Source organism: Juglans microcarpa x Juglans regia, chromosome 1S (assembly GCF_004785595.1).
Source record: "Juglans microcarpa x Juglans regia isolate MS1-56 chromosome 1S, Jm3101_v1.0, whole genome shotgun sequence".
Classification (NCBI taxonomy): Eukaryota; Viridiplantae; Streptophyta; class Magnoliopsida; order Fagales; family Juglandaceae; genus Juglans; species Juglans microcarpa x Juglans regia.
The window spans coordinates 3,979,808-4,051,896 of NC_054595.1; the positions used below are offsets into that span (position 1 = coordinate 3,979,808).

General features: G+C 34.7%; 4 protein-coding genes across 12 annotated transcripts; 1 reads left to right on the forward strand and 3 right to left on the reverse strand.

Annotated features, from left to right (window-relative positions):
- The first annotated feature begins 3,802 nt into the window (after nt 1-3,802).
- On the forward strand, nt 3,803-8,488 carry LOC121247247 (cell division protein FtsY homolog, chloroplastic). 4 transcript variants are annotated; one of them, XM_041145623.1, is made up of 12 exons: nt 3,803-4,180; nt 4,408-4,512; nt 4,747-4,820; nt 4,925-4,983; nt 5,474-5,511; nt 6,322-6,442; nt 6,573-6,641; nt 6,731-6,813; nt 7,135-7,203; nt 7,366-7,428; nt 7,543-7,666; nt 7,760-7,980. In XM_041145623.1, exons 1-11 carry the CDS (start codon nt 3,872-3,874, stop codon nt 7,654-7,656), a joined length of 1,104 nt encoding a protein of 367 aa, XP_041001557.1. In that variant the 5' UTR covers nt 3,803-3,871; the 3' UTR covers nt 7,657-7,666; nt 7,760-7,980. The 4 variants fall into 4 exon arrangements, 2 of the variants coding, with proteins under 2 accessions (XP_041001557.1, XP_041001556.1); XR_005937245.1 differs by lacking the exon at nt 7,760-7,980 and adding an exon at nt 8,236-8,488 and having other exon boundaries at nt 3,804-4,180; nt 7,366-7,452; XR_005937246.1 differs by having other exon boundaries at nt 3,804-4,180; nt 7,366-7,452.
- A 2,746-nt stretch (nt 8,489-11,234) lies between these two features.
- On the reverse strand, nt 11,235-13,410 carry LOC121246186. The gene is made up of 4 exons (XM_041144237.1): nt 13,400-13,410; nt 13,075-13,365; nt 12,431-12,577; nt 11,235-11,495 (listed from the first exon to the last, which is right to left on the reverse strand). The coding sequence occupies exons 2-4, from the start codon at nt 13,318-13,320 to the stop codon at nt 11,352-11,354; spliced, it is 537 nt and encodes a 178-aa protein (XP_041000171.1). The 5' UTR covers nt 13,321-13,365; nt 13,400-13,410; the 3' UTR covers nt 11,235-11,351.
- A 3,486-nt stretch (nt 13,411-16,896) lies between these two features.
- On the reverse strand, nt 16,897-36,677 carry LOC121246185 (digalactosyldiacylglycerol synthase 2, chloroplastic-like). 6 transcript variants are annotated; one of them, XR_005937071.1, is made up of 5 exons: nt 24,235-24,691; nt 23,160-23,329; nt 19,506-19,605; nt 17,483-17,678; nt 17,003-17,287 (listed from the first exon to the last, which is right to left on the reverse strand). XR_005937071.1 is itself a non-coding variant. In XM_041144236.1 (4 exons), exons 1-4 carry the CDS (start codon nt 35,770-35,772, stop codon nt 26,679-26,681), a joined length of 1,407 nt encoding a protein of 468 aa, XP_041000170.1. In that variant the 5' UTR covers nt 35,773-36,677; the 3' UTR covers nt 26,527-26,678. The 6 variants fall into 6 exon arrangements, 1 of the variants encoding a protein (XP_041000170.1); XR_005937069.1 differs by lacking the exons at nt 23,160-23,329; nt 24,235-24,691 and adding an exon at nt 34,757-34,888 and having other exon boundaries at nt 16,897-17,287; nt 19,506-20,425; XR_005937072.1 differs by lacking the exon at nt 23,160-23,329 and having other exon boundaries at nt 24,235-24,686.
- Nucleotides 36,678-42,669: 5,992 nt separating this feature from the next.
- Nucleotides 42,670-44,613, reverse strand: LOC121245762 (cytochrome P450 705A12-like). The gene is made up of 2 exons (XM_041143618.1): nt 43,635-44,613; nt 42,670-43,443 (listed from the first exon to the last, which is right to left on the reverse strand). The coding sequence occupies exons 1-2, from the start codon at nt 44,553-44,555 to the stop codon at nt 42,799-42,801; spliced, it is 1,566 nt and encodes a 521-aa protein (XP_040999552.1). The 5' UTR covers nt 44,556-44,613; the 3' UTR covers nt 42,670-42,798.
- Nucleotides 44,614-72,089: the final 27,476 nt, after the last annotated feature.

A 72,089-nucleotide genomic window follows, 5' to 3' on the forward strand; every position in this document is an offset into this window, starting at 1 on the left:
AAGAACCGTGTTCTTCGTTGGCTGACCTAGCTGCAGTTTTCTTCATTTTCTTTGAGACCAAACACGGGAAACGTTTGTAGAGAGGAGATTTGAGATATTTGAGAGACACGATTGAAGAATCGTGAGGACAGAGTGAGTTTGAGGAGGATCGAGGGTGAGAGAGAGTAGGTCGGGGGGAATATACAGAGGATTGAGAGAGAGCGAGAGAGTGGGTGGGGAGAAGCTTCGAGAGAATGCACATTCCGTTTGATAGCCGTTAAAATAAGACTTTCCGCTCAGTTAAAACAAGAATTTCCGTTTAGCGACCGTTTGATAGCCACTTATATAATAGTAATAGATATAAATAAAAATTCTATTTGTAAGCATATGGATAACATACTTAATAAAATGCTTATAAAGTATAATTTAATTTAATTATTTTTTTAAAATTTAAATATCATAAATTAAATCTATCATTTAAGTTACGACCATGGTATAAAACAAAAATTAATAGAGATGCTTGGGAAATGAGATGAAATGAGAATTTTGTGAATAAAAATAGTTTGTAAATAGTAGTAAAATAGTTTGAGTTAAATATTTATTGGGTTTTTGAAAATGAGAGAAAAATATTTGAATAAAAAATATGATAAAATTATAATATTATTATAATATAATTTTTGTTTTTAGATTTGAAAATGTTGAATTGTTTTTTATTTTTTATTTGAAAGTTTGAGAAAATTGTAATGATTAATTTAAAAAGTTGTAATGATTAGTTTGAAATAATGATTAATTTTAAAATATTTATGTTTGAATGATGTTCAGGAAATAAAAAATTCGATGAAATGAGATGAGATAATATAATTTTTTTTTCCACAATTAAGGGTGAAAGACGGTTGGTCTGGACTGGAGAAACTGACTTGACCAACCGCCAGACCGAACCGAAAAAAGCAATGGTTGGTTTCGGTCCAAGGAATGGAAAATTTTCTGTCTTCGGTTCGGACCCGGGGTGGGGTTTCACGGACCTGACCGACCGAATAGGAAAAATATATATTTTTATTTTTTTATGTATATTATTTTATATAATAATTGTATAATAAATTATGTAATTTTCATCTAACCTATCCCAATTTATAATATAAAATTTTAAATATGTAATTACAAATTAATATTCTATTAATTGTATATTATCAACTAACCTATCACCAATTCACCATTAAATAATTACTAACATCTACATTTATGACCTAAGTTGCAAGTAAATATAAACCATGTATGGATAATTAAATTATTTATGCTTATTGCTTCATATACAAAATGTAAAAAGTTGTATATAGCTCATTATGCATTAACTTAGAACTATCATAAATTATAATACATTGACATACTCTAAGTTGGTAACAAAGTAACAATTAACATCATCAATATAATTATAACTAAACTAAATCACTATAATTATAATTATAACTAAATCACTATAAGTCTATAACTATATATAGTATTAATATCAATATTAGTATAGTATATAATATTAGTAATAATTTAGTATCAATGTATTATTATATAATATATAATATATAATATATATTCCATAATGTATAACATAGTGTTAGTATCACTATATCATTATAATATATATATATATACACACTATATGTAGTAGTAACACTATAATGGTTGAGGGTCATATTTGTGCATAGAATTATATAATAGTAACACTATATAATATATATATATCCTTTCTGAAGTAGTTTATCTCCAATGAAAGTTGAGGGTCTCATTTGTACACAGAATTGACTTCGTTCTTCTTCTACTCCAATCAGCTTTAGGATTTTAATGGATGAGATTAAGGATTTTGAGTAGTTAGATATGTTTCTTATTTACTTCATTTTATAACTTTATATGTTATGGAAATTTGTTTTGTTTTTTTATTATATAGAAGTTGTTCGAGAGGGTGAAAATTTCATGGAGGCGTCAAATACAATGTCTACAACCAATGTAAGTTAATGAGATGAATCTATTTTAACTTGTTAGTTGTTAGTTTTCAGTTTCTGTAAATGAGGTGAATACATAGTGGTGAATACAAGTTGGGGAGACAAGTTGTTCTGGCAAGCAATCTGTGAGATATGAAGAATGATAACTTGGTTTTATTCTAGTCTTTTAAGGATTGATGACAATTTTAACCATCTCATACCATTTAGTTTATGGCTCTGTATGGTTTTACCACTCAAATAGTATCACTGGCCTTGGAAATCAGCAGATCAAATTATTATCAGCTGGGTGTGTGTTTTAGTTTTAGTTCTGTTATCCTTCTTGGATTTTTCAACTTACAAATATTTTTTAATAAGCTTGTTGATATTTCATTCTTGATATTGTATTCATAAATCCTTCTTGTTACTTTATTAATTTCAATCCTCCAAGCTGCTTAAATACCTCCTTTCATGTCTCTTATACTCTTACTTTACTTATTGAGAAATGATATTTACAGTTGTGAATGTGTAAGCGCTATATAATCACTTTAAAAAAATGAATAAATATAGAATTCACATAAAAAACAATAATTTTTTAATAATAGACCCTACTATTTTTCAAAGCAACTACACAATACTTGCACATTCTATGACTGCATGCAGCATTAATCATATTTAACATTTTGCTTCTCATTTTCGACTCATTCTTTCATTATTAACGTGAAATAATTTCAAACTGAAGCCTTCGTAACAATCAGTACAGTCCTAGCTAGAAGATTTATGAATACAATATCGTATAAACTAGCTTTATATATTCAGCTGGCACATAAACATTGAACAAGTTTATTACTTTTTAAGTATAATTTTGAAAATAAATTTATCAATTTGAATGGGAATTTTCAGGGTTATTTTTTGAAGATAGAAAATGAAAACTAAAAAATATGTCAAGTCAAAAGATGTAGGAGACTAGAAGTTGCCAAGAAGATAAATGTGTAATTTGTATTAATGTAATTTGTATTGATTTCAGAGCTATGTTTTTTTTAGAACTTTTGATGTAAATGACTAAATATGACTTCTAGTCTTCTTTGTTATTTTTTTAAACCTTTTAATTTTCAATTTTGAGACCTGTATAATTTTTAGTTTTCATTATCTATGCTTAGAAATAGTTTTTTTTTTTTTTTCTTTCTTTTAGAAGACAAATTTGATTCTCTATTAGTATGTTACTTACATAATGTACATGGTATAATTTTCAGTTTTCAATTTAACCTTGTTTAAATTGTTTGGATGGATATAATTTTTTTTTTTTGCAATAAAATCTTTGATTCAGATTTATTGTATGCAGATAATTTTTTTTTATGATTATTTTTATTTTCCTTTCAAGCTTTTTTTTTTTATATTTTTTTTGTTTAAAATTGAATAAAATATTAGTAGGCTTTCATTGTTGAGCTGAAAAACAGTGGATATAAGGATTGGCCCGTTGGTCCATTTGGTACAAGGTTGGACTGAACGGATCGACCAAACCAGATCGTCTCAAATGGAACTAAATCGATCATTCTGCCTGTACTGTCCGGTTTAGGATAAGAAAATTCTGGATCGAAAAGGTTCGATCTGGTCCATAAAATCTCCTCCGGACCGGACCGAATTCACCCACCATAATAATATATTGAAAAGAGAAGTACTACACAGAAGGTCCATACTCTGTATATTATTTAAAAAATATGTAATTTTTTTTTTTTTTTTATCAAATATGAAATATGAGGTTTTATAAAATACGAGGATAAATAAATAAAATTATATATTTTTAAGTGATAACTTTTCTATTAAAAAACGATTAAATTCGTTAAAAGAGAACGAAGCCGTCCTTTTAAGGAGTTTTATCTCAATTCCCAGATGGTGGCCCAACTGTGACGGCTTGAGTAGGAAAAATGGCTGCTTCTACTGCTCATCTCTCCCTCCTCTCCAAATCGTCACCCTCCTCACCTTCATTGCCGCACGTCCTCTTCACTCTGCCCAAAACTAGCTCCGTTCCGGCCAATTCCCGGTTCAGATGCTCGGCTGGACAGACGGGGTTCTTCACCCGGCTCGGTCGCTTGCTTAAGGAGAAGGCCAAGAGTGACGTCGACAAGATCTTCTCGGGCTTCTCGAAAACCCGCGACAACCTCGCTGTCATTGACGAGCTCCTCCTCTACTGGAACCTTGCCGATACCGATAAAGTCCTCGACGAACTCGAAGAGGTTTATCTTATCTCCCTTTCATCATGCCGCCTTTGATTACCTATAAAAAAAATATATATATCATGCCGCCTTTTGTTTCCTTAGAAATTAGTTTGTTTATGTTTTGCCCCGAGTGAAAAAATAAAAATTCTCGGCTAAGCCAAATCAATTTATGTTATTTTGATCTCTTTTCCCTTCATATATTTTGATGTTTGAAGTTATGATTGGGTACCATCCAATAATTTCAGGCTCTACTGGTGTCTGATTTCGGACCAAGGATCACCATTAAGATTGTGGAGAGCTTGCGTGAGGATATATTGGCAGGGAAACTCAAGTCAGGGAATGAGATTAAGGTATGATACTGAGCTTTTGCATACTAGAGCATTCTTTTACTGGCTTCTCTTTGAATTTAATGTTTCTTATGTAGCCAACCCAAGTCTTAGCGGTCGTCTCTGTTGACTTGAGTTGATTTTTAGTTAATTAAATGCTTTAGTTTTTAATTTGTTTTCATTTCTCTCCTACATTTTTTCTCGACAACCAAAGGTATTGGCTTGGATTGTTGATATGTGGGTTATTATGGGTTTTAGGATGCATTGAAGAAAAGTGTGTTGGAGTTTTTAACTAAAAGCGCTAATAAAACCGAGCTTCAACTTGGTTACAGGTTTGGGCTATTAAAGCATTCGTCTCGACAGTTTTTATGTTTCGCTAGATTTTGTTTTGCCCTCTTTTTTAAACTGACATTGGTTAATTATGTCATGTTATCAGGAAGCCATCTGTGATTATGATTGTCGGCGTTAATGGAGGAGGCAAGACAACATCACTCGGTAACACGAAAATATTACTTCATTTTCACCAGTTGTCCGCTTAGGTTTGATTCAGAAGATTACATAATTAATTGATAAAAATTATTTCTTGAGAAGGGTTATAATGTAAGACATTAGCTCAATTAACAGACATGAAAAGTTTTGGCCCCAAGCTTTACATCTTTATATTCAGTGAAATTTATGCAGCCTTGCAGAATTTGTTTTTTTCCTTGAAAAATTGTTCAGGCATGCTTACTCTCTGCTGAACTGGTTGTGTTGGTATCTATTATGATCGAGTGCTCTTATACCAATTACAAGCTTGGAGAAAGTTCATCAAGTTAACAGAGTGGAGTTAAGTTGAAAAAATAAATATATAATTCTCCTAGTAATTTTGTTTAGAAACTAATGAATTCTTTTTCCCCCCTTGAAGTTACAAATTATCTCAAAACTTTTTTTCAGAAGTAAATGATCAGAAAAAGAAAATGATATTTTGATCAACTGCTTCTTGCAGGAAAACTGGCCTATAGACTGAAAAAGGAAGGGACCAAGGTGAGATTATTACTTGAGTATTGCTTTTCCTGCAATGGTAAAAAATGAGTTAAAATGCCTTACGGAGTGACTAGAGAAGAATCAGTTGAATTTGACATTCTTTTTTAGACCTGATCTGGACTTAGTAAGATATCTTAGTTCTTTTGGCATGTCAATTTGATTACTTAGAGATAATTGATTGACAAAAGGATATGAAGAATGTTTTTCCTTTTCCAAATCTTATGATGTTAATTCTTCAGAGGATATTACACACAAAAAATATAACTGCAGTTTTAAGATTTGGGTTCCTTTTCGAAAACTTGAAATCTGCTGTTGTTCCTTTCAAATCTGAAAATTGAATCCAAAGTATTATGCAGTATGCTCAAAATTAGACTGTCATCCCTCAGACTTCTTTTAGTGATCTCCTACAAGTTCAAATTTGGTTTAAATAACCTGTATCGATTGGACGATTCGTGTAGCTTCGACAAATCTGAAAATTGAATCCAAAGTATTGTCACTTGTCAGTTGCGACAGTGATAAAAAATTTTTTATGGAGGGAATGATATTGGTTGAAAGATGTTTGAGGTGTTCATGGATAGAGCACAATGTTTCTGAAATTCTAAAGGTGTCTGATATTTGAGCAATCCCTTGGGATGCGCAGTTGTGGGTACAAAATTTTTCACTGATACTGTTGTTCTTCTACCAGACAAAAGTAATGTTTTCAAAGTTTAATTTCTGAATTATTTTTCTTCTCCTTCATATTCAAAAAGCTGGTGAGTGGAGCATGACTTATTCACAAGGTTCTTTATTCTATTTTTCAAAATGTGCTAGATATTGATGGCAGCAGGGGATACTTTTAGAGCAGCTGCTAGTGATCAGCTGGAGATATGGGCTGAGAGGACTGGATGTGAGATAGTTGTGGCTGAAGGAGACAAGGCCAAAGCATCATCAGGTAGACAATTGCAGTAAAATGGTTTTGATGAATTCTTCTTTGCGTCTTGTTTCAAATGTTCTTACTGTAAAAAAATTCGATGTGATGTTATAAACATACTAATTCATGATATTAAAGTGCTTCTTAATAGTTCTTTCACAAGCTGTGAAAAGAGGGAAAGAACAAGGTTTTGATGTAGTATTATGTGACACGTCTGGACGTAAGTACACAGAGCTTCAGCTTTGAGCAAACTTCAATGTGCCAATACGTGGATTGTATTTCATCACAACTAAAATTTTATTTTCTCAGGTCTCCACACTAACTACAGCCTGATGGAAGAGTTGATTGCATGTAAAAAAGCTGTGGGCAAAGTTGTTTCAGGTGCACCAAATGTAAGTGTGGCAGCTTATCCCTTGTTTTATAATTGAAGTGTTGTTAGGTGTTAAATGAAAAATATTACATGTCAGTTGGAAGCTTTACCATTTGATGAAATTGTTGTGTTTGGATAACTTTATTTACTCCATTTACTGCTGTCATCACATCTAGGCGTCTTTAATGACTCTTTGTGTCATGGAGAATGGCTTAACATAAATTTTAGCTTTCATATCTGGACATATGAATGGAGACTCTTTGTCTAACAAAAGTTTTCTCTGTCGTTGTTGTGCAATGTAAGTTTGTTTAAGACTTGTCTATAATGATTTATTTGTGTGCAGGAGATCCTGCTAGTTTTGGATGGGACTACTGGTTTGAATATGCTACCACAAGCACGAGAGTTCAATGAAGTAATGTTCCCATCTTTGCCTTTTGCACTAACATAGTCAAGTATTAATTTTATCAGTGTTGTTGAGAATTCAGTTTTTTAATATATTTGATGGCTTCTGGACTGCTTTTTATCATACAGTATTACAATGTGTAAATTTTTTGAGTTGGAACTTTTGGGACAGGTCGTTGGAATTACTGGTTTGGTTTTGACAAAACTTGATGGTTCTGCCAGAGGTGGCTGTGTGGTACGCTTTATACTCATCTGAACGGTATTTTTGTATAATTTCCTATTCTGTATTTATATATTAGTATTTTGGGTGATCTTGGTTATCAGTGAAACTGTAATTTCTTGTTTGCAGGTCAGTGTGGTAGATGAACTTGGCATCCCTGTAAAGTTCGTTGGTGTTGGAGAAGGTGTTGAAGATCTTCAACCGTTTGATGCTGAGGCCTTTGTTGATGCCATATTTTCATAAAGCCTAAAAGGTGATCGGTAGTTTTTTGCTATTGAGTGTACAACTCCCATTTCTTTCCTTCCTTTTATTTTTTCCTTATCATATTTCAAAATTGATTGTATAGGCTTTACCCTAGTCCAGTTGTGAATCGGACCCCACTGTCCCACACACATGATACCACCCTAACTTGGGTCATATTTTCCCCATGGAATTGTGGAATTCTCTCTTCAACTTGATTCACTACTACCTGTCTTATACCTTGTACTGGTTCAGAAGCCTAATTAATGGTGTAATGCAACTTTCTCCTAAGAAATATTTTACAAATGATTTTTCCTTGGTTCTTCATTACACTAAGCCCCCTTTTGGATACAGAAACGGTTTCATTTCTCATCATTACAACTTTTTCAAATTCTCACACAAAATATAATAAACAATTCAACTTTTTCAAATCCTAAAGTAATAATAATATTAAAAAAATAATATTCTAACAATATTTTATTCAACTTTTAACTTTTATTTAAAACTATCTCATATCATCTCATCTCACTATCCAAATGATGCCTAAACTAGTGTTTTCTTTGACTGCATTCTCTTTTATAGGGTTTCTTGTCTTGCAATTCAGAAAAGTCCTCGGCATAATAGCTGTAGCCAGAAGAGATTAACCTTGAGGTCAGTTTCTGAGAGTTCAAGAATACTTTCTCATACAAACGTGAGAAGAAGTGAGTTTTGGCTGCGGAGAAGTGGCCCTTGTCAAGACCGTACACAATTCTTTCCTGCTGATTATGGTTGCAATGACGAAAATTTAATGTGCGAGATTTCATCTCTAATGATCACTAATTTTAATTCTCCTTTTCTTTTCGGTGTCAACTGTCAACCATTCATTATATTTAGAAAAATGCTACTCGCAACCGCCCTGGGAAACCCCCATGGCATTGCATCTGACGTGGCAAATGCAATGACACCATTTCTATTCCCTTGAAGACAGAAGGGGCAATGATGGCCACCTTTCCCATTTCACCCCCATCCTCAAGAAAACTCTCTTTTCATTGCCTTCGTCTTTGTCTTCTGCATCCCCATGAAGCTCCATTGTCTTCTCCACGAAGTCACCGCCCCACGAAGCCACAGCCCAGTTTTCATCTTCTACACAGTTAGTGGATTTTGATTCTAATGGGTATATTTTGCAAATCTTTTGCTTGCATTATATAGCTGACTGGAGTGAGTTTTTCTAAAAATATATGATATAACTCTGTTCTGCAACAACCATTTTGGATTTGGGAGCACTCTCAGCCGGCCATAATCAACAAACAATGATTTATCTGGAAAGATAAAAAAATAAAAAATAAAAAAAATAAAAATACGTAGAAAATGAGTTCAAGAAAAATATAGGAAATGGGTTTGGCAAAAATCTGGATATGGGTTTGGAAAAAAAATTAAGAAATGGGTTTGAAAAAAATATGTTAATGATGAAATCTAAAAGATGAATTTTTTTTTTTTGGTGGAGAAATGCTTCAACGTACGAAGTTTATTTGTTTTGATAGGCAGTTCCCTCAACCATTCTCTTGTTCCATCTTGAGCCAAATACGTCCAAAGGCCTCACTTTATGTTGTTGTTAAGATATAGGAGAAATAGGATGAATCGTCCAATGACTAGCTATCAAAGAAGAAAAGAAAGGCCCTTTTGATCCATTCTCACGTAGGCCTTCAGAAGAAGCTGCTTGAGAATTAGCTGTGGGGAATACCCTCTTGCTCTGGTTTGCTAGCACTTGAAGAAGGAAAACTCAACTTTTTGGCTTCTCATTTTTTTCTTTTTTTGCTTTTTAAGTTCAATTTTACTTTTTTAGTTCACTTCCACATAGGCTAGCCGGTTACCCCACGTTTGTACGTGCCGGTTGTACTTAGCAGTTTTGTTATATTTATTCTCAGCATTTGAGTAATCCTATTTAATTAAATTATTCCATCATTTATTATCTAATTAGCTGTTTTCTTATATATATTATTTTTTAAACAATCCATGATGGGTTTTGCAGTAGTCGAGCATTCATATCCGAATGAGCAAATTTTTTCCTAAATTTTAACTAAAAATCATCTTTCCCGAAAATTTTCACTAAATTCTACTCATCTTTTCAAAATTTCAGACATCCCACTCTTTATTCTTTCTCTAGTCTACTAAAATAATCTCTCTATTCTTTTTTTGTTATTTTTTCTACTCATTTCTTTGTACATTCTTCTAACCCTTTTTTTTTTTTGTTTTTTTTTTTGGAAAGAGCATAAGAAAATTTTTTAATTTAATTTTTTTTTTCACATTTTTGTAATTATTTGTTGTACCCATGTTTTCAATTTTTCATCCGTAATGATTTTTTTAAAAACTAATATCTTCAAAATCAGTGTTTTGGTAACAATAATATATTTTTTTAAAATCATAATTTTCACAAATGGTCATTTTTAAAAAAAACAAAAAAACAAAAATTGGATCATCTCAACTGTGATATTTATTTTCCAAATTTTAATTACAAAAAATATGAGCATGAGAGATTGGGAGAAAATTTTGTTTTATTGATTAGAAAAAAATATTTTTTGGATGAACATGGCTCATACAATGATGACAATGGATGCATTGGCATGTGTGGCTCACACGACGACGACGGAGTGGTAAGTGAGAAAAATAATGCAAAAGATCCGAAGGGTGGAGCGAACCAACGGGGGAGGATTTTTCTTTTGAGGGGATATAATTTTCTACAACTTATTAAGAATATATTTTCTAAAAATTAATTTATGACTAAACATTCAAATTGATGTACATACAAATCCACTTTAGTATTTTTTATGTATGAAATGCATATTATATAATTTAAAGGACATACAAAATAAATCTCGAAACTTAACTCAATAATATTAAGTTGTCTAGATATATATATATATATATATATATATATATATATGTTTCGATCTGAGTTTTCAAAATAAGAAACTAATTTACCCGACTCAATAATTTTCAATGATCCATATATCTCAACTTAATTTTTCAAGCTAAGAAATGATCAGTGTAAATCTAAAAGTTCAAAAAAAAAAAAAAAAAACTCCAAATTTTAATTCAAAGATAGCGAAAAAGGTAAAAATATTCAATGTACATGTGCATATATAAAATGAATCAATCTCGTCATTTTATAAATTTGATAAGACATATGAATACATAAGAAAAAGCAATTGCACATCTTTCTTTTTTCTATTAAAGAATGATTGGCCAAAGTAGCTATTTTCTATTAAAAAAAATAACGGAGTTAATTACATTAATAGAATGCGTAAAGAGTAAACAAAAATGATTTCACATAAATTTTTGTTTATCTTTTCATTCAGTTGATCATAAAAGTTTTTAATATAGGGAAATATTTAAAAAAAAAAAATTTAATCACTATTTTTCAAAAAGAAATGTTATGATAAGGCTTTGTACCAATAAAACCCAAGGCTTCAATGTTACACACAAAGTGTCTGGCTTGAGTGATGCAAGTCGCATTGCCGCAATGTAGGAAACAAGTACAGATATAGATGGAAGGAAGAGAGAAGCGTGTGAGGGACTCGACCTCTTAAAAAAAATAAAATTTTGAAATGATTTGGAAAGATGTCTTGAATTGTTGAAAAGCAGAGAGAGAATAGAGAGCATGTATGATACGCTGAACAATGTAAATTTTAAGGGGTTTTACAAACTTAGTGTTGATTTTCTCATAGCTTTGAAAGAGGCATGTTGTAGAAAGTGGCACGAGCAGTATAAACCAACTGCTCAGTTTCCTTAAGCTTGAACTCCACTGCAACTACAGTCAAATTTGTTCCACTCCTGACTACAGAGCCATCAACTATCACCTCTGCCTGTATGTAGAAATAAGGTCCACCTCAAAGGAAATTTTAAATGAAAAATAAATATTAATAATATTGTGAAAACAGTAAACTAAATCATAATAATCAAGCATGTGTATGTGTTTGCTAACAGAATCCATTTAAGAGCAAGACATCATGGTAACAAGTTGGTATTAATTGGCTTCAGCCTGGAGTTTTCTCCTTCTGTGAGCCAGTCAATGGCTTAATGCTAGTGAGTTGAGAGCACGTATTTATCACTCTCACATTAACCAAAGAGGGGCTATAATTGGAGATACTATTGTTTCTGGTATAAAAGTTCCTATTCAATACTTGTGACAAACAGAATACTTGCTGTGTGATACAGGCTGCAAACTATAATCATCCTTTTGGCCACTTGTAAGAGATGCTGGGATCTTTGGGTCATCAAATTGATGGATGCGATACATTAAACAAGCAATTTCAGTATCAAAGTCACTCTTACTCAAGAATCTCGCAAGAAGAATGAGGTTGTTGTTATATTATTCCAAAAAACTCATGCCTTCATCTGCATGATCAGCTTTAATTTCCGTTGCCACTGTGATTCTCACTCTCTTCCAAGGCAACTTCAAATATGGCATCTCAAGGGAAGAGTCCAGCACTCAAAGAAAGGATAAAAATTTTGAAGCCGCCTTTCCATCCAAAAAATGTTGCCCACGGAAGACAAAGCCAGCATAGTTTGACACTCGAATTACAATCCAAATATGAAGAGCATCTTAGATGCTTGCCTTCACAGTAAATACAAAAATCCTAGGGGTTATCATCTTTATTTGAATGACTCGCCATTCCATGGATTTATATAGAGATTTATTTTGTAATACAATTGTATCTGGTGAAGAATTTAGCGTTTGACAGATGTGAATCACCTAAATGAATCAAAACAAAAAGTGAAATGGAAAAAAAACACTTACATTAGTTCGAGCAGCGGAGAGATATGACATACTCAGTTCCCCAAGAAAGAGTTCCTTGTCCTCATCCACCATGGTTCTAGCACAAGCAATTGCCACCATCTCAGCAACAGCCGCAACAGCCGCTCCATGCATTGAACCGTAGAAATTCTGCAAAACCACGAATAATAATCTTAAAGAACGTTCCATTTTTCTGCATCTCTAACAGTATGTGCAAAAACACAACCTTCTTTTACTACCAATTTGATTCTCATATTTTGAGTAACCCACAAAACAATATATGTTTGCTCAGATTCCCAGATATGATATTAGTCAACATCTTACGCACCTATATGAGTATAATTTTCCTTAAAAGATCTTACATCAGAGATCAAACGTTTGATAGGGCGTTACCTCCCAATTCATGGACCAATACTATAAACCCAAATCTGTTTTATGTTGGTTCATTTCTCAGAAGCCAAACGAAGCATAAAGGCACCATTTTACTCAAACCCAGACATCGGAAAAGCAAAATCTCAAAAAACTAGTTCAATTAAAACTTTCACTGGTAAAGTAATTTCCATCATTCCCTCAGTGACCAAACAAATATCCGATATGTAAAGTACAACGAATACACAAAAGGGGAGGTAAGAGATGGAATTTATTACACTAATTGCGAGTGTGACCGAGAGGAGACAGGTGACTCGGCCACGTACGACTCGTTGGGGCTTGAGGTTGCCGCGAACCAGGTCAAAGTACAAGTCCTTTGAGTTTGTGTTGCAAACTTCTCGGAGGAGATCAGAGATTTCTGGTCCTTCAAGCATACCCTTGATCCTAGAGACGGATTGAGGAGATACTTCCTTGGAGATTATCATCGTGCTGGAGTTTGAATCTCGGACATCATAATTCGTCATGGAGGATTTTGCCTTTGATTCTCTCTGGTTTTTTTTTTTTTTTTTTTTTTTTTTTTTTTTTTTTTTTTTTTTTTTTTTTCAGAAGCTCTCGTCGGTCTCTTGCCCACCGGATTAAGGAGATACGTTTGGGTGCCACGTCCTTTTTTTTTTTTTTTCCCATTTAAGGCTATACGTCCCTCACCGATGGATTTTGTCATTTTTCTATTTCTATTTAAATAGATATATTTACACATTAATATATATTTATTTAAATAAAATAATAAATTACATATTAATATGTAATATAAATGATGATAAGCAAAATAAATTTTCCTTTTAAATCTTATTCAATTTGTACAATTATTTTTTACTCTTTATTTTTGTTTTTGTTTTTCGAACATTTTAATTAAATAAAATAAATATTGTTAAAATAAAAAATAAAAAAAGTATTCAACTTATACAAATTAAACTAAATTACATATAAAATTATTAGAATTATTTATTTTAATGCTAGTGATGCGAAGAAAGAAAATTTTCTCGTAAATCACAATTGGAGTCTTTGATTCTCTACCAACCATATTGAGATTAATTAATATGATTTACAATCATGCAAAGACTTAAAAAAATAATCTTATATTCATTACTAATAAACTGCAGATCTAATTAGCATTTAGAAGTAATGTATACAATATTAATTACATTAATATGTGATCTAATACTTGAGCTCATAGATGTCTGAAACATAAAGAAAATAATTGTTTTATTTTTAAATTAGTAGATCGGCCTCGTTTGGATACAAAAAATATTTTATCTCATCTCGTTATTACAAATTTATTATATTTTCACACAAAATATAATAAAAAATTCAATTTTTTCAAATCTCAAAATAATAATAATATTAAAAAATAATATTTTAATAATATTTTATTCAATTTTCATATCGACTCATCTCATCTTAACTCACTGTCAAAACCGCATCCTAATAAAATATTAAAATAAAGCAATTCTAGGAGCAATGCTACACACCTTTCCCAACCTCCACATACCACATTTATTTAAATTTTTAAATTTTTTTAATATTTTTTTAAATTTTTTTTGAATTTATTCTTTTTAAATTAATTCAATTTTTCTATTCATTATTCATATATTAAATATTTGATAAAAGAAAAAAATAATAAAAATTAAAAAAAGTGTAGTTTGTGTAAATAGTAAGAGGTTGTATAGATTTATTCTTTATGGTTATAATTTTATTCAATCATTTGTTTAATTCTAACTTAGCCTACTTCAATTTAGATCGGTAGAAAGAGAACACTACAACTTTGCATAGTGGCTTCTAATTGTAATTTAAATAATAATTAAATTAATCAATTTCTATTGCTTAAGTTTTTATTTTTAAAAGTAATGATTTTACATTTTATAGAATTAAGATATTGAATTCATACTTTGGCTTTATTTATTAAGAGAGAGCCTAGTCCATACATGAGATAAAATGTTATAATAAAATTTAAATAATAACAAATTTACTTGGAATGACTTGGCCCAATAATTCTAAGATCAAGATATTAATAATTTTTATTGAGTCTAAATTATATTAATGGGCCATATTAGATAAGTCCACGAGCAATAAATTATTGAGCTTGATTAGAAGTTTTAATTAGGCTCAATAACTAAGGTAGACTCCTTTAGCATTTAAAGATTGACTATTAGAAATTTATTTCAATTTAAAATCATCACTGATTGAAGTCTCATACACAGTCTCAGTCACTGTCAAGCCTACATTGAGATTATGTTTTTAAATTTAAACGCTTTTCTTAAATGATCATGAGCGAGTTGAAGTCGAAGTCGAAGTTGTCAGCATCCTATTCCAACAGAGATACAACTCTACAAGTCATCTTCACGTTAAAATTCTTTAACTGAGTCCAACTCAAACTGGTCGTCACCCTCTTCCAAGTCTTTCTATAAATATATCTCTTTCGTGTGTTATTTGAGAAAAAAAAAAAGAAAAAAAAAAAGAAGATAAACCTCCCAATCCAACATCGTGATCAATTTTGCATTGAAAATTTTAGGAAGCAACACTACAAGGTAAATAACTTAATCATAAATTAGGATTAACATAGGTTAGCTAGTTATATATATATATATATATATATATATATATATATTATTACTATTAAAACCAATTCTTTAGAATCCAGTATTTACATATCACGCATGTCATAATAATTGCAAGCACATAATTCATCATATTTCATTCTACATATTATATTTATATATGTATTATGTATCTCACATTGCATAAGACACGTAAGCTTTCATAAGATCAAGTGTAAGATAAGTTCAGAACAATTAATCAAGTAGTCATTCAGATGGATGGTACCAATGCAAATTTATAGGTAGACGTGCAAGCTACAGATCTAAGCGTGGTCCATCATAGTATGATAGAATACTATTAATGGCTCCCCTTGCGGCCGCTGGATGTGGGGTTGGTGTACAATATTGTATACATGGTTATATGTGTGGACCAGTAAGATAAATATAATCAGTTAGATAATTCATGACAAGACATGCATGACATAAGCATACATATGAGTGATCATGATTTTAAGTTTTTAACATAAAATATTTTTTAAAAAATCTTATATTAAGTATGTTTACGTTATAATGGATTTCTTACTAAATCATCAACTCATTTTAGTTTATTTTTATGTTTTTAAACCACCTTAGGTTAGGATAATTATGACGATAGAGGTGTAAGATGAAACTTAGTTTAGGGAGACATGATAGTGGCCTAGATCATATACAGAAATTTTAAGTTATGATTTTCATTACAAGGACTTTAAGAAATTTTAATAAATATTTCTGCACACTCTCTTTTATGATCTCGATATTTTAATAAAAAATTATTTTATTTATAAAATCTTTACGCTTTCTTTAGAATAAAAGAAAATATTTTTAAGTCAATATTCAGCAGTAGTACTCCGACTCCGAATTTTAAAAGTGACTTTATTCTTAAACTTGGAGTGCTGGGTGTCACATTACTTCTTTGTAGACTTTTGAAATAAACGACGATCTAACAGGCACATGATTTTGTGCAGAGAAGTGAATCATATAGATGGTTTACCTGTTACTGCACTAAACAACATTGATTTAATTGAAAATTCCCTTCTGTTGTGTCATAATCTTGTCGTGATTCAAATTGTGCGTGGAACCAACTACAAAAGCGTGTATTTTATTCGAAGCATTCAGCCAAGCAAGACTTTGGTATTATATATATATTATGTATGTATATATATATATGCATATATATACATATGCATATTATAATTATCATCACATACTGAGATTAGGAGCAGACTAATTTTTTCTGACGAGGAATCTTTGAGACCGTGCAAATGCAACATATCTTTTAACCGGACTCAATTAATCCCTAGACCATGTAACAAAGTCTCCACACCGATCTGGTAGATCATCGGCTTTTCATCGATAAAAAATTGTTTGCATCCGGGGGTTTAAACCTTAGACATGGAGGGCGTATACTACCAAGATCAAGGCCTTACAACTTGTGCCAACCCTTAGGGATTAGGTGCAAACTAGAAATAAACAAAAAAGCTAATTAAGTTGATTAAAAAAAACCCAAAGCAAATGATATTATTATGGTTCAATCATCTACTAACAAAGGTGAATCCCAAAAAGATGGAATTTAAAACAAATAAGTTCCAACTTAAACGCAAAGAGAGTTGAAAGATCTAAAGTTATAACAAACGCATAAGATGCCGTTTTGACATTCTAGAACAGCTTAAAACTGTAGTCAGGGGAACTGCTTATTTAAAGAGCAGTAACTAGTTACTAGCTGAGTCACTGCTCTGAAGATTGGGTACCTGCTCCGCGTCTAGGCCAGCCTGATGAGGGCAGTCGGCTTTAGTGCTCTCTCCCAAACCAGTGCTGTCCTTAGGACCAGTGCTCTCTGCCAAGTCATTGATTTCGTCACCTGGAGGAGACATAGAAGTTCGCATGAGAAGGAAACAAGAAGTCAAAATCATCACCCAAATGAACTTATGCCAAAGCAGTAGAGATGGGAGCACTACAATGAATGCCAGATTTGCAAACTGCGGTTTTAAATGGGCAGTTGAATGAAGAGAATTAAAAGACAACAGTTTTTGAAGACAAAGTTCCAGAAATTTACCCTGATCAACAGCTGCCAACTTTGAGCTCTGACCCAATAAACTTTTCCTCATAGCTAACAGAACTTTAATCCTTTTGACAGCCAACAACCTTGAGCTTTAGCCGGTCAAATGTTTGCTCCTTGCTTTTTTTATGAATAAATGTTTCCTCCTAGATAAAAAGCCAGCTTTCTTCTTCAGTTTCTTGACATTGAATTCCTACAGCGATTTGTGAAAAGAGAAAATAAATGGAATATATCATGTCTGATTATATGGCACAAAACTCCTGGCCACAATGCATAAATGAGGAGCTTCTAGGTATAAACAGAAAAAAGGAAGGACTGAGTTTCGCAATAAGTAGCTCGCCATCTAATTAACAAATAATAGGAAGGATATACCATTAGAAACAAACTGCTTCTCTGAAATATTATGGATGGGAATATGTGGTAAAGTTTTAGAGATTGAAAACATAAATTGAATCTTTAATCATTCGAAAATACTACAACAAAGCGAGAAAGATTAATACATAGGAATCCCAAAATATCTCTTACAAAATTGACCACGTTACAAAAAGAAAACACATTGGAATAAGATTTCAACAACTAATGATGGGAATAGGCAAGTTGATAGGGTTAAAGTGGAAGTTGACATAGAGAATGTGTAACGACCTAGAGAAACTGCTACTCACACCTGTGATATAACCCCAAAAAGACTAGTCAATTTGAAGCTTCCCTAAAATCACTTATAAACCTAATATCATCTAATAAGTAGCCAATATGGCCATTGGCACCCATGACTACTTTTATAACTTAACCACTATAAATTATTTCTTTTTCCCAATGTGCGATCAGGATTGTACAGAATGTTCAAGGAATGACTTTCAATATAAGTGGGAAAACTTTTGAAGTGTTTCAATTCCTATGGCTTACACAGGTAATGGCAGTACCAAATTGCATACTGTCAATAGAAACGTCACTCAGAGGGCCTCCTACCAGCTAAAAATAAGGGGGTGTTACTATGTGTTATAAACCCTTTATTCCCCCTCTCCCCAATGTTATTGGGGAGGAACCAAATTTTGCTTCCATTGTCCAAAACAGGTTGGCTTTCCTTGAGCAAGCCTCCAACATGAAATGAATTAGGAGCATGAAAAAATATAATTTTTCCCACACTGATCTAATTATGCTGGCAAAGTTGAAGCCACACATACAGAAGAAAATGTGTAAGAGAGGGAGGCAATCTTAGCCTTGGACACTGAGTGATACATGCCCAGAATTGTTTTTTTCTTAATCAGGCACTGTCTTGCAAGCAGCTATAAATGGGAAAAAAAAAAAAAAGCACAATCTTGCTCAAGACACAAAAGAATGGAAGGACAAGAGTGGTTAACAAGTCAGTCCTGCTAAGCACAAATATCAGAAGACTATGTACACAAAGCACTTTATTCATATCATGTTGTATAAAAATTCTTAGGAACCTAAGATGTTACAAGCATCAATCTGAGCAAAAGGAAAGCTACTTGTCAGGATTCTTTCATCATATGCTGCCCCAATCTCTTTGATTGAGTATTCCACCGAGATAATTTACTTGACCAAAATTTAATTCATCCACGATCCATTCGAGCTCTAGATACGAAGTCCAATGTGGCAAAATCTATTCCAATACTTGAACCATAATGATAGAGTAAAGTAGGGCTAGTAGTTGCTACTGGAGAAAGGAAATAAATGCAGATGGACAATTCAAATAATATTCTAATTCACCAAACTCAACTAAGCGTTTGACCTTGTTCCAATTGTTATCCATTGAACCATGTAAAATTTCAAAGAACCATACTCAAATCTATCATGGAATACGCCTAAAGATCCATGCAAATAATGTAACACAAACATCACAAACGGGAGTGGAAAGGCCATCCTAAACGAATACAAAATATTAACATACACTCATAATATTTGTACCGATCTTACAACCGTAATATTTAGGCTGCATACATATAACAGTACACAAATTATTAAAAAATAAAACACAACAGCTTTATAAAATCAAATTCACCAGAGTAAATGGAAACCCTTGCTTCCCTAGCATATTTTACATAGCGCATAAGATCTTCATATGTGAGAAAAAGTTGCCCAGTTGCCTGACAGAAGTAGTACTAAAACAACCAAACATAAAACATAGAGTCATTAAATTCTTAAACCAGTTTCGCATTGATAATTACCATGCTAAATCTTCTAATCTCAATATTTATTGCTCCATGTGTAACTTATTTATATCGTTATGCTTTGTGCCATTAAGGCAAGAAAAGGGTAGATATCTAATAGCATATAGTTCCATGACAAACAAGGGTGCAATATGGAAAGGAAAAATTAGGTTACACGCTAACTTCTAGCAAAGAGAAAACATTTGTCGTTCACAACAATATACAAGTACCCTTCACCTACAAAAAGAAGTGAATTAATCATGAACCTACCTTAGTACCCACAAGCCTAAGTCTAGAACGGTATTACAGCTTACTTTAATTTGGTTGAACCAGAACCAGCTAACCAAACAAATTGAGCAGCAGATTTTACATGTTAGGCTGTTTATTGATCAACCTCAGCTTACTTCTTCATATCTATGCTTCTAGAAGTTAAAGCAAAGCATTTAAAAAAGGAATATTGCTACAACATAAAGAAACAAATGATATGGGAAAGACGAATATTTATAACTTCGGCAGATGGTCAAGGTAGCTTGCGTCCAAGCCACTGCACTAGATATGCATGTAGTCATGGTAGTCGGCTCAGAATGCCTCTGTCACCTACGTTTATTTCCAGCCCAGAGTTTGATGTTTCCCTTGGGCTTCTTTTCATCAGTTTTCTTCAGTAAATCATTTCTGCAGACACTTCTGCTCAGTCTAGAAAGCCCGAGCACAAGTGTCCAATTTTTTTATGTCCACAAAACCCCATGCACGTATGTAATTTCAGTCATGGTACCTGAAGGAAATGTTATTCTACCTCATATGCTAATCTACAAAATACAAAAGTACTTGAGATATACTTCATTTCATTAAATTTATGATTTACAAACTGTAAATGTGTCAACTTGCAACAATCCAAATTAAGTAAATAAATGTTCAGAAATATTTTAAGGCAAAGTACAGCAATTACAAGCAAGTAGTGTTTCAGGAACCTGACATACTCAAATGCAGCATGCTTACCTCTCAAATAAAAAGTAATATTTAATTCATCCTTTATCAACACACTTAATGCCAAGGGATTAGTTCTGTGGTGGCTGGTTCACATCTAGCACTATCTTATTTTAGACATTGTACTTGCGACCAAAGGGGTAGTCTCAATTCTACATGTGCTCATCAACCAATTGCATTCCTTTTTTTTCTTTATTAGAAATAAAAACTTAATTAAAAGCGCAGAGAGGTGTAACCCAAGTACATAGGAAGTATACAAAAGGAAACACCCAACTAGCAAGAAGAAGAAAAACAGCAAAATTCTTTATAGCCTCATAGTATAGACAATTGAGAGTTGTCATGAGCAGTCATCCAAGCATAGAGATTGTTGAAGTTTTGGATTTTAATTGTGACACCTTCCTCTCACAGTCTTCCAAAGTCCAGGCATTGCATTCTTACCAGATGCACCACATTAAGCACAAAGAATTTCTGTGACCATCACAAGGATTCTGCCAACAAGCCCAACAACTCCATTGTCTCCACCTCCCTCTGGGGCATAACCCATTAAAAGTGCTAAATATCGCCACCCATAAAACATCTACGTACATGAGATTCAAACCATGACAGCCCTCCATCCCTTATCACATTCATAACATATGCAAGGATTTTTTTTTCTTGATTGGCACCGGGTGTCCGGGAACAGCGTCCCAATTAATCTCGAGGGTGCATAGGCCCTCAACAAGGAGTTTCCTGCAAGTGTACCTTGGGTAATTCAAGGGAAGATCCCCCAGTCCGATGGCCCCTAGAAATTGTTTGCATCTAGTGGGATTCGAGCCTTGGACCATGGAGGGAGCATACCACCAAGACTAACGTCTTTACCACTTGAGCCAACCTCTCTAGGGGTTAACATATGCAAGGAGTTTTAGATGGCTAGGAATCAATTTAATTACGTTTTTTCTAATTTGGTTTGATAGGTTGCAGGGATTCTTTTTCGTTTCCTATTTTTTTGTTATTGTGTTTTGGTCTTGGTGGCAATGATTCTATACAATTATATTCTGCCATCATGATGAGTTCAAGAGACTATCAAAGTGAACAACTTCGCACCATGGAGGGATGCTTCCACTGATTTTAGATATAATTTTTACATGAACTCTCTTGGTATACCTTGCCTCTATGCTTCTTAGTGTTGTACCTACAGCTCAAAGGCTCTGTAGGAGGAACAGTGCTAGTCCTGGTGGATGATGGAGGCACCATATAAATTTTAAAAGACTACACACAAGGGTTGTATTGCCCTTTGATACACTTTACCATAGTTTCCATGCAGACAAAGAATAGCTTTTCTACCTTCTAGTCTCTACAAATGGGCAAGCATTATAATCATAAAGGCCTACAATGCATTACATCCTCAGCCCATGACTCAAGCGGAGCCCTAGTAATCCGTTTACCATAAGCAGCATCCTTAGACAAAGCAAAATAGGCCCCAGAATGATCCCATGAGCCACTTAGCTTGAGGGTCTGGAAACTCAAATTACAGTACCATCAAAGACTTGTGATAAAATGATCTTCGATACAATTAAGGGGCCAGTCCTGACTCTTATCAGTATCAGACTAGAGACCATCTGGACTGTAAAATTGTCAATTCTCTTGCTAATATCTACAAGGGTGGTCAGTTCAACAAGGATATATTGAGTATACATTTCAATTATTGCTCAACCAAGAAACTACCTGAGTAAAAACTATCCCGTCAAAATATCAACCCCTCTTATTTCCAGCAACCCAAAAAGGTAAGGGGTGACATTCAGGGAAAGAAAGAACAAATTTAGTACCCCCAAAATTCAACAAACTGAGGCAAGCATAACATATTAGGTAACAAGATCCATATAAACTTATATTAATAGTATCAGTCTACCGCCTAAAAGAAAAATCTGTATCAGAAGTTGTTGTATAAATGCAGGTAAACAAGCTAGTGATTATACTAAACTCATAGATATGAAATATCCAGCAGTAGAACTTGGAAAGCACATAAAATGCCACATAAATGATGATGGGCAGTCAACTACCGAGAATTTAGATCCGTCTTTCTGGACTTCATTCTTCAAAATCCAGCCATTAGGAATTGTGCCCAATGACTTCTGATCAGCCATATAGGAAAAAGATGCTTTCCTCCGAAGGACCGGAAAATATATTTCTTTTACTTCCTCTGTTTGAGAAATAGTTCAAACAACCTAAGTTTTCGATGAGAACAAGGTATTAAAAGGGTAATTCCTAAGACAGAAAAGATGGCATTAACACCACGTGTTCACATTCTCTCCACGTGTTTATGACTTAAATATGCATGAAATGAAGAGAATCATTCCTATTATTCTGTAATATTTGTTTTCTTTCCTTCTTAAGGGACATTATAGAGCAAATAATGGTTCAGTTCTTCCTAATAGTATCAATGACAAAAGTCAGATCCTAGATGTAGACATATAAGAAAGGAGAGGTCCATTTCCCTTGATAAAAAAGATAAAATAGAGAATATAACACATAACAATCCTTACACTTTCATTCTCAAGACCCAAGGCTATTCATTTCACACCCCCGGCAATTCAACCATTTACTCAGCTCAAATCCCGTTCAATCCATAAACACATGTAATTCAATCTCCGACCACTTGACCAATCTCATCCACTTGACCTTAGAAGTTCCTGGGTTGGCTTGATTAGCTTCTCTGCCAGAAATGCAAGAAAAGGAGGCAATCCTTTTTATCTTCATAACTAAGATGGGAACTATTCATCATCCAGGCAGATGTCCAACTATGAAGAATAGGAACTTTTAGAATAGGTTTATTCTTAATCCAATCCAGAGCACAGGGACATCAGGGTGGTCCAATGATTAACAAGACCACTAAGGTACTAGTTTCACTTGACAAAAGGGCAAACACAGACAAAAAAATTCAAGTCATTAATAAAAGGAGTCCCTCTTTTATACAGAGACAACTTGAAGATACTGGTTTCACTTGAAGAATAAACAGCCCTCGAGTCAGGGACATCAGCAGCATATGCCATAATCATTTTCTCGGGTTTTTTCTTTTATTTGAACGCACAGTGTCCTATTTCCATGCTTCTAAGACATAGCTATGAACCTCCTTCTAGTAAAGCAATTTGAGCAGTTGGTATCAGTTGAACACTCAAATGCATAACAATTATCGGGATTCTCGCATTAAATTAGCATAATCATATCTCCGATTTTACTAATGGCTTCAAAACCAGGGAAGGAAATAGAAATTATAGTCATAGCACTGTTAATATCATTCTTCGAATTATAATACCAAAAAACCAATTCTATTTTATTGCACCGACGTAACCTACAATAACTAGCAAAACACGCATTTTTTTTATTAAGTAAACTAACAAACCGCAGTACATCTTGTTAAGTCGAAAACAAACATCCAAACAAAATACCATCAAATTCCCTAAGAATAAACGGGGCTATAACAACAAGAGAACATAATTAACTTCCTTTTCCTTTTTAATGTTGCAATTAAGCAGAATCTCTGTGTGTGTGTGTGTGTGGGGGGGGGGGGGGGGGGGGGGGGGGGGGGGGGGGTGGTCGAGCCCTATTTAGGCATATTACCAATTCTGCCTTTGCAGCCTTAAAAACTCTGGCTTCAGAATCCTTTTCGGAAGTTCCAAGCAGCTTATTTTTCTCCTCCTTTGCAGCGGATAGTTTTTCCTTTTTTTTGTTGCAGACATGAAAAATCCCAAGTAGGGGTGAGCTCCATCAGAGCGAGTCGTTTTCCAGGAAAACACACCGCCATTGATGTTTGGTTCCATGAGAAAGTTAGAAACCTTAGGTGCGACGTCGATTTCAATTCCCTGAAGGAGTTCCGGTGATGGCCATCCTTTGAAAATGCCGTATTTTGAAGGATCATGCAAAGCGGCAGCGAATTTGCTCGTCAGTTCCGGATATCGCTCTAGGTTCTAGTCCACGACAGCCGTCGGCTAAGTCTTTGAAACGACGGTGGTTCTATAGCTCCGCAAACGAGAGCAGCCCTTTGACAGCATCGAAACGACTCCCGTTTCTTTGTATTTTGTCGTATGCTGACAAACTATTTATTTTTTAAAAGTTTAGGATATATAAAGTCACGTGAGTGCAAATTATTTTTAAAAAATAATCTGTAATAAATTTTTTTTTATATAATTTCTATAGTCTTTAAGATTATCGAATTAATTAAAGTCCGTTTGGATAGTGAGAGTATTTCATCTCATCTCATTTTTATAATTTTTTTAAATTTTGATATAAAATATAATAAACAATTCAAAAAGTTATATTTTTCTATCCTTATGCTCAAGCAGAAGGCATATCACTCAATCTACAATTGGATTAGGAATCGGTAAGGGGTGGATTCAATGAATAGGGTAATTCAATTTGTTGAATAAAGTATTTTGGAGTTATTAAAAATATTATAATTAGGTATAATATAATTCAAGTATTTAAAGTTAAGTATAAAAGAGTTTAAAATAACTCCATGTTTAATTTTTCAATTATTCTATCCTTCGTACTTAAAGGGTGGGGAAGTTATAATAATGTCAGTTATATCATATTCTTTTATTAAAAGAATCACATTTATCAAACACAATCCAAAAAAGAGAGCTTTAAATCCCTTAGAATTCGATTCAAATCAATTTAAAATCAGTCAGAATATTCTTGAATAAGCCGAATAAACTAGTTTTATGAACAATTCAAAACTTACACTAAAATCGGTTTGATGATTCAAAATATACATTAAATTAAGTTTGATTTTCGGTTGATTCAAATCGAATGGCTGAATTCAATCATTCTTTTCTAACTCATGCTCTCAACTAACTGGATATATACTTTAGGAGTTTTACTACTCATTATCCCCACGTATCACGAAAATGAAAGTGGTTGGTAAGATATAAGTAGAAATGAAAACCACGACAAATAATATTTAAATTTAAGATTTTTTTTTTTCGAAAACTTATAAAGATTGATGATATGTTTAGGATTTTGTGAAAGTGGTGTGATTCAATAAAATATGTTTGGATTGAGATAGGTTTTTTAGAGATGTTTTTATTGGACTTTAAAAAAGTTATGGAACTCATTGAAAATATGTTGGAATGAAATTTGTGGTGAGAGGTTTCCTTTTAGGAGTTTGAAAGTTGTTTTGGTTTTCGTTAGTTACAAAAATCAACAAAAGATGTATTTGACGTTTAAAATTGTTTTGGTGTGAAGATATTTAAATTGAGTCCCAAGAAAATCTCAAGAGAATTTTAAATTGAGAGTACAAATTGACCTCTTGGGCATTCATGGGTCGGTTTTATAGCCATAATCTCTCGGCTCAAATGACCTGTTATTACGGTATTCTTCCGTCATAAGTAAAGGATGATCAATAAAATTACAGAATTATGTCCTCTAAAAAAAAAGTTGCAAGCAACTGCTTGTACCTATCTCCTCTTTTGTGCTCTAGAGAATGTCACATAGTCTCCTTAACTTTTTAATTTTTCCTTTTTCCTAATGAAATTAACTGACTTAACAAAAACAAAATAAACAAGTGGTTGTAAAAGCACAAATTAAGACTGGATAGTTAATTTTCAGGTCTTATTATTATGAACCACTCATCCACAAGAAAAGCACTACACAAGTGTGTGTATATATATATATATATATATATAATTTCTCATGTACTTTCTATATCTATACAGTCTCAACTCGATGCCCATCAAAGGATGGGATCCTCCTACCTCTATCCAAGTGAAGACATCACGAGATACCATCTAACAATGCTCAGGGCATTATTAATTTACATAATTAGCATGTTTCCACTATGTTATGATCAGAATATACGCAAGAAAAAGGTACAAAGTTATCACATGGGACAAAGTAGGTCTGGTCTGGACAAGAGTAGTGGAAACATGCTTCATATGGGATTTTCGATTTCAGGAAAACAAATAATGTATAAGAAACAAGAGAAATGCTTTACACCTGTACCAGTTTATGCACAGACTGAGCGTAAATAAAGAATCCCCGGCATTTTTCACAAAAGCATAATGCTTTCATTTTCTTGAGCTTTGCATTCCTGCAGGAATGGCTAGCCCTAGCTCTTTGCATTGTTGTTCATCTGGTTGCAAGCTCCCCGGAATTGCACCAAACATTTTTCGTGATGCTTCAGACCCAGAAGCCAAAAAATGGACATATGCAGATGCATCCTCCATGTTCCCCTGAAAATTGAAGGACGTCGACATAAAGTTCTTGGTGGCAATATTTGACAGTTTTCTTGTAGATACCTGGTCCAGCTCAGAAACCTTAAGGAACCGTTCTGTGGCTGCCTCCCATGACAATTCATGCCTCTGTGAATCAGTCAGCTGCACAGGCTCTGCGGCTAATGCTTTGCGTGTGGCTTCAACAAAGCCATTTCTGTCATCATAGGTCCAGCAATTCGGAAATTGCTTGAAGAATTCGTTTGAGGGATGATTGGCGCATACAATAATTTTGCCCATTGCTAGTGCTTCAGCTGTAGTAGTACAAACCACATCTGTGGTGCTTGGATTAAGAAACACTTTATAACTGAAAGAGCAACCAAAAAAATGAAGGTTTTAATATGCAGCAACACCAATTGGGTAACAACCTTGATGGAATAATATCATATGACTAGTTGCGGTGGTGCAAACCATATCCGTGGATTCAGAAACACTTTATTACAGAAGGTAAAAAAAAAAAAAAAAGAGGGAAAATAGAATTTGATCCAACCATATTGGGCATCTCAATGGAAGCAATCTCTTCAGACTTGTCTTCCATTTAGAAGGTCCTATGCAACTAGAGCTATATTTGCTATTTGTTTATAACCACAATACCAGTTTCATGCACCATTCGCCAAGCCAACAATTGAAACCTTGGGAAAGCAGGTAGTACGTAACTGCTTCTAGGCAGAAGATAAAGGCAACATTAAAATTTATGCCAAAGTTTGGATACTGGATTTGAAGCCAGTTTCAAAACCAAAAGCCCAATAATGTGCTTGGCTTCTTGATGTTTCCAAAACCAGTTCTGAAACCCATCATGAAACCAACCCATATACAAACCCAAAACCATGAAATCTGATTCAATATAAAAGCAGGGCATGTGGCTTATGAAAATAACTAAAAAAAGGGATGGGGGATCTGCCCCCACGAGCCTCCAACCCTCCTCCTTCCCAGCCCTAGCACAAGGGCAGATCCCCCTCCGCCCCTCTGCATCTCCCATGCTAGGAGGAAAAGTGGATCGCCCGTCTAGGCAGAGTTGGCTCACCTTGGTGCCAGGAGAGGTGGGGGGTTGGATCCCACCCCCTCATCTGAGAAGCCTTTTAAGGGTATATGGGCAATTCTATAGTGGGCTTAAAAGGATAATTGGCTATACTTAATATATATATATATATCAGTTATACATCCAAAAACATATTTAGTTTTGTTTTGTGTATTTTCAAAACATTTTTTAAACCAACTACTGGATGAACTTCCCGGGATGCATTTGGTAGCAATTTTCAAGAACCAAAAAAACCACTTTAATGGAGGAAGCTCCCCCATTGAGCACAAGGGATCTACACCCTCCACCATGCACACAATAAGGGGGAAGTTCCCCATCGCAAGCAGAGGGGAAGAATCCACCCTCCAACCACATACAGAGAGGAAGTTCCCTCCTCCACAGCTTGCAGAGAGTCGCCCATCATTTTTTCAATAATGCCTCCTAGTTTTCCTCACTTAAAAAAACTTCCCAAAACACATAACAAAAACTTTCCGGTGACACGATAACCAAAAAAATATCATATGCTTTCAAGATGTTACAATAACAAAAAACATATTGTGAGAAAAATTACCAAATGGGGCCTTACTCATGAAATAGAGGATCGGCATGATCACACCCAGGGTGAACTCTAACAGATACTTCCAACCTTTTAGCAGCTTCCTGAACTTGATCAGAGTCCTCACCACTTCCATATAAATCAACCTCAAGCCCAACTAGTTTCTTTTGGTGATCATGAAGAAGTTTTAGCAGCTCCTTGTAGCCTTTGCTCCATACCATCTTCCCAATGTAGTAGGCACCTTTAGTGAAGGTTTGTTTCCCATTTTGTAGTTGCTCTATCTTTTGCTTGTCTATCCCAAGGAACTTGGGATTGACTCCGTGAACATTGCAGATGATTGACTTGGGATAATCTTGTGTCGCCGCAGATAATCTGATAACCTGCATTCCCAGCACAAATATCCAGTAAGCAGGAAAATGATGACACATTTTGGCATGTAGAAAACAGCAAAGTAATTAGTAATCATAACGGTTTATTCTCTATGGTTAGCAATTAATAATCACTACTGTCATCTTACATTTCATTGCCACTTGCAGCCACACACACACTGTACACCTAGCATTACTCTATTCAGCCAAAAAGAAAAACCTAAATACCTCACAATCCCCAAAAACATACAAAGATTTAGGCCCCGTTTGGTTTCACAAATGGTCTTAACCCATCCCATCCTATCTCATCTCATCTCAACATCCAAACACCATTCAAACACAAACACTCTTCAATTTCGAATTTTCAACTTTTCAACTTTTTCAAATCCCAAAACAAAAATAATATTAAAAAATAATATTCTAACAATGTTTTAACTCTATAATATTTTTATTCAACTTTTTCTCTCTCCTTTTCCGAAACCCTATAAAATATCTTAACTTAAACCATTTCATTACTATTCACAAACTATCTCACTACTATTCACAGATTTCTCATCTGATCTCATCTGTATAACTAAACGAGGCCTTAACATTGAGATAGCAACTACATTCAATTCCTAATATGATACACCAATGGCCTTCAGCTACACAGCAAAGATAGACTTTATTTGCCCAAAGTGTCCCTAACATTCCAGCAAAACAAAAAATGCAGAAGAATGGATATCACTACCCTATGTTATGTTGTAGCAAAACCAAAAACAGTCCCTACTTCAGGTACTCTATGCTCTGTGCAGCACCAGCATATAACTATCCTGAAAATAAATTACCCTAGCTCGCTATGCTATGCGACTAATCATTTTGATTGATGCCAACAAAAATGGGTAACACCCCCCCCCCCCCCCCTCTCCCACCTGTCTCTCAAGTGGGTGTTTGGGATCTTTGCGATAAAGTTAAGTTAGGGCTTTAAACCTAGGTTTGAAGATTAATCTTGCCATATCTGAATTAGTTCCCAAAGAATGCTGCAGATATCAGTGGTCTGGCTAGCATCCTAGGGTGTAGAGTGGGCCTTACTAATGAAATACTTTGAACTACCTTTAGAGGGCAATCTGGGATGGCATTGCAGTGAAGATGAAGTGTAGATTGGATGGGTAGAAGCAACTCTACCTGTTGAAAGGTGGCCAGCTAACCTTGATCAAAAGTATTCAATCCAATTAGCCCACTTATTATTTGTCGTTATTCACTATCCCAGAGAATGTGTGAAATCACATTGAGAAGTTCCAGAGGAGTTTTTAGTGGGGAGGTATTGGAGATGTAGCAAAGATCATCTTGTCAACTGGACCAGATTTTGCACACAATTCCCTGAGGAGGTTTGGGAGTTTGCAGTCTTTTTATAGGTAAGGAATAATTACTAAGGATTGCACCTTTCCACCTACCAGGAACTGAAACCGGGTCTGTACCATGGCAGGGTACTATTCTACAATTTTCTTGAGAGGGTTTGGAGTTAGAAGTTTGTTGGTGTTTAGCCGTGCCGTTGGGAAAATTTCTATTGCACTTTGCCAAGTAAAGGGAGACGTTATAAAGCTCAGTGGTGGAAATCAAGTGTGGTAGTATATGGGGTTGATTGTGGTCTCATGAAGCAGGAAGTTCTTATGAGGTTAAAGTGCGGAAATTCACAAAGAATGGGTGGGGGGAGTTTTCTTACTACACTAGATTTGTGGCAGGAAGTGGTGACATGATTAGATTCTGGCATGATTTGTGATGCAGAAATAGGACCTTCAAAAGAACCTTTCCCTAATTTGTGCATTGCACACACTAAAAATACTTCTATGACTAACCATAAGGCGATAGCTAGTGATTTACTGAGTGTAATGTGAGCTTTAATAAAGTGTGCCATGATTGGGATATAGATGCCTTTACCGTATTCTTTAATTTATTGTATTCCGCTAGGTTATGACAAGAAGGTGACAAGAAGTTTCACAGGGCCCCTCCAAGAAAAGAATGTTCAATACTCGTTCTTTCTATAATGTCTCTATTCCTGATAATGGCAACCCCTTTCCTTGGAAGAGAGCCCCTTTGAGAGCTGCGTTTTTTTCATAGTGAGGTTTCATACATAGCCAACCTCCCTGAGAAAAATTCTAACCATAGATAACCTAAGGAAAAGACACATTATAGTGGCTGATTGGTGCAACATGTGTAAGAGTGGGGAGTCCGTGGATCATCTTTTACTCCATTGTGAGATTACTAGTATGCTATGGAGTGACTTTTTCAAACGGGATGATTTGGCATGGGTCATGGCCAAAAGAATAGTCAACCCTTCTGATGCTTGGAAAGGGTTGCCACCTTGCCCACTATCACAAAGGTATTTTCTCTCTTGCTAATATTTTCAGCAGCTCTTCCTCTCTTTCTTGCAGACATTCTCAGCTATTCTTTCCTTTCCCCTTGCTGAATTCTACAGGTCTTTATTCCCTTCTTTCTTGCTCAACTACTCGGCAATCTTACCTCATAATATCTCCAAAGCTTATAATCCTCTTCTCCAAATCTTACAACTTCATTGTCACCAACTTCCTAGCTTGACAGCCCCTAAACCCCAAAGTTCAGAAGGCTATGCTGCATCATAGTGTCATGTAGAAAGGCCATAATGATCTTTTAAAATCCATTATTTCAATAGCCAGCCCACCATCATGTAGGAGTGACAGGAACTCATAACAGAAGAGAAAGTGTACATGCAGATCCACTCTTAAAAGACAAATGATTACGGGGAGATACAAAACCAGCACCAGGGTAGGGGCCTTGTCTGTAACACCCCGAGTCCAAAAGTGTGATTTATTATTATTATTATTATTATTATTATTATTATTATTATTATTGTTATTGTTATTGTTATTATTTTATTAGATATGTTTTGAGGTAGTAATTTGTTTTGAAGAGGATTTCTCTACTATACGCCTCTTTTATCTTTTTGGACTGGGAGTTTTCTGAATTGAAATTATCTCTAATTCAAACACTTCAAAACTCTAATATCCTCTCAAGTGTTCCGTTCCTTGTGGGAGTAGTTTTCCGAAGGTTAGTCAAACTTAAACCCCTCCAGGTCACTCACGATAGCTTCCTTCCCCTCATCTATAAAACCCACGAGACCCTTAGCAAAAACGAGGAAACTCCCACACACTAGCCACCATAGTAGCTTCGGCAGACAGAGAAAACCACTTCCCAACAGCCACCCTAGCACTACTTTTCATACCAAATCAACCACCTCGCCAAAAACTACCACAGAACACGCCGACGCCCTCCGTTGGCCACTAGAAGAGTCGGATCACCTCATGACAGCCACAAAACCCGCCGACCAGACACCTCCCTCCGCCTCGCACTCCCTTCCGAGGTCCCAGTCGCGTCGCCGGTCGATTCCAGCCACTCGAGAGCCGTCGTCACCTCAACCTTCTTCCCTCGGTGAGTTTCATGTTATCGCACGACACCTTCCCTCTCACAACTCCTCTCAGACTTATGTTTACTGCTTTTGATGTTAAGTGGGCCTTGGGCTCTGAGGCCCACTAGGCCTGGTAATTTATTCTTGTAAGGGCTGAACTATCATATGGGCTTTGTCCTGTACTAGACCCAATCCTTATTCCTCTCAGCACCTTGTGTTAGTAGGCCAAATTCCCTTATATTATGTAGACAATATTTAGGAGTTAATTAGATTATTATTTTAAGTTATATATATATTTTTACATGATAAAACCCTAAATTTCAGATTTAGTTTTACGCCATTTATCTAGCAGCTTTATATTAAACCCGATTATACTACTAAGCTATCTATTCTTGATTAATTATATATATTACAAGTATTCATTAATTTTGCATGGAAACAAGATAACTAATATGTTAAATTCCATTATACGTATGTAATTACATAGAGCATTACGACACGTTTCGCTAGGAAATTAATAACATTTAGAACCTCGTATCGGTAACGCGCTACAAGTTGGAAATCAGGAAGCAGCGCTAAAAAGTAAATAGTATGATCATATAAATGTATGCGTATTGTGAATATTATTGTCATATATGAAAATATGATGTGCTTATGATGGTTATCTACGCTACGCTAAGAGACAAGCCAAGGTTAGATTCCTTTCATGATCTTGAGGGAATATGAGATTATGCTTGAATGAATGAATTTGTTTGATTAATTGAATGTTACTAAAAATCGTATGAAAGCAATGAGATATTCATGTAGTAATTCAAGTCAAGTATGCCATGTAATAGAATAGCCATATTATGCGAGCCATGTTCATGTAGTACTTAGATTATGTATGCCATGAAATGTCATAAAATATTCAGATCATATTATGTTATGCCATGTATAAGAAAGTACCATGTTATGTTATGCCATGTATAAGAAAGTGTCATGTTATGCTATGCTATACCATGTACAAGAATATGACATACTATGCTATGATATGTACAAGAATATGACATATTATGCCATGTACAAGAATATGCCATGTTAGAAATATTCATGAAAACCTAATAAATTTTCATGCATTAAGGAAGTTAAGAAATATTACGGTGCCACGGATTCAAGCGTGGTTAACCATAAGTTAAGTGAAACACGGACTCAAGCGTGTTTTACTCTATGTTATGCAAGTTAAGTGAAACACAGACCCAAGCGTGTTTCACTCCATGTTATGCAAGTTAAGTGAAACACGGACTCAACGTGTTTCACATCATGTTATGCAAGTTCAGTGAAACACGGACCCAAGCGTGTTTCACTCCATGTTATGCAAGTTAAGTGAAACATGGACCCAAACGTGTTTCACTAAGTGAAACACGGACCCAAGCGTGTTTCACTCCATGTTATCCAAGTTAAGTGAAACACGGACCCAAGCGTGTTTCACTCCATGTTATGCAAGTTAAGTGAAACACGGACGGTCCGTGTTTCACTCCATGTTATGCCAGCTAGGTGAAACACGGACCCAAGCGTGTTTCACTCCATGATAAGACAAGATAAACAAGATATTATGCATTCACGATTACATGTTTGCCACGATTATGTATGCTTCCGCTTTTGGTTAATGATTAAAACATATACTATGTGAGTCTATGACGATATACGTATGTAAAATCCTTCAGAAAGTCATGTTACGTGTTTGATTGTAATCTTTGAAATTGTAGGTATGTTTTGAAGAGTCTCATAGAAATGAAATGTATGTTAGGCAAAAATTATATTTTACGGTATGACGTGCTACTTACTGAGTATTCGACTCATTTTGTTTGTTTGTCTTCTTGTTTTCTTCCATGTCTAATTCTCGCAGATGATGTCTATGATGATGCAGAGCTGGATGGCCAGGAATAGATCTAGTACAAAGACTTAGGAATGAATAAGTGATATTCACACAAGAATTAGATTCCTTTTTATGTCATTCATAGGATTAGTTTATGTTCTTTTATTTTACGTTCAGTTGTTAAAACAATCATGTTCAATCCAGTTTTAACGTTTCGATGAATTTCAATAAATGAGGTATTTCAGGATATGAATCTCTTTACCGGGCACTATGTTATAAATGTTAATAACATCTCTATCCTACGGGAACGGGGTGTTACATTGTCTCATTTATATAAAAGTTGAATTTGAACTGAAATAATTTGATACTTATGCCCAATAATAAAAAAAAATTGATTCTGTTTCCATGTATTGCAGCAATATCACTACATGTGACGATATGGAAAAGTTCACTATCTGTACCAATAAGCAATGTTCAGATATTGGTAGACCTTGAAAAAGAAAACCCCAGACTCAAAAACAACTCAGCACTATTTTCCCAAATATTATTCGAAAAGTAAAAACGCCAAATCAGTACAAAAAGGAGATTAGCAAAACATGTAACCAGCCAAAAAAAAACAAAATTTCACAAAAACTAACAGCCATCAAGAAACATACCTTGTGGCAATAAATACTAACAACCCAGCTATTTATGACTTTTAGAAGAAATGCTTGCATTCGTCCATTCTTCTCTCTCACATATTCCAAATAATTGGTATGAATAATTCCTACAACCATGCGGAATTTAACCTTCCATTGTTTCCCATGATGATACCATGTAAGATGCTCAGGCTCCTCAAGAACAGCAATATCTGCATCTTCATCAGGGATGACTTCTGAAATATCTCCAACTGCAAGAACACTCCTTTTGTCTTGAGAAAACTGCACAACAAGGTGATGCTATGTATTAGTATCATTCTCTAACATTGAATGTAAGAAATAAAATGGAAGGAAACTGGGTGCTTAATATTGTGCTCAGTGTTTATCCTAGCAAAAGAAGAGAACTCCGCACAGGGCCAAAGGTAAATGGTGTAACCTTAGTGGTCATTAGTGCTGACCCAATCCCTATAAAGCTTAGTTATAGCTGAGTTCAGTATTATGGTTGAATTAGAAAAGTACTTCGGGGGATAAACTGCCCTAAACACTTCATAGTTCATAGAGCCTTAGATGGAAAAGGAAAGTTTTTTTCTAGCTAGTGTACACAACTACACATTAAAGACAAAACATTCCTACTCAAGCAAACAGCAAGGCATTCAAATCTCCTCTGGAACATGTTATACCCACTTCCAAAAGTAATTAATTTGGTGCATATAAGTGCATCAAGGTTTGTACAAAGTTGAAAATATGATTACCCTTCCAGGATAAAAACGTATGCTGAAAAAAGATTTGAATCCAGTCCTCTCTTCGAGCCACTGGTGGACATATTTCTCCTGCTCTGTTGATGAGCTGAATGTGATGCGATTGGGATATACTATTTCTTGATCTTTCAAAGATAACCATGGAATCACCAAGGTAACCTTTTTCTCTCCATTTTTCGAAAGATAGGCTGCACGAAATAGAGGGTTGACAGCAGTTCCAGTCATCCACGGAAGGCTGGCAGTTGTGAAAATTGCAACATGCTGCTTTTTATCCATTAGTTCAACAGTGAAATCCAACCATCTCCATAGGCTCACTTAGCCTCTGTTACAACTTGTGACATACTACTTACAGAAGTTAAGAAGATCGCATTGCAAGAATCACAAATCAATCTTCCATCATTACGTTTTCTCTCAATAAGTTTAACTTACAAAACTAACACACGCCAATCAATATTTATAGACAAATATATATTTTTGAGGAAAGGGGTTCTGCAGATAAAAAATTCTGAGTACAATTGGCATTTCTCCGGAAAGGAAAATATTTATAAGACGTCTTCCATCATTACGTTTTCTCTTTCTAATATGTTAAATGACATCAAATTTATTACAGAGTAAAGTCTTAACCTCAACTTGCAATCCAATTTATCAATCTACACCGCACAAGAAAATTTATTCCAAAAAAGTAATCAATTTGGCTTAACTTGATCCCAGTCTCCAATAATCGACTGGAAGTTTTCTATCAACAATATTCATTGTTCCAACTTATACATAAATAACTCCCAGATTAGTCAATAAACACCGAATTTGTGAGAAAGAACTTCACAGAAAATTCATCCTAACCCAAACTCAAGAACCGAATATTTTACCAAATATTCAAAACTGGAGAATCAAACATGCAACCAACTTCGTACACGGGTCAAGAGAGCCAAAATAATGGGCATGAGTAAAGGACAAAAGAAAAAAAGGAAACAAGATTCTTCTCGGCAGCCATACGTTACAGAAATTAGAAAACAAAAGGAAGACATTAATTTCGAAACACGACTTTCATTTTCCAACAAAAGTCGTACCTTAATTTATTTCTAGAAAATACTCTGGAAAAGCCTGAAAGGAACGAGACGTAAGGAAATTTGTTGGGAAAAATATGGCGTAGAGAGAATGAAGGAGTGGAAACTTGAGAAACAGAATGCGCAGCCTGAAAGAAACGACAACGTTCAAAAATTCTACTCGCAACCGCCCTGGGGAACCCCTGCCGCATCGCGCCCGACGTGGCAAATGCAACGACGTCGTTTCTCTTCCCTCGAAGACAGAAGGCGCTCTGCTGGCCTCCATCCCCATTTCGCCCCCCATCCCCACGAAATCTCATCTTTTCTCTTTCCATTTTGTCTTCGTCTTTTACATCCCCACGAAGCCCGTCTTCTCCACGAATTCACCGCCCCACGAAGCCGTAGCCCGCCACAGCCCAGTCTTCGTCTTCTCCACAGTCAGTCTTCGTGGTCTCCACGAACCCACGAACACCCTGTTGGAAATTAATCTTTGATTCCAGATTTATCCACAATGTTCCAGCTTTATACTTAGCCATGAAGCAAGCTGGGAACCGCCATAGTCCATAGACGTCAAAGGTCAAAAGAAGAATTCAAATTTGATTTGAAGAACTACAGCTGTATTTTTTACTTTTAAGCTTTGCCTATAAATAGACTAGGAGTGTATGCATCGAAAGATATAGAGAGAGAGATCTCAGATAGTGAAGATGGAAAATTGAGAGAAATTTACAGAGTACTAGAAACTCTGTTTTTGCGTACTTTTTAAAACTCAATAAAATTGTTTGGTTGTTCTTCAATTCTTACTCCTCTGTTTTATAAAAGTGATCGGCTACACACACACACACACAGTCACTGTCTTCGTCTTCTCCACGAGGATGGCTCCTTGCTTCTTGAAAGAAAGTAGCAATTGTACCTTGTCGGCATCAAGACCCAACTCTGGCTGCTGAAGAACAAAGGTTTTATAGCCTTGGGCTAAACTTGCCGTCACGATTCTCCTCCCAAAATACCCAGTACCTCCCACAACAAGAACCTTAATGTTTTTGGTTGCCCTTTCCCTGCAGATCTTGGAATTATGCTGTGTACACATGTACGAAGTTTGGTGATCCAAAGATCAGTCAATATTGGTTCTATATGACTATTAAAGGTCTTATATAAATAGGGAAATACATATGCACACATGATGGGTTCGATCCTACTACCCACGACGGCTATCACAGACGGAATACGTCACACGATGAGCTCTCTGGTTTCGCCGTCCAAAAAAAGAATCCTTTCGATTTCTTTCCTCCGTTTTTGTTCCTTTTGATTGAATTTTTTTTTTTTGTTTTTATAATAAATATCGGATATTACCACGTCAGCCTATGCCGCAGGGGTTACACAAATGATTGTCTACAGAAAAACTGTTTTTAATTTTAAAAAAAATACAGAGAGAGAGAGAGAGGACTGTTGTTCATAGACGCAAATAAATTAGCTGCAAACGAATCCAATCAAGTCGAATTTGAACAAGATATTCGAGCTCGATTAATACGTTTGTTCGATCGAACTCAACTAAAAATAAACAAACAGTGAGATCTTAATTGTTTTCACAGTTTATTTCATCTTATTTTATTTAATCATTATATTTTTTTAAGTTTCTATACAAAATATAATAAATAATTTAATTTTTTCAAATTTTAAAATAACAATAATATTAAAAAAAATATTTTAATAATATTTTATCTAATTTTTAATTTTCATTTCAACTTATCTCATCTTATTTTTTTTTTATAACAAATTTATCTCATCTTTAAAAACAAACGAGATGTCAAACTAAGTAATTCTAACTTGAACTCGGATTTTTATTTTAAAATCTATGAATCTTATCTTTTGATTAATTTTTTTGAATTTTATAAAAAAAAAATCCAAACCATTTAACTATTTAACTAATTAATTTTGATTCAAAATTCTTATGGTATAATTTTTTTATAAAAACAAATTTTAGTTATAAATTAAAAAAATTATTAATAAATTAATAATTGTAATTGAATGATATATGTAATAATATATAATTAAATATATAAAATATAACTATCATGGAATATATATAATATATATATATATATATAAAATATTGCGAGCTTTAAAACGAGTTCAAACGAGTCAAGACATATTTATACAAATTTTGTTCACGAGTCTAAATCGAATAAAGTCGAATTTATATAAGTTTTGCTCGTTTGATATTCGAATCTATATTAATATTTACTAGTTACGAACATCTCATATATTAGGCTTCGTTTGGTACATAAATCTATTTCAACTCATTTTAACTTATCATTACAATTTTTTTAAATTTCAACATAAAATATAATAAATAATTCAATATTTTCAAATCTTAAAATAATAATAATATTAAAAAATAATATTCTAATAATATTTTATTATCTCAACTCAATTCAACATCCAAACACAGTCTAAATGAACCGAGTTCGAATTGAATATATACAAACCAAACTCAAACTGTTAGCTGTTCTGTTCGCTATTCTGTTCGCTAGGCACGCAATGGAAATGGGAAATTGGCATAAAGTTTGCAGTCCAGCAGCTGGCTAGTCGGCACTTTCTAGTTTCTACACTATTATTAAATTATTAATATCATAGAAATTCATCTCAAATTTACGTATCATTCCTATTAAAATCCCTTACAATTTTTTAAAACTTAATACTTTTTATAATTCTAAGACTTTACTATATTTAATGTTGACGATGGATACATAAAAAAATTTTAATCATCGTCTTCTTATCATACACTATATATAATTTTTTATTTATTTATTTTTTATCAAATTTTTTATATATAGATGATAGAGTATAAAAATTTAATTAATTTAAGAAGAGTAAAATTTAAAAAAATCATTCCAGATCCCAAGACGGCGACGACGCGATCTCTTCTTCCAGACTATCTACGGGTTTTTTTTTTTTAGTTTCGTTTGGCTTCTGAAATTTGAAGAGGAGATGAAAAACCTATCGTATGTCCCATGACGCCATAGTTGGTTAAATTGTCAGGTGACGCATTACCTTTTCTGTAAATATTATTAATTCTAAAAGGATAAAAATTGTTGAAATGTAAAATATGATCCAAAATTTCTGAGTAAGGACGTGGAGAGAAGAATCATTATAAACCCAATTAACAACAGGAGAGAATCTGTATCACCAATAAGATCAAAGATACTAGCATCATTTGTTTTCACAAATCATCTCATCTCATATCATCTAAAAATTATAACTTTTTCAAATTCACACACTAAATATAATAAACAATTCAATTTATTTAAATCTCAAAAAAAAAAATATTAAAAAAATAATATTTGAACATTATTTTATTTAACCTTCAATTTTCATTTTATCTCATCTCATATGTGTAAACAAACAATACATGTTGATAGTGTAAAGTTAAATTAATCTCAAAGTTGACAATTTTGCAAAAGTATTAGAATCCCTACCTAGAAAGCAAGAAAAACTAGCAATGACAGAAAATTTATTAGAGCGTAAAAAACCACCACAAGTTACAACTATGACGCAAAATTACATTTTCAAGCACTATAAATATTAAGCTCGAGAAAACTATTTAACAAGGATAGATCTTTTGGTCTAGACAATGACTCTTGAGATACGTAACGAGTTGAGCACATTAGTATTGACATTAGATATAGGAGCTTTAGGCTTCAAAAAGGGATTAAGCTCACACACCACTTTTCAATCTTACCAATAATAGTAATGGCATTAGTATAAGAACCCTCAGGTCTTACTTTATTATATGCTAGCCAGAACTCTTGCTATAGAAGTGATGATAGCTAGTGAGCAAGCAATGTAAATTGATCATAACCCTTGAAAAAAGACCACTAATAAATAACATTGCTCTTCTAATAGCTAGAGCCCAAAAGAGTATGACCAAAGACGAAAGAGAAGTACAACCGAATGTTTTTTTCCGGGAGTGGTCTGAAAAAATATGATTTGCATTTTCCATAGAACCCCTTGGAACAAGAAGATCATTTAGAGCCCAGAGGAACCTTGCATTGTTGAACTTTATCATCGAGGGGTATTCTATTATGCCAAAGCTTTCAAACATAAAATGAAATCTTGGTAGGGAGGATATGATTCCAAACAAAACTCATGGCCGTGTTGGTTAGGAGGCGGTCCTGAAAAAGGTTCCAAGCAGATTTAAAAGAGAACTTATCATCATGAGAATGTTTCCAGACTAGACTCTAATATCAGAGCTAGGCTTAAGAGAGACATGATAGTGGTTAACCTCTTGAATAAGAGAGAGGTTGCCCAAAGTACAGAGCATAGGAGTATTCCAACCAATGGAAGAAAATACATCTCTTAATTGAAGACGAAAATTAGAAGCCTTTTTTGGGCTAAGGAACAGTCCCAATTCGGTTATTATACTAGAAGTCTAAAGCACCCTCCCAAATTTTTTGTTGACTTTCCTAATGAATGATAGGGAGATAATGACATATAACTTTTTAAGACTTGGAATAATAAGGCTTAGCCATAATAGTGTCAAGTGAGGGAGCACTTGTCATGTATTTATGGTGAAGAAAGGCGGCCCAAGGAGAAGTGGAAGTAAGAAAACACCAAGTTAACTTACAATGAAGGGCTTGAGGTTATCATGTAAGTTTCTAATTCCTAGGTCACCTTCAAGGATAGGCCGAACAATATGATGCCAAGAGATCCAACTTCTTTTAATATGACCTCATACTCACTCCAAAAGAAAGCAGCAAACACTTTATGAATGTGTTCAATGACTTTTTTGGGTGAATTGAGAACATAGAGAATATGAATAAGAATGGAGGTAAGTATAGATTTTAACAAAGTGAGCTTTCCTCCCGTGGATAATAAACAATCTTTCCACTCAGATTTTTTTTTTCCTGATTTTGTTCAAAATAGAGTCAAAAGTTGAGATGATGAGGTTACTATAGGAGAGGGGGCCACCAAGATAGACAATAGGAAACTTAACCTTTTTGAAACCCATGGTAGCTCTAATGATATTCTTTTTGGTGCTAGGAGCATTCTTATGCAGAAGAAACTCACTTTTAGAATGACTGTTTTTTGTCCCGAGATATTCTCATAATGAGTGATGAAGGTCATAATGGCCTGAAGACTTAGAGCCATTGGTAACAACCAAGAGATCATTTGTAAAAAGGATGTGAGTAATAGGGTTCCACCCACAAGATACAACGTAAGGAGTGATATGACCATTAATCATAAGCTGATGGAGGTCTCTACTTTAAGGTTCTTCACTTAGAATAAAAAGGAAATGGGGTAAAGGATATTCTTGTCTAAGACCTCTACTAGCGGTGAAGTAGCCCGCATGGTACCGTTAAATCAGATAGAAAAAGTAGACTCCGGAAAACAAGCCTGAAGAAGAGAGGCTACACTCACACTAAAGCCAAAAGTGGACAGAACACGAGAAAGATATGCCTAATTGACTATATCATATGCTTTGGCCATGTCAACTTTAAGCATAATATTATTAGCACGAATTTTCTTAGCCATGCTATGAGTAAAGTTTTGAGCTAAAACAATACTATCAGATATAATCCTACCTTCAACCAAAGTACCTTGACGCCAAGAGATAAACTTGGGCATAATAGCAGCAAGACAAGAAAGATTCGACTACTTTGTGCTAAGGATGATTTACACATATATGTTATTTTATCCATCAATTTTAGGAAATAAAGTGATGAAAGTGTGCTTGTAAGATGAGGAAAATACTCCCTTGGAAAAATTTGACCACAAATTCAAGAAGATCATTACAAATAATAGAGTAACAGGAAATGTAGAAACACACACACACCCACATTGTTTTTGGGTTCTGGTTGTTAGGGTCATTTGTTTGTTTTGTTTATTCTTTTTTTTGGATACTTAGGTGGTCTTTCTAGTTTTATTTGTAACCTCAAGTGTCTTTTTGTAATAATCAAGGTTTTCTCCGCCAAAAATAAGGATTCTCAATAAATTTGGGTCTCTCTTGGACATGGGACCCTATATAACCCTTTAAAAAAAAAAAAAAAACGCACACACAAGATCAGATCTGTTGGCGTATAAAACATTATTACGAGATATCACTCAAATCAGATCATTAGGACATTAATCCCAATATAGTAGCTACAAGCTAGCCTTATTTCACATAAACATTAATTTGGCCAGCTGATCGGTACTGTAGAAAGGTGAGAGAGCATACATGCAAGATCTTCCAGATCTATACTCTTAAGTGCAGGAAATTATATTAATTGATCGAAGAAGCAAATGGGTTGAAGCAAATCACGGGAAGGCATTTGAGTGGATGAGCCAAGTGCATAAAAACTCCCTTTCCAAGTTCCATATTTACCTTCACCTTGTTTTCATGATCTCCACCAACCTTCCAATCAAAGCATTGAACCATGGCTGCCACTGCAGTATGCATCATGATCAACCCCAACTTTCCACCAGGACAAGCTCTCCTTCCCCCTCCAAAAGTAAGAAAATTTGAATTTTCTCCAACACTCCCATCTTCATGTTCTTTAGAGGAAACCAAGAACCTTTCTGGCCAGAACTCGTTTGGATTGTCCCATAGCTCTGGATCTCTCATTATAGCATACAGATTGATTGCCACCATAGTATTCTGGGGCACGTCAAAGCCTTCTATTTTACAAGCTTGGCGGCATTCTCTTGTTGTCACAGGTAATGGTGGATATAGTCTTAGTGTTTCTTTCACAACTGCTTGTAAGTAAGGAAGATTTGCCACGTCTGATTCCTTAACTAATCTAGAACTGCCCACAACCGATTTGATTTCTTCTCTGAGCTTTCTAAATACGTTTGGATGATTGATGAGCTCAGCTAATGTCCATACAATGGCCTCCGATGAGGTTCCTGTGCTTCCCACAAAAATATCCTGGCAATAGGGTGGAATTTGAATTCATCATGAATTTCATTGCAGCTATTAGATCAATACTGTATAATTGAGATTTACTTAATTGAATTTTCACTTGAGAAATGTCTGAACTTATGAGTACTTTATATGCAGAAAATTATACATTACTACGTACTCTTACTGAATTAAGTACAATATATGCAAGAACTTACAAGTAGTAAAGCCTTGAGATGGGTTCGGGTCGTCTTGACCTCAGCCTTATCATCACTGTACACCTTCAACAACACATCCATCAAATCCTCATTCTCTCCCTTCCAACTTTGATCTTCATGCTTCTTTAATATCTTTTCCAAAAACTCGTCAAACCTCAGAATCACATCTATGACCTGACTTCCGTAAAGCCAGAAAGCCAATCTTTTTAGGGGCCCTAACACATCCCCAATAAAAATCTTCGACCCAACCTCAAAGTTCTTTTTGACCAACTCCCTAATCCTCTCAGCTTCATCATTTGTCTCTGAACACCTTGTACTCATGGCCATCCTGCATACAATGTTATTTGTAAGCTTCATAAGCTCAACACCCACATCAACAACATCTTTCTTCTTAGCACTCTCAAACACTTTATGCAAAAACCGGTCAAGTTCTTCCTCCCTGAGAGCCCGTGACCGTTCAAGTTGTCTGGTTGAGAACAGTTCATTCACGCATACTTTCTTGATGAACTTCCAATAATCACCATACGGGGCACTGAAAAATCCTGAGTCTCCATAAGGGATTTCATCGGCGAAAGCTAATTTTGGGTGTTGCGCAAAAGAGAGATCTTGGGTTTTGAATATCTCTTTTGCCGCAGAGGCTGATTGGACAACCATGCACCATCGAGAAACACCAAGGCGGAGACTGAAAATAGGGCCATATTTGGTGGAGAGGTTTTGCAATGATTCATGAAAGAATGGCCCAAGGAGGTGGAGGTGACCTATGAAGGGTATCATCGGGGGGCTCGGAGGGAGCTTGAGATTGGATGCTTTTGGCTTGGTTAACTTGTTGAAAAGGAATTTGAACAAGAATATGGTGGAGAGAAACAAGAGAAGAACGTAGAGGAAGTAGTGCTTCTGGATGTCATTCTTGATCATGGCCATCGAGGCTTGCTACTTGCATGTACTATAACGTAAGCCCCCAATGGAAATGGTACTAGCTATGTTCGCAAATTTATAGAAACACGCCAACAAAGCACATGAACTTTGCAGTCGAGGAACTTTGCAGCGAGGATGTCGTTGGAGAATTAGGTCAGTAGATACACGCCCATCTATATATTTTTTATTTGTATTTTGTTTTATAGACTACATTGATTAACCTATTAAATCGAACGGTAACTCAATTTTCACTAAATTTAATGACTTAACCTACCAATTTTCCATTTGATTATATCTAATATATGTTCAAACATTGATTAGCATTGACATTCGAATGTAGTTGTATGTTGTTCGAACGCTAAGTCGGCAAAATTTTGTGACTTAACACGTTAAATTGTCGTTTGACCATATATAATATTCATTTGAAAGTTTATTTTATTTTGTTCGAATGTTTTTCTTTTATGTTCAAACATTAATTTATTAGGGACGAATTTGACATATACGGTTTGAACTGTAAATACATTTCGTGAGTTTTTTAGAACGAAATTTAAATTTCAACCCTACATCTCATTTTTTTGGACAATTTTCATTTCGTATCAAACAAAAATCATCCAAAAAATGATTTGTCATGCGTACTTATCACGCTATATATTTTATATTATATTATGGTCAAAGATCAATTAAATCATTTTTCCTTCATTGAAAGCTTCATTGAAAGCTTTGTGTATATTTTACGATGTAACAATTCAAACTAATAAATATGGCTATTGCAATGTACGTGTTGTTAGGTTAGGTTTTGAATCTTAATTAATGTCACTCAAATGCGCCGTAACAAATTAGATGCTATATTGTACGTAGATATGTTAGCAGCTTGATCGATCATAGTGTTGTACGTTTCAAAGCAAAAATATTACAACCTTTCACACCCATGCATGCATGTGCATATGTTGTGGCTTGCTTTTGATCAAGAGCATTCCCAATAGATGATATAAAATATAGTTATTTACAAAATATGAAAAAAATTGTTAAAAAATGAGCTGCATTGGATATGCATGTTGTATTTCATCTTCATTTTCCATTTTACTATATTGATCTCGCTACATTTAGAGGACATTGTTAACACATGTAAAACATTTTTAATTCGTTTCTCTTTCTTGTTAATGCTTATTTCCCCACTGTTGAAATTTAGCATAATTTCATTTAGCCCGTGTTAATGTTTGTTTGGCGCAAGCTTTTCCTTTGTGTTGCCGTTGCGCCTGCAGAGTGAAAGTTCATTACCGATCTTTGTTGGTCCTCGATTTCTATTTGGCGTTCTTTCTTGGCCAGAAGCCTTGAAACATTGAGAAAATTTAGGGCGTTTGGGCCTCGGGATTTTGTGTGTAAATTAGTATGTGTGCTGCTTTTTTTTTTTTTTTCAATTAGAATAAATTAGTATATATTTGTTTGGCTAGTCTTACTTAGGCTTTGTTGGGTTGCTGAGTAAGTCTTGGAAAATTTCACTTACTTGGGTGGAAAAATAAAAAGACTGACAAGTGTTCTTTTTGTTAAAACTATTTTCAGAGTCCATTACCATTGATGATATTTGTTTGATATCACTTTTAAGGTGACGAAGATATTGAAGATGAGGAGATATTGTAAATATTAAAAGATATGAGAATATTGTAAATTACTAGAGAAAATTATATTTAGAGAAAATTATTAGAGAAATATTAAACTATTTTTAGAGAAAATATTTAAAATAAATAAATAATAAAAAAACATATTTAAATGATATAGATGAAAAATAAATAAGATGATGTAATATATATTGTAAAAGTTAATATGTAAAATAAAAATAAATAAATTTTCATAATATATTTTAAAGAATAAGATGGAAAAATCATTGAGAATTCTCTTAAATTTTATTTTATATTAATAAAAATGATAATTACATATTACTTTTTACAACACATTACATAATTATATTAAAAAAATAAAAAAGTGATTTTTCACACCACATCACTCTCTTATATTAATGGCTGACAGCGATAATTAGTACCTGCAGTACTATATGCGGCCTTTACGGCGCTATATCGATTTGCAAGGGTGAAGGTTTTCTTATTTGATGCTTTCTGCAATTAAGAGAAGATACATTTAATAATCATATTTCACTACATTAATATTGTGCATGAATATCGTCAACCTAACCTCTAATGCAATGAGATTCAAATGTTATATTTATTTCTTTAAATGAGAAGAAAAGCACCCGCCCCAACCGGCCTACAAATTATCTCCGTTGCTTGAAGAAGCTGCAACCTCCGTTTCTCTCCAATTAACGTGGCTTGCCGGCCGTGGTGATTTTTTATAGGAGAAATACTATTTATTATCTATACACGACTCACCACTATGTGATTTGTTATTTTTATCTTTTTATTAAAATATACATAATTTACATATCAATACGTGTGTATTTAAATAAAATGACAAAAATAATAAATCACATATTGGCAGTCAAAAATAACAAATCACAGTCATATAACATAATTTATATATCAATATTTATAACATTCCAAGATGTCCCAGCCCAGTGTTCATTGAAGGCCATAGAAATACATCAATGTTTGCATAGTCGGAAGGAGAAGAGGGTCGTCATTAGCATGCATATGCATATATACTGTATTGTTTATAACACATATATGCGACTAAAGTACTACATATACTCATACAACTTGGCTCCAAATTAAACTGATCTGCCCAGATGACCACCAAATAGCCTCTTCATCCACACATTTTAGGGCCTGATAACTGCCGGAAAAGGTAGCACAAAGATGTTAGCCCATAATTGAACAAATCAATTGAAAGCACTAATGTCCACAGATTTCCTGACATAAATCTCCCTTAATATAACTGGTGATGAACAAGAAATCAAAATCAATGTATATGATAAAATCCTCCACCAAAGCTAAAATCGAAGAACAAAAGTATTTTTGGTCTAAACGCATAGGAAGTACTGAAAGGCTGGCTAGAAACGTCCAGAAATGAAATCTGGACATAGTATGCTTGCATTCATTAAGTCAACCATGTATATATAGGGGTTGATCGTGCAGTCTCCCAAGCTAGCTCCACCCTCGGCTAGCTCAAGCCCTATATATACTCACAAATATAGAACAAATATATAATACACTCACAAATATAGTACAAATATATACACTCAGGCATATATAATATACACTCACAAGCAATTGATATGGATAAGGCTGCAATACATAAATTGTCCAAGAATGATAAAAAAACCCATTAAGCCAATACAAGATTTCCCTACAAAAGGTCAAAATAGCACATTCTTAGCCATTTACTGATTATTAGTATACACTAAAGTACACCACAAGGTAGAAGCCATATATATGCCTAATAAGAGAATCATAACAACAAAAGCCTACAACTGACTAAGACTAAGCATTTACAAAACCATATAGACATGACTTTACATAGAATGCAACATCAGCTTACCCTCTTCAAAAAGTTAATAAAGATACATGGCACAGTCAAATGGCTCCTTCGAACCCATTATATCTTTCTAGGATAACAAACAACATCTATTTCAGCTTGATCTTCATGTAAGCAACTTAAAGAGAAAGGAACTAAAATTGTAGTTTAATCAATCCACACTAAAGTTAGTAAAAGAATTAGGGGAATAACCCCACAAATAATAAACTCCAACTTTATTCCTTATAATTTATTCTAATGCCAACAAACAAGATTAAAAAAAAAATGATTCATATATATGAAAATAAATGTTAGCAAAGCCAGTAAAATCAAGAAAAAGGAGGATGTAGTAGACAAACTCTAGCAGGTTCTTTTGGCTGTCATTGAAGTATTGATTTGGATGGTTAATCCCAGCATCACATGATATGCCATGTATATCTTCAAACGTCAAGGTGCATGCCAACTGATAATGTCTACTTCACACTTTGTCCATTACATATTCAACTGCTCTGTTATTTAATCTCATTTTAGCGAGATTCTCTTCACTAAAATGTCGACCAATAGTAATACTTGTATAAACTGAACACTAATTTTCAAAACACTAACATGTACTAGGACACAATCATTTCAAGCAAACCAGATTTCAAAGTAGCATATAAAGTGATAAAACTCGTTACATAGCAATTAACAAAACTCAAAATCATTAAAGCAAAGTCTAGCATCACCACAGTATGCACAAGATCAACAAAATGGTGAAGGAGCTTTTTAATGCCATTCTTCCCGAGCTAAAAAAATCAGCCAATAACATAATTTGCATACATTTGTTACAAAAGTTCGAATCTAAATAAGTTACCAACCATTCCAGCACAAAGAAGCTATTAACAGAACAAGGCATCCATTTGAATCTAAATAAACTTACCAAGAGAAAATATTTTAGGAACACAAGTAGGAAAATATCTTTAAAAAAAAAAAAAAACTATTTTTTGTAAGTGATCTTTAAATAAATAATAACAATACTAATAATAGTAGTAGTATTTAAATAGCAAGATTACCTTCCATTAGAGTGACAAGAACACAAGGAGCTAAGCATGGCAGCTACTTTCAGCAATAAACCAACATAAAGAATCAAACAATGGAACATCCACAATTTGTGTAGTTTCAAAGCCATTTGTCATTTCCTATAAGCATTTTAGTCCAGTAAAACATAGACAACTTCCAGTCCAATTTGTGGCGCCCCCGACCCCCATGTACAAAAACTCGGGAATCGACACGTCTGGATGATGACAAAATAGTCACCCATTCTAACGATAGTGCCAAGTGTGTATACATGCAACAATGTACAAAAACAAAGTAGCAAATAATTTAAGTAAGTCAACTAAGTACCAGAATTGTTTAATATAAATTTACACAAGTAAAACGTTTAAAGAAAGTTATATAGTTATCCCGAAAAATATAATACAAAATCCAAATACATAAACGAGTGATCTTATATCATTTCTCTGGCAGAATCAAATCCTCAGGTTTAACCTCAGCATCATCTGCATCAAAATCTACGATACCATAAAACGGTACTGCAGGTAAGTAATAATCCAAACAACCCTCGATAATAAAAATGCATTAATGCAACCAACAATTATGCATGTATATGAAAAATGTATTAGACCCAAAACAACATTTTCCTTGAAAATGAATATTTTTCAACACACGCCAAAATCCCATTTTTGGCCTGAAATATTTCCATAAAAACATTTTCCCGCCATTTTTCCAGACAATGGCCCAAATCAATAATCCACCATTTTTCCTGAAAATGGCCCAATATCCATTTTAACCGTATGCACCATGATCTCCCCTAGGGATCATCCACACACCCTGGCTCCCTTCGTCACATCACGGGTAACGACCGTGCGAGTGACTTCGTAACGAGCGATGCCCAGTTCCGCGCCCGGCGCATTCATGGCCAAGCATCCTCTAGCCCGCGCCAGTAAAGGGGCCACATAGTCGGTACGAGAATGTTACCATCTCGTCCGATCCAGTTGTCGCCTAGCGGCAACCCAAGAGACGTCACTTAGTATATTCCACTCCCGAGTGACCAGAGGAGCTCTACGGAGATAATGCCTCATCTCGGCTTGGGGTCGTGATACACACGCACCCAAAAACCATTTCTTACATGAAAATCTAGTTTTTAAATATACAAATGAACATTATGCAATTATGCAAAAACCCAGTTTTCATTTACGAACATAAACATGCGTGCAAATATGCAGTGTACATGACACGATACAAATATCCAACAACCAACAAATCACAACATAGTCCAGTCACACAAACAACTCCATCCTCCAATTCAACCGACCCTCTTACTCCTCGGTCTCAGTCCGACACAACCAACTAATTCACAGTAAAAATGAGTTAGTGCAAAAATACATTTAAATCTCAAAAGTTCTTTGGAAAAATACTTACAGCGCTATAATATACGTTTCGAATGATCACGAAGATGCTATAAGTGGCGACACATCAATGTAACAGTGAGAAAATGCACAAGGCCGTGGGTCTCAAAATGCTAGATTTTAAATGGAGACAAACAAAGTTTTGAGATTACAAGGGAAGGGCTTAGGGATGTTGGTGAAACTAATGGTGGTGGTGGTGGTTGGCTGTGGGTGGCGGCGTAGGCGGCGGTTGAAATCCAAAAAATTCAAATCAGAAATGGAGATGAATGGACTTCACTAGTGGCGGATCGGAGTTAAGGATGGGTGGGTTAGGTAGTTGGGGGTGATGTGGTGAAGAGGTGGTGGCCAATGGCGGCGCGACGGCGGTGCGCGAGTTCAAACGGTGCTGCGGCTTGAAGCCGTACGTGGGGGCTCACAGCTACACGAGATGGGCTGAAAACTGAGGGGGAGGTCGCCGGCTGGTGGGGAGACGGTTGGGAGGGGCGGTGATGGAAATTGGTGGCGCACGGCGGCGTTATGGAGGACGACGCACGGACTGGAGGAGATAAAGGAGTCGCGCGGGAAGAGAGAGAGAAAGGAGAAAAGAAATGAAGGAAAAAAAAAAGAAAAAGAAGAGAAGAAGAAAAGAAAAAGAGGAAAAAGAAAAAAGGAAAAAGAAAAAGTGAGGGAAAGAAATGAGGTCCAGTCCTTACATCTTTGGGTCACAAAAATGATCCAACGAAAAGGATTTCAAAACAGCAAGTTAAATAAAATAATTTAAACGTAGTGATTAAATAAAAATAAAATAATTAAATCCAACAATAAACTAATTTAAAATAAAAAGCAATTTAAATGCATAACAATAATTAATATTAAGAAAGCATGTCAAAATAATTTTCACAAATTAAAAAAATCATAAAAATAAACTAACGAAAAATCTGATAAACTTAAAACAAGAGAACCAATATTTAAATTAATAAAAATAACTCTTCAATTAAAATACACTAAAATTTGGGGTGTCACATCTTCCCCCTTAAATAAAATTTCATCATCAAAATTGACAAGGTCAAACATTAAAGCTAGGACAAGAATAAGATTTGACTAAGAGCAGACTTAAGAAATATACCGCCAAGGTCAATCAAACAAGTACGGATATTACTCCCTCATGTCGGCTTCTCTCTCCTAAGAGAAATCTTGAGCCAACGGATCGCCCCATGACACTTTCACCAAAGATATCGTCTTGGACCTTAGCCTTTGCTCTTTCCAATCCACATTCTGCGTCGAGGCAACTTCATAAGTAAGGTTAGGCTGAAGTTGAATGCGTTCTGGGTCGACAAAACGTGGTTCTTGCTGTCCAAAACTCTTCTTTAATGACGACACATGGAACACATCATGAACTTCCCCAAAATAGTCCGACAATGCAACTTTATAAGCAACAAGCCCAACCTTCTCCACAATCGGAAAAGGGACAACATACCTCGGACTAAACTTTCACTTCTTACCAAAGCGCTTAACGCCTTTTACAGGAGAGACCTTGAGATAAACCCAATCACCTACCTCAAAGGATAAGTCTCTTCTCCTCGTATCAGCATAACTCTTCTGATGACTTTGTGCTTCTGCCGTTTTAGTCCTTATAACCCGAACTTGATCTTTCATTTCTTGAATTATCTCAGGTCCAATTAATTTACTCTCGCCAACTTCATCCCAACACAAAGGTGATCTACACTTCATTCCATACAAAACTTCATACGAGGCCATCTGAATGGAGGCATGAAAACTGTTATTATAAGCAAACTCTATTAGCGGCAGATGATTCTCCCAACTCCCCTGAAATTCCATGACACAACCCCGCAACATATCCTCAAGAGGCTGAATAGTGCGCTCTGATTGACTATCGGTTTGAGGGTGACATGCAGTACTAAACTTCAATTTAGTGCCTAAAGTTGCCTGCAAACTCTTCCAAAAATGGGACGTGAACCTCGGGTCCCAATCCGACACGATACTTTTGGGTACTCAGTGCAAATGCACTATCCCTTTGACATACAACCGAGTCAGCTTTCCCAAAGAGTTGATATTATTGATAGGCAAGAAATGATCACACTTGGTCAACCGATCAACAATCACCCAAACCAAGTTTTTTCCACTAGGAGTTCTTGAAAAACCCAATAATTAATAGCTCCATTCGATAATCTGTACTAACCTCAATCAACTCTTGCAGTATAATTTCCAAACCTTTGTTGTATACTACACTTAGGTAACCTAATGGCCACTTCCAAAGTTAACTATCAATAACATAATTGCTACAACTGAATGATTAATCTCCAACTACAAGTATCGTCTTAAAAATTCAAATCACCACTAATTCCTCAAAATCAACATAAAATTTGAACTCCTAATTACAACCAAAATATCACGCTCCTGCTGTGCACTCTGATAATTCACCACATGCATAAAATTTGTTCTCATAAAAAGACACCATCGAGTACAAGGTGGCTCCATACCTACTAACCAGAAAACTCTTACCACATTTTGATAGAAAATACTCTCTTTCCCAAAACCATGAGTTATCACTCATATTCCTCAATTAACTTTTGCTGCCTTGATCAAAATCAATATTCCACAAAATACATCCATTATCAAAGACAGAAAATAAATATCAATCAACCTCAGCATCCCAAATTGAAAACAAGTAACATCACCCCAAAATACACTCGTCTCATCTAAGATAAGGAACATACCCTAAAAGGCTCAAATCTAACCCAGCCAACCAATAAGAGCGCCTATAAACTTCTGCCAGACAACCTAAACCCAAAAGCTCGGCTCCTTAATTCTGAATATCATCTAATCTAGCAGTGACTAAATTCACTACGAACCACCATTGACTTCACCAAAACATTATCAAAACCGTAACTCGCCCACCTACTTCTACTCCTATAAGCTAGTATTAGCACGACTAGTTCATTCAATAGCACATCACTATTAAACCTCAAGGTAAGCCATACTACTCAAATCTTCAATCCGCCAAAAGCCATTGCAAAGCACCCAAGGATCCTAATGCTTTATTAACTCACATACTTGATCATATTATCTACCGCTGATGTCTAAGTTTCAACTTCCAAAATCTTATCATACACCATACATGACGACCCATCAATCTCTCTTCAAGTTAAATAACAATGTCCTTAATTCAACCAATTGGATGCTCAATCTCCAAAGGAAAGTATAGCCTCAAAATTTAAATTCCTAGGTAACCTCAAGTTACAATTAATTTTTGTAGATAATCACAATAATTATTGCCAACCATCATTCCATTGAGTAACCTGCTTCGACTGCACACTCCAATCGACTCATAAAAAAAAACTCCAAGTCAAAATCTCTTGAATTTAATACTATCGTGTCGACTCCTCTTCAATACCTACCAAAGCCACCTCCTCTAAACCAAAATGAGACTAAGACCTACACCCTCTGAAATCTATACACACTCACAACTATTACGCATCGATCTCACGCAGCCTTAGCCAAAATCAAAAACCTCCAAACATGCAAGTGGTGGTCCATCATTACCATTTCCATGATCTGGACCTAGATTCTCGAAACCAACAAGAGTTATTTCCTAAATTTGCACTATCTAATATCCTTAAAATTGATATAGATCAAATCCTAAACCTGCCACTACAACCTCGAGTTAAAAAAAATCATTTTTCGAACTAGATCGATATCTTCAATCTTTAGAAAATACACAAACTAGATCATTACCTTCCATCTCCAAAGAAATATTCTCCTTGAAAGTTCCTATATCAATAACTCAACTTTGATCAACCCCATTTTAATGGTCACAGCCTAATCAATCTCCAAAATAATTCACGCTAGCACACCAAGCCTGTGGAACTAAAAACTCCAATCTCATTATAAATCAGTTCATCAAGTCTGCAATTCTAAAATCTTAAACTATATTAGAATCAGTTTCCGAAATATGTAAAACCGATGAACTTATATCCAATAATAAAACAATCGCCTTAAAAAAAAACTTGTAGTTTCTAAAGCCCCAAATGATACCAAATTTCTTATCCAAGTCGACAAAATCTAAAACTTCTAATTTAAGTAATCCCTCAAATGCTTCTTATCTAAAATTTCTTATCCAAGTCGACAAAATCTAAAACTTCTAATTTAAGTAAACCCTCAAATGCTTGTTGAACCTAATACCTTGAATCCAATAAACTTATTTCCTAAAAACTATAGGGCCTCAAAACTTAGATGAACTTCTCATAAATCTAACCTTGAAGTTTGTTGAACTTACAACCTCCTACTCCATAGACTCATTACATAAACTCTACGGAACCTAAGATCTCAATTATCCTAGGCAATTTAAAGCTATTCCCTTCTTCAGGTGCGACTTGAGTTCCTACTCCATAGAGTTCACCCAGACCATGTCGTTTGAGCCTTGATATTAAAAATGAACCAATCGCCAAGAGTTCAGGCCTACTACACTAAATGTTCAAGCCTAACAATGACATTCACAGTCGTACCATCTTCCTGCCATATCACAACCCTTAACCCACTTTTTAACTCCGAACAAAACAAACAAAATAAAACAAAACAAAATAAAATAAAATTCCATAAATAAAATAACATACGACAAAATGAATAAAACAAATGAAGTAGTACACAATAAAATAATTAAAACAAATAAAATAACCTACCATAAAATAAAACAAATAAAATAAAATAACATAAAATAAAATAAATAAACAAACAAAGTATTATACAATAAAATAAATAAAACCAATAAAAAAATAACATACTTCAAATTAAATAATTTCAATTTACAACTTTAAAAATTTATGGTACTTCACCTATAGGACATATGGTTTTACCCAGAGCCGAACTACTCTGATACTACCTGTGGCACCCCCGACCCCCATGTACGGAAACTCGAGAATCGAGATGCCCGGATGATGACAACATGGTCTCGCATCTCAATGAAGTGCCAAGTGTGTGTACATACAATAATGTACAAAAACAAAGCAGCGGATAATTTAAGTAAGTCAACTAAGTACCAGAATTGTTTAATACAAATTTATATAAGTAAAACGTTTAAAGAAAGTTATACAGTTATCCCGAAAAATTTAATACAAAATCCAAATACATAAACGAGTGATCCCATATCACTCCTCTGGTGGAGCCGAATCCCTAGGCTCAACTTTAGCATCATCTGTATCAAAATCTGCGATACCATAAAACGGTATCGCAGGTAAGTAATAATCCAAACAATACTCGAGAATAAAAATGAATTAATGCAACCAACAATTATGCATGCATATGATGAAATCTACATTAGACCCAAAACAACATTTTCCATGAAAATGAATATTTTCCAACTCACAAAAAAATCCCATTTTTGGTCCGAAATATTTCCATAAAAACATTTTCCCGCCATTTTCTTAGAAAATGGCCCAATATCCATTTTAACTGTATGCACTATGATCTCCCCTAGGGATCACCCGCACACCCTGGCTCCCTTCGTCACACCACGGGTAATGACTGTGCGAGTGACTTCTTAACGAGCGATTCCCAGTTTCACGCCCAGCGCGTTCGTGGCAAATCATCCTCTAGCCCCCGCCAGCAGAGGGCCACAGAGTTGATACGAGAGCGTTACCATCCCATCTGATTCCGTTGTCGCCCAACGACAACCCAGGAGACGTCACTCAGTATATTCCACTCCTGAGTGACCAGAGGATCTCCACCGAGATAATGCCCCATCTCGGCTTGGGGTCGTGATACACACGCACCCAAAAACTATTTCTCACATGAAAACCTAGTTTTCAAATATACAAATGAACATGTATACAATTATGCGAAAATCCAGTTTTCATTTACAAACATAAATATGTGTGCAAATATGCAGTGTACATGACATGATTCAAATATCCAACAACCAACAAATCACAACATAGTCTAGTCACACAAACAACTCCATCCTCCAATTCAACCGACTCCCTTACTCCTCGGACTCAGTCCGGCACAACCAACTAATTCACAGTAAAAATGAGTTAGTGTAAAAATACATTTAAATCTCAAAAGGTCTTTGGAAAAATACTTACAGCGCTATAATATACTTTTTAAAGGATCATGGAGATGCTAGAAGTGGCGACACATCAATGTAACAGTGAGAAAATACACAAGGTCGTGGGTCTCAAAGTGCTAGATTTTGAATAGAGACAAACGAAGACTTGAGATTACAAGGGAAGGGCTTAGGGATGTTGATGAAGCTAATGGTGGTGGTGGTTGGCTGTGGGTGGCGGCGTAGGTGATGGTTGAAGTCCAAAAAACTCAAATCGAAAATGGAGATGGATGAGCTTCATCGGTGGTGGATCGGAGCTGAGGATGGGTGGGTTAAGTACCTGGGGGTTCGCCGGTGATGTGGTGAAGAGGTGGTGGCCAATGGCGGCGTGAAGGCAGTGCGCGAGTTCAAAGGGTGCTGCAGCTTGAGGTTGTGCGTGAGGGCTCACTGCTGTGCAAGATGAGCTGAAAATTGAGGGGTGAGGTCGTCGGCAGATGGGGAGACGGTTGGGAGGGGTGGTGACGGAAATGGGTGGTGCACAACAGCGCTGTGGAGGACGATGCACAGACGGGGGAGATAGAGGAGTCGCGCGGGAAGAGAGTGAGAAAGGAGAAAAGAAATGAAGGAAAAAAAAGAAAAAGAAGAGAAGAAGAAAAGAAGAAAAGAAAAAGAGGAAAAAGAAAAAAGGAAAAAGAAAAAATGAGGAAAATAAATGAGGTCCAGTCCTCACATCTTTGGGTCACAAAAATGATCCAACGAAAATGATTTTAAAGCAGCAAGTTAAATAAAATAATTTAAACGTAGTGATTAAATAAAAATAAAATAATTAAATCTGACAATAAACTAATTTAAAATAAAGAGCGATTTAAATGAATAACAATAATTAATATTAAGCAAGCATGTCAAAAGAATTTTCACAAATTAAAAAAATCCTAAAAATAAACCAACGAAAAATCTGATAAACTTAAAACAAGAGAACCAATATTTAAATTAATTAAAATAACCCTTCAATTAAAATACACTAAAATACAGGGTGTCCACAATTGATCTTCTACCGAGTGCTTCAATTGGTCTAAATGAAATGGTGAGGCAATGAAATGGAATATCAGGTCTATCGAGTGCTTCAATTGATCTTTTAAAGTAGAGACACTTCAAAATAAAATGGAGGAGGACATTTGATATAATAAATACAGTTTATAACTGGAACAGAAATCACCTTTCCATTAAGGCCAGTTGACTTAAATATAGTGTCATTTCTTGCATAAAGAAGCCCCTGAAAACAAAAAGCTATACGGTGTTAACTCTTTCTCTGCACAGAAATAATTTCCCAAATGAACATTTAGATTCAAGGAAATAGATGTTTTACAGCGGTTCTCAATATAAGGAAATAGATTCATCTAGATATTGCTTGAGGCTCTCAATCCCGAATAATTTGGCTAGGTATTTGTGGATAAAGGCAGAGTAACTAGTAAGGGCCCTTACTACATAACTAGTAAGGGTCCTTTCAATAAAAAAAGCAAATTTTTTTTTTTTTTCACTCTTCATCCTTTGACAAAAAAATCACAACATAATAGATTAATAACCAAAAACACCCACAACTGATAAACCAAAAATATAACAAAAACACAAAATCAAAATAGGGACAGAACTCGATATTGAGAAAGAGAAAAATAGAAAACTCAAAGTTTCACCCTTCATGACAGAGGAACACGACAAAGTAACATAGAAGAAATTTCTGAAATAAATTTCTAAAAGTCCAAATCGATCAACCATCATACAAACCCTAATCCTGGAACCTCATAAAATCAACCCACCAAATCAGATAAAACAAGACTGATGCAAAAATAGTGTACATGGAGGCATTGTTGCATTGTTCCTTACCTTCGATTAGTGTTCACCGAACCTTTGTAGAGAAGCATTCCATGATCCATCTCATGGAGAGAGCGAGCGAGAGATACCGAGCCTTAAAAAGAACAGGAATAGTTAAGATCACGGAGGGGGGAAGGGGGAGAGAGAGAGAGAGATCAAGTGAGACTTATAGAGAGAGAGAGAGATAATCACAAAGAGAGAAGATAGAGATGGGGGAAGAAGGGACTCATTGGCTAAGAAAGGCGGTGGCGGTGTGCGCGTCAGTGGGAGGAGGCATGGGCGGATGGCGTGGGACACTCTATTTCGAAACAGGTTATGGCCTAGGGAGAGAGAGGAATAATGAGGGAACGTAAAAAACATCGTTTTTGGGTATTTTCTTTTCCATTTTGAATTTTTTGGCAAGTTTTGGTCGCCGCAAATATTACTTTCGTTTTAGCAACGCACAAAAGTCGCCGTAAAAGCATCAAATAAATGTCATTTTCGTCTACATTTCTTGCAATGATATAGTTTCACTGATAAAAGACTAAAGTTAGTTTTTACTAGGGGTGATCTCAGTCCAATCCGGTCTGATCTTGGGCGATTTTATGGACCGGACCGAACCTATTTGGTCCAAGAATTCTCCACCTTGGACCGGACTGAGTCACATATAGAACCGGTCCGGTCCGGTCTGGTCCGGACCGATCCACTTCGGTCCAGTCTAGGGTCGGTCCAGTCGGTCTGGACATGCCTAAAATGGGCCATTCAACCCATCTAAATCTGATTTTTTTGGGGGCCCAATTTCAATTATTTTTGGCCCACTTCAAATTTTGTATATTTTTTTTTAACTAAAACTACTTAAAAAACTTAGATCTTGAAAAGTACAATGATAAAAAAAAATAATCTATATAAGAAACTAAAAAAACCAAAAAAAAAAAAAAAAATACAAAAGTTATTACAACTTACAAATTATAATCCAAAACTTAACAACTCAAATACTTAACATATAATGGGTAATTTACAGAGTTTTGAAAGACCAAAATATTAGAACAAGATTGAAAGTTCGCATCAACAAAACTGGTTATTGATATTCTAGCCAGTTTTTAAAGAGGAATGACGTTCATATCTACTTAACTACTGGAGTTCAAGTTCCCATGTAATAAATCTCTGCAACAAAATTTATGCAATAAAGCAAAAGTTACTAAGGACCCAAAATGCAAAATACCAAAAACCAAATTGAAATTATCCCATATGCTTTGGTTTGATTATGTAAAAACAGAATAAAATCTTGTCAAGAAAAATAATTCTTATTGAACCGCCAAAAGGGGAAAACAACCATTTCCTCATTATGCAAATATGGAATCAATCAATGAAGTATCAGAATACATGTGCCATAAAAATAAAATGAAAAAGCTAAGGAAAACTCATCTCAATTACTATAGCCAAAACCAATCCATAATTTCTTTTTTTAATCCCAATTGATTTCATAATATGGAAATTTTTATAAATGTAAGATGTGCTGCAATCTACAGGGAAGAAAAGAAGTATAATGCAAGTAGGAAAATGAATTGTAAGGTTAAAGGACTTAGTACAGTGGCATCAAGTATAAGAAAGGTAGCAAAGATTTAGAACAGTGGACCTTCAAGAACTAGTAAGATTACATAAACTTGTAGCCTAATGGAGGAAATGAAACAAGATATCATTGTATCAGAGACTTGATGGTTTTTAGTGCAAGGCATGTGAACAAGGCTTCATTTACATCTTCTTTTCCTGATCATGCTAATATTAGTGCAAGGCATGTGAACAAAATTTTAAGCTGTTTTCCCCCTTTTTACGAGCATTACTTCCATCTTGTAAAATTACTGTGATGAATATCGTTTAACATGCACAAGAACCTCATATTTGCTGATTTAATGTCTGGTTTTTACTTGCTAAGGAATACCAAATGAAGATCGGGACATAATTTCTGTCCATGAAAGGCTTCTTAGGGCCAACGCCAAAGACTATGGAAGATACGATCCAGCACCAGCTCTTGTTAAGCCTCCTTTCAAACTCATACGCAACTGATGTTTTAGTCATTAAGATTGGCAATCATGTGCAGGAGTGACAATAGTATCTAAATAAATAAAGTAGATCATGATCCACTATATTATGTGGCATATAAAAGCCATATATACTAAGTTTTGAACCTTCATATATAATGGGTTATATATATAGCTTGTTTAGATAAAGTACTGCATTATGTATCCAATCTATTTGCAATGATCAGTTATTTAGTGCCCAATGTGCAACATCATGATTCTTGCTCACCAACAATCTGGAAATCAAAGATAATGTCTGCTGCATGCTTAGGAATTTCTAGGATTTCGTCCATGTCTTGGAGCAGAGGATAGAATATTTTTAATACAAAAGAAGAAAGAGCATGACTTGAATATTAAAACTCTATCAGAATCTAATAAATTTGCAATATTTGAACTTTTAGTCCCTAGCTTTATGTGATTGAATGTAGAATAGACTGAAAACTAAAGGACTTCAAGAAAATAAAGAACTAGACTATGCAGAATGAATGTAAAGCTGCAAGATCTTCAGGTTAAAGTTGCATTAAGCAAAACCAAATCCTCCCCACCACACTTGGGAGTGAAAAAGGAACAAATGAAAAATATCTAGCTAACAATAAACACTTCAAATGAAACACAATCACCACATGCATCCCACTAAACAAATATATACAGATTAATAAATCAAAACCCACATAAAGAGATTATCAGAGCCTAGCTTACCAACAATTTTCTCACCTATTTAGTCTTTAATCAACATTGGGTGTAGGGCCAGTAGGCATTGAATTTGACGCCTCTACAGAATCAGCAAAGTTTGAGTCCCCAACAAGTTCTATCTATAAAAATTAAAAAAAAAGTTAAATAAAGTTACGTAACATAGAAGATAAAACAAAATAAACCACAAAAGATATCAAAGGTAATTTTATTACATACCCATATCCAGCTGCTTCTCAAATTCCTCTACTTCATCCATTAAAGTCCTAAGACTTATTGGAGTAGAAGAAGAACGAAGCCAGTTTTGTGCACATATGAGACCCTCAACACTCATTGGATTTAAACTACTTTGGAAAGGGTCAAGTACATGACCTGCAGTGCTAAATGTAGATTCAGAGGCCACAGTAGATACCGATATTGCAAGTACATCGCATGCAACCTTTGAAAGTACATGATATCTAGCTGAATTCACCTTCCACCAAATTAGAAGGTCAAAACTATCATCTTCATCCTCACATTTTTCAGCTAGATATCTATCAACCTCTGACTTACTTTCCAAATTGTCTTCTGACTGCAATTGTTGCTTAAATTTAGCTATCAAATTTACCTTTCTACTCGCCACCTTGTCAGCTGAAGGAGCTACATCTTCATATTGGGAACTTGTGCGCTGAGGAGAAGTCCCTTCTTCATTTTCCCTATATGCCTCATACATGCGGATAAATGCATTTTTCACCTTCCAACTGAAATCAATTTTTTTTGTATGATCACGTGCATACATTTTTCCCAACCTAAAATCAAAATATCGCATCTTATAGCAAGGATCAAGAAGAACACCAACATATAGCAACATATTTTGATTTTCCAAGTTCTCCCAATACTTGTCAAACTTTCTCTTCATATTTGTGGCCATTAATCCCAACACGGGATTTCGTTCTTCACACTCCATGTTAATGGCATATTTAATAATAACCAACTCCAGGAAAAAAATATTATAAGTTACATATTCACCCCCCGAGAATTTTAAAATTGAATCATGAAATAATGCAATGAACCTCACAAATAGCTACACCTTCGCCCAATCGGATTCATTGGGAGGCCCTAACTTCTTTGACTTTCTTGTATTCACCACATGGTCTACATTTTCATTATCGACATCGTCGTCATCGTCATCTCTAATACTACTAAGGAAGCAAGGATCTTCTTCCTCCAACCGATCAAAAACCCTTTTAAATTTTGAAGTCCTCTCTAACATAAGATAGGTAGAGTTCCACCTAGTCGGTACATCCAGGCAAACCTGGCTTCTAGATTGAATCTCTTCCAACCCCACACATTTATGAAATGTACTCTACCTTTGAGAGGAGGATTTAACATACTTCACAACACGACTCACCTTCGCAATAGACTCAACATACTCTTTTAACCACTCACGAACAATTAAGTTCAAATTGTGGGCACAACATCGAACATGCAAGAATTCATGTTCTAAGATCGTGTCTCTCCTATACTTTATTTTTTTTTCAAATAAGAAACAACCCCATTATTAGAACTTACATTATCAAGTGTGAGTGCAAGTATTTTTTGTCGCACCCAATCATGCAAACACATCTCCATGCTCTTACCAAGGGTATCACCCTTGTGATTTTCAACCAAACAAAAGGAAAGAATCCTCTTGTGTAACTTTCAGTCATCATCAATAAAGTGTGCTGTGAGACACATATAGTTTAGGTTTTGCACGGATGTCCATGTATCCGTGGTGAGGGAAACTCGCTGCCCTTGAAGAGCATTTCTCAACTTTTCTTTTTCTTTCAAAAACAAATTAAAGCAATTCTTGGCAATCGTCATACGAGATGGAATCCCTACCCACTTAGGGCAAACCACAAACATAAATTTCCTGAAACCCTCCCTTCAGCATGCCTAAAGGGCAACTCATCAAGAATAATTATCTCTGCTGAGGCTTGTCAGCAAGCCTCAACACTAAATGCAATAGGCACAAGTCCCCCACTACCACTACCACTTCCTCCCTCCACCTTTCAACCTAGAGTCGTCTAAGATTTATCTGTCTTCTTAAACGGACATTTCTTACATTGATGCTCAATGTGATACTTCATGTTTTTCATACCATTGGTTTTCGTATCACATGCATACGACGCACCATAATAATTACATGCAACCATAGGTTTACTTGGATCACCTTTTGGTATTTTTGTAAAGTGATCCCAAACAAAAGACCTAACTCTACCTATTTGTGACCCACCAACTGATTGATCACTTACATTGGATGGGGTGGGGGTGGGGGCATGTTTGGTCTTGACTCTTGCACATCATTTGTAGAAGACTCCATCTATAAAAAGGACAAACAAGACAAAAGGAGAAAAGAATTAGAAAACAAACATTAATATGTCTTGTGATATTTGTGTAGAATTGCTTACGTGACAGATTTTTATTGGGGGCTGTTAAAGCCTAAGTAACAAACAAACCATTTCAAAGTCTTGTTTATCATTTAGATTATTTGATAAATGAGTTTGTTTTTGAAAAATTTATTGTAAGAGAATATGATACAACTAAACATGTGAGACGCAACAAGTAGCTTAAATGAGCTTGTCCAATCATGATGGAAGTCACACCAGGGCAATCTTCCCAGACTATACAAGACTAGTTCAATTAAAATTAAGCTGTAAAAAGCTCTTAGTTGTTTGGGAGTATTTTGGGCCCTATGACTCAACTACTGTAATTTTACCGAAAAGAATCGTGACATTTTCATCCTTCAAACATTGAGCATAAATGGAAGCAAGAGAGAATGGCATAAGACTTTAGATTTGACTGAAGAATTGATACTAATAGTTCATCATTTGCAAATTTACACTTACCCCCAAAAAAATCAGTTGCACATTCATAGCAAGACCATGAGTTACTTATAGACTCAAGGCCAAAGCACATTCTATGAAAGTTTGAAACTATAAAATGTACCTTGCCAATCGCATCAGTGGTACGTGGGAATCTGTGTGTAAAAATTAATGCATCTCAACTATATATATATAATATATGAGTATATATATGTATGTATATATATATATATATGAGTTATATTTTCTGTGTGTAAAAAATATACTGTGTGTAAAAAATTAATGCATCTCACTCATCTCAAATTCTCAATACAATGTCACCGAAACCCACTGGGCCACATCCCAATTCCAAAATACACCAGAAATCAGTAAGTTAGTAACTACAAATTGACAAAAGGACCAACAAACAACAACGAAAAAAAACCAAAATCAACACTATCAAAATTCAAAAGATTAAAAACCAGAGAGAGAGAGAGAGAGAGAGAGAGAGAGAGAGTACCAATTGGCGAAAAGGCGATACAGAGGGAGGCGTTTGAGGGGTTGGAGGAGGGGGGCATGCGACAGAGAGGGGCTAGGGTTTTCGCGGCTTCGCCTTTCGAGGGAGGGTGGAACTGGGGAAGTGAGGGGGGGGGGACTAAAACTAATGTTGAAACGGCGCCGTTTGGATTGGAATTGGACTCAAATAGCGCCGTTTCAACAGACAGTTTATTTTAAAAAAAAAAACTGAGTTGCGTGAAACAACGCCATTTCATGCAACTCAGTTTCAAAATTCTCCCCCTCCTAGACTTAAACGGCACCGTTTAGGTCCTGTTTTATACTAAACGGTGCCGTTTTGGCTTCTTGGCAGATGAGGTATCTCTCCCTCCTAGCACTGTTAGATCTTGTTTTATACATTGGAATTTGGCACATAATTTAATTAAAAAAATTATTTAAATTACTAAAATTAAAATTAAGTAAACTATTCAATTTGTATTATTTAATTAAGTGATTAAAAAATAATTAATTATAATTATATTTATGATGTTAATTGCTAATTTGTTACTATCTTAGAGTATGTCAATATATTAATACTATGAATATATGTTAATTGTCAATATATTAAACCTTTTAGTTTTTAGTTTTTACATTTTGTATATGAGTACATTTAGTTAATTAAATTAATATTTGTAATTGCTTAATTTGCTTTATACTAAATAACTATAGATTATACCGATATGAATAGTGATACTAATATTATATATTATATAATAATACATTAATACTATAGACTTATAGTGATTAGTTATTATGAATCATGATTAGTATAAGTTATAACTATATAATAGACTAATAGTATTACTATTAGACTATTAGTAATATAGTATAGCTATATATTAGTAATATACTAATATTAGTTATAGTGATTTAGTATAAGTTATAACTATATTAATTTAAGTATAACTATTAACTATAGTCTTAGTCTATATTAGACGATTAGTATTTTTTTTTATACCATATTAGAGTCTAGAAGTAAAGTCTAGACTATTAATATAATACTTGTATTAGTATAAATATTAGTATTACTATAAAATTATAAATATTACTATTAGTATAAAATTATAAATATTAGTATTAATTAATAATTACTTAATGGTGAGTTAGTGATAGGATTAGGTTAATTGGTTAAATGAAAATTCTATAATTAATATATATAAATTATATATATATATTTTATTTTAATTCAGTTCGGTCTGGTCTGAAAAACCCCTGGACCGTGGACTAGACTGGACTGAGTCCACTCCCGGTTTGGTCCGGACCGAATTGGCCGGTTCGGTCGGTTTTTCCGGTCTAGACTGCCCAATTCTCACCCCTAGTTTTTACTGATATTTTTTCCGCAAATAGTCTCGCCACAAAAGGCTGATTCTTTTTCGACGGATGCTGTTTGTGTCATCAGGTAGGTATTTTCCACCATCGTATCTATATGTGCGTGCGCGCACACACATATATATAGGTCTAAACCCTGAAAACACAACACAACAACCATGAAGAAAAGAAGATCACCAAATCTGATACCAAATGTTCTAAAAATTTTAATTTAAACAAACCCATTTCATTCATAGCTAGCATGTGTACGCAGATATATATATATATATATATATATATATATATAATATTGGTTGAGAGATTACCTACATTGCTTGAAGAAGCAACCTCCATTTTTCTCTAATGTGGCTTGTGGGTAGTACTGGCCGTGATTTTTGAGAGCGGGAATACTTCTCTCCAGCTAGCTAGTCTTAGAAACAAAGAAGATTATACAATGCAATGGGTTAATTTTATTATAATCTGAGTGTGAGAGAAGGGCTTCCTCGTGTAAGTGTTAAGTTTGCAATGATCTAGAATAAATCAATACAACAAATTAGGGCATGTTGCGGGGGCAAAAACTCAAAATCTTGGGTCATTTTCTCTCCTTCCCTACTCCCCAACAAGAGAAATAAGCAAAGCCAAGTAGCCAATTGATCTTGTCGATCTATTTTTATTTTTTATTTTTGTTCTTCTCCTTGCAGTATTGTCTCTATATATGGTCGTGTTTAGGTGCTTACATGACCAGCCACCATGTGATCACTTATTCTCCCATAATATATGTAACGTTCATTCTTGTGGTGGGATTTTAGAAAATGAAGCGGAAATTACTGACTCTTTTAAAACTTTTTTCTATTTCCTTCCTAGGATATAAAAAATTCTAAGTTTAAAATTAAAATCTACTCTATAAATTTAAGAGAGTTTTGCAGCGGTTTTTATATATATATATATATATTTATTTACAATATAAGACATGATAAAATATAGGGTATAAAATGGTTAAAGAATATTAGATTTATAAATCCACTTAGCAATGACGATTTTTTATAATGGCCAGCTTTGATGTTCAAAATTGGGAAAAAAAGAGAGGAAAAAACTACTGTCCATTCTTATTTGGTAATTAATTAACATGATCAAGAAAAACTCTATCTATACTCACAGTTTTATGCAGATAGCAATATCGGCTATTGAAATGGTGAATATTTAGAAACTCGAAATTCGAATAAAAAAAATTGATAAATTGGTACTGCCACTCAATACGTAAAATATTATGCGTAAAATTGTGCGTACTTATAGCACTGCTCTACAATATTAATATTTGGATTTAGAACAAGTCAAATCAAAAGGAATAAAACAAGCCAAAAGTGATGGCTAGTTTTTAAGGACATGAGTAATTAGTAGTAATGACTTTAAGAGCATTCCCAATGGTTATGTAAAATATTTGTCCAAATGAATGTCCAATGGATTATGTATCCCATATGTGTTTTCCATTTGTCTACGCTAAACAGCTACATGTAGCGGCAACTGTTCATCATCTAAAACTTTTGTTTTATAATTTCTCTTTCCATCCTCATTTCCCTTTATTTCCTCCTATTCTCACTTCATAACCTAATTTCTCATCATCTATTAAGAATATTCTCATAATCATATAATCCTAGTCTTTCATCTTCTTATCATTTTATTTATAGGTTTTGTTTAGCTTATATATTTATGTTTTGCGTAAATGAAATTATATCCTATTGTATATGGAGAGATAATGCAAATATCAAAATATATGGAGATAGTGCAAACTCATTGGTAGGTAGAGAAAATATTTGAAATGAATAAAAAAAAAATATTTAACAATAAATTTTGGCTTTTGTGACGGACGAAATCGTCACAAAAAATAAGAAAACCATGACAAATACTTTTTTGTGACGGTTTGAGATCCTTACCTAAAAGGCGTCACAAAAAGTTTTTTGTGACGATTTACTATTTAACCATTACACAAAGTTTTTTTGGTGACGGTTGGAACTCTTCCGTGAGATGTAACGTTAGAGCGTGATTTTTTTTTGTGACAATTAAAATTCACCACAGAAAGTAACGTTCGCATGTAAAAATCAAAGTTCGAACGTTAACCCGACTAATTAACATTCGAATGTAGAAAATTAGACGTTCATTGTTTTTGCTTCACACGAATAATATTTACAACATTCAAACGTTTACTTGGAGACATTTGAATGTAGCATCCAAATGTTAATGGAAAAGCGTTCGAACGTACAATTTTTTACGTTCGGATGTTGGGTTGTCGTTCGCACGTATCTATGCTAATCATTTGAACGTTTAGATCATTTGTATTTTAAAACGTCGAACATCTTGTCGGAATTTGGTGGTATTTTGTTCGAACGTTGGTTTGAACGTGAAGCCATGTTCGAATGTTTGTTCTTTACATGCGAACGTTCTGATTAGAAATAGTAATTTCATAAAATTAAAAAACATACAAATTTTTTTATATTACACCATAAATATAACAACTAATAATATCTTATAGAGTTGTAAAAATAGACAATAAATTTTCTAATGATGATAATGGTTATTTGCATTATGGGAGGCAAAGCTTGATCACATTGCTCCTGTGGGAGGCAGAGCTCAACCCTACCACACTACTATAGCAGGAGTCTGAACTCAAACGTGTGCTAAGGACCAGGCGGGATTTGGAATCGACCAAGATGGGTGCAGGAGACTGAGCTCAACCACACTGCTCCAGCGGGATTCTGAACTCGAATGCAATACTTCAGCAGGAGGCAGAGCTTGACCATGCTACTCTAGCAGAAGGCAAAGCTGGACCCAACTGCTCTGCTCTAGTAGGAGTCTGAACTCAACCATGTTGCTGGAGACTAGGCGGGATTTGGAATAGACCACATTGGGTGCGAAAGATAGAGCTCAGCCGCATTGCTTCAGCGGGAGTTTGAACTTGATCGTGCTGCTCCAGTGGAAGGTAGAGCTCGACCGCATTGCTCCGATGGAGTCTGAACTCGACTGAGCAGTTGTGGTAGGAGACGGAGCTCGACCGCGCTGCTCCAATGGGAGGCGAGGCTGAACCGCGCTACTAGGACCACGTAGGATCTGGAATTTACCGTGCTGGGTGCTGGAGACTAGGCTCGACTGCACTACTGGGACCTGATGGGATCTGGAATCGATCGTGTTGGATGCGGGAGATAGAGCTCGATCACACTGCTCCTGCAGGAGTCTAAACTCTACAACACTGCTCCAGCGGGAGTCAAAACTTGACCGCGCTGCTCATGTGGGAGTCTAAACTCGACCTCACTATAGCGGCGTTAGTCTAAACTCGATCATGCTACTCCGGTGGGAGTCGAGGCTCCATCGCGTAACTGTAGAAGGATGTTAGACCTAACCAAACTACTTCAGCAGGAGTCTGAACTCGACTGCGCTGTGTGCGGGAGACGGAGCTCGACTGCGCATGGGAGTTTCCACAAAAAGCCAAACAGGTCAGCACAATAATCCAAATCACAATCTCAAATACTATGCATGGCGGCTGGGGATCGGGCTTGGTGGTCGGCGGTGCTCAATGGTTACCGATGTTGACGTTTGCATGGGTCAAATACTTAAAACATGATTCATACATACTGAAAGGATAAACATCCATGCTTACAGTACAGGTCTTAGAAGACTGTGATCTCAAAACATAGGAGACAGGGCTCCATAATTACGTCATCAAAAACTACTGGGCTAGTTTGTCGAGTAACTCACGTAACTCCTGATGGTTGCCGTGATGGCTATCTAGTGTGTAACAAAGGCGGAAAGAAATGAGAGAAGCAAATAAAGGATATTGGTCATGGTGGCCGCGATGGCTAGCTAGTGTGTAACAAAGGCTCCAATGAATAATGAAGCCGTGTTCCACACAAATTTATAGACATGACGCAAAATTAATCAGGAGACTTATTAAGGCGCTTGGTCTATAGTAACTTCACGTGCCAATAGTTGAGTACGTTGATGTTTCTTACGTTAATGTTGCCCTATTTTAATGGACATTCTACCGTTTTTTCTGACCATTTGATGTAAACCCAAATTGATAAAGGGTATCTAAGTCTAGATTCTACGTTGATTGCTTTGAAATACTATTTTAAGAAGATGAATCTATACAAATGTGGAATGAAAAACTTAATATCTTCTTTGGACTAAGGGCAATATTAGTTATTTTCCCTCAAATCATATATTTATGCTCATTTTTCCTTTATTAATAAATATTCGGTTTCAAGTTTTGGAAGTGATTCTAATTTCAATTTTGACCAAATTTTTTGTAGGATTATTGTTTATTTATATATTTATTTCTCATAGAATAATTTATATTTTTCCATTTTTTGAAAAATTATCATAATTTTGAATTTTACAACTATTTAAGTTCAGCTTGTGGGTTTCTTAAATAATTTCAGATTTTATTATTAATCAATAATTTTCAAAGTTTTCTTTGTATTTTTGGGCAAATCTCATATCTTCTCTGTGTTGATTATATGTTGAAACTAGGCATCAGAATTAATCTCAATTTTGTCCCGCATCAGTTGGCGTCAAAGTTTAAGCATATTTCTTGGAGTTATATCTCATCAATTTCCATGGTTGGTGGTCGTGGTCATCGTGGGCAGGTTCAGAACAACGAAGTCCTGCACCGTGATCGTAGCGTTCAAAATGTGATGATTGAGGATTTGTAGAGACAAGTTGCAGAGTTAACCTGGCGTTTAACGACACAGGATATTAGTGATCGTGAGATGGAAGATCACAATTCCAATTCCAGTTTTGTGAACCTGTATCACAATCGTGCTCTATTTTGAGAGTACCGTGGTAGGGATGAGCATCAGGGGGACCTCAAATTCAGAGTTGATTTACCAGAATTTTTTTGGTATTCTTCAAGTTGAAGTTTTCATTGATTTATTGCATGAGGTTGAGTGGATTTACTACTCTAATGTAGAGGAATTTAAGGATGAACCTTCTTTTATAGGACGAAACTCTATACCAATCTGAGATACCTATCTTGATGAAAATATCCTAGTGGATGATGTAACTATTTTTATTGAAAACATAGAAAATTTGGAAAAAGAAAGTGGTGGTGAAGTTTTGAAGTTTAAAGATCGTGAAACAAATTTTGAGACAATTAACTATGATGATTCTCTTGGAGTTGAGGATTTTTTTTTTTCAAATTCTACTACACAAAATATTCTTTTTTTGGATTTGAGATGTGGGAAAGAAACTTAATTTTGGAGTATAAGATGTTCAATACTATTTTACTTTGACCTGATCAAATCAATTTTATTTTTTTCATGATCATTGAGATGATACAACAAAATGAGAGAAAGATTAGTCTAATTGGACATCCAAAAGATCGATGCAAGGAAGTTTAGAATTCGAGAATGAATTCTCTCCAACCCGGTGAGAATGATACAAACCCAAATTGATATGTGGTATCTAGGTCCAAATTCTACGATTATTGTATTGAAGTACTACTTTACGAAAATGAATCTGTACAAATATGGAAGGAAAAGCTTAATATCTTCATTGGACTAAGGGCAACATTAGTTATTTTCCCTCAAATAATATATTTATGCTCTTTTTTGCCTTATTAGTAAATATTTATTTTTAAGTTTTAGAAGTGATTCTGATTTTGAATTTTCCAAATTTTTTGTAGGATTCTTGTTCATTTATGTATTTATTTCTCATACAATAATTTAGATTTTTTCATTTTTGGAAATCATCATAATTTCAAATTTTGCAGTTATTTATGTCCAGTTTGTGGCCTTCATAAAATAATTTTAAATTTTACTATTAATCAATAATTTTCAGAGTTTTCTTTGTGTTTTTGGATGAATCTTTTGTCTTCTTTGTATTAATCATATGTTGAAACTAGCCGTTAGAATTGATCTTAATTTTGTCTAGTGTCACCATTCCCAATGTTGTTTATCCAGTTTATTAAATATATAATTAAAACTCATTTTTTATTTTATTTTAAATACTGGCTTTTACTATATACAATACATTAGTTTATTTTTTTATGTCGTTTCACTACAACATAAATGAATTTTTGTGACGGTTTGACAATTGTGACAGTGCCCAAACCGTTACAAAAAAGTATTTTCTATGACGGTTTGACATATTCAAGTTAGAATGTGCCCTAGACATTTGAACGTTGAGGCCATTTATGTGCGAGCGTAGAAATTTTTGGCACCAATATTCAAACTTTAGTGATTCTCGTTCGAACGTTAATTGATTTAATATTAATGTTGGATATTTTAAATTAAAAA

Excerpts from the sequence above, each read along its gene's own strand:
- LOC121247247 (XM_041145623.1), top strand. The coding sequence starts at position 3,872 with ATGGCTGCTTCTACTGCTCATCTCTCCCTCCTCTCCAAATCGTCACCC. Across the intron at positions 6,443-6,572 it reads CAAGGCCAAAGCATCATCAG|TTCTTTCACAAGCTGTGAAA; the intron begins GTAGACAATTGC and ends GCTTCTTAATAG. Across the intron at positions 7,204-7,365 it reads AAGCACGAGAGTTCAATGAA|GTCGTTGGAATTACTGGTTT; the intron begins GTAATGTTCCCA and ends CTTTTGGGACAG.
- LOC121246186 (XM_041144237.1), bottom strand. The coding sequence starts at position 13,320 with ATGACGAATTATGATGTCCGAGATTCAAACTCCAGCACGATGATAATC. Across the intron at positions 12,578-13,074 it reads CGGTCACACTCGCAATTAGT|AATTTCTACGGTTCAATGCA; the intron begins GTAATAAATTCC and ends GTGGTTTTGCAG. Across the intron at positions 11,496-12,430 it reads TCTCCGCTGCTCGAACTAAT|GCAGAGGTGATAGTTGATGG; the intron begins GTAAGTGTTTTT and ends TTCTACATACAG.
- LOC121246185 (XM_041144236.1), bottom strand. The coding sequence starts at position 35,772 with ATGGATAAAAAGCAGCATGTTGCAATTTTCACAACTGCCAGCCTTCCG. Across the intron at positions 35,021-35,490 it reads TACGTTTTTATCCTGGAAGG|TTTTCTCAAGACAAAAGGAG; the intron begins GTAATCATATTT and ends CTTGTTGTGCAG. Across the intron at positions 27,190-28,486 it reads GCCGATCCTCTATTTCATGA|TTATAAAGTGTTTCTTAATC; the intron begins GTAAGGCCCCAT and ends TTGCTCTTTCAG.
- LOC121245762 (XM_041143618.1), bottom strand. The coding sequence starts at position 44,555 with ATGGCCATGATCAAGAATGACATCCAGAAGCACTACTTCCTCTACGTT. Across the intron at positions 43,444-43,634 it reads ATCTCAAGGCTTTACTACTT|GATATTTTTGTGGGAAGCAC; the intron begins GTAAGTTCTTGC and ends CCCTATTGCCAG.